Source organism: Muntiacus reevesi, chromosome 18, assembly GCF_963930625.1.
Source record: "Muntiacus reevesi chromosome 18, mMunRee1.1, whole genome shotgun sequence".
Lineage (NCBI taxonomy): Eukaryota > Metazoa > Chordata > Mammalia > Artiodactyla > Cervidae > Muntiacus > Muntiacus reevesi.
The window spans coordinates 20,735,897-20,802,628 of NC_089266.1; the positions used below are offsets into that span (position 1 = coordinate 20,735,897).

At 52.2% G+C, this 66,732-nt stretch overlaps 4 protein-coding genes and 1 long non-coding RNA gene across 5 annotated transcripts; all 5 read left to right on the top strand.

Moving 5' to 3' along the window:
- The first annotated feature begins 17,795 nt into the window (after nt 1-17,795).
- Nucleotides 17,796-21,619, top strand: KRT19 (keratin 19). The gene is made up of 6 exons (XM_065909261.1): nt 17,796-18,280; nt 19,948-20,030; nt 20,244-20,400; nt 20,709-20,870; nt 20,982-21,107; nt 21,239-21,619. Exons 1-6 carry the CDS (start codon nt 17,864-17,866, stop codon nt 21,491-21,493), a joined length of 1,200 nt encoding a protein of 399 aa, XP_065765333.1. The 5' UTR covers nt 17,796-17,863; the 3' UTR covers nt 21,494-21,619.
- A 1,302-nt stretch (nt 21,620-22,921) lies between these two features.
- On the top strand, nt 22,922-26,216 carry LOC136149632 (uncharacterized). Its single transcript, XR_010659689.1, has 3 exons — nt 22,922-23,118; nt 24,428-24,677; nt 24,836-26,216. It is a non-coding gene; the product is annotated as an uncharacterized lncRNA (long non-coding RNA).
- Nucleotides 26,217-26,317: 101 nt separating this feature from the next.
- On the top strand, nt 26,318-31,397 carry LOC136148944 (keratin, type I cytoskeletal 15). Its single transcript, XM_065908651.1, has 8 exons — nt 26,318-27,498; nt 28,276-28,358; nt 28,442-28,598; nt 29,083-29,244; nt 29,330-29,455; nt 29,659-29,879; nt 30,312-30,337; nt 31,097-31,397. Exons 1-8 carry the CDS (start codon nt 27,010-27,012, stop codon nt 31,183-31,185), a joined length of 1,353 nt encoding a protein of 450 aa, XP_065764723.1. The 5' UTR covers nt 26,318-27,009; the 3' UTR covers nt 31,186-31,397.
- An 8,529-nt stretch (nt 31,398-39,926) lies between these two features.
- Nucleotides 39,927-43,086, top strand: LOC136148992 (keratin, type I cytoskeletal 13). Its single transcript, XM_065908770.1, has 6 exons — nt 39,927-40,409; nt 41,637-41,719; nt 42,044-42,200; nt 42,391-42,552; nt 42,642-42,767; nt 42,862-43,086. The coding sequence occupies exons 1-6, from the start codon at nt 39,927-39,929 to the stop codon at nt 43,084-43,086; spliced, it is 1,236 nt and encodes a 411-aa protein (XP_065764842.1).
- Nucleotides 43,087-57,956: 14,870 nt separating this feature from the next.
- Nucleotides 57,957-61,696, top strand: KRT36 (keratin 36). Its single transcript, XM_065908584.1, has 7 exons — nt 57,957-58,415; nt 59,310-59,392; nt 59,656-59,812; nt 60,363-60,524; nt 60,625-60,750; nt 60,922-61,142; nt 61,525-61,696. The coding sequence occupies exons 1-7, from the start codon at nt 57,957-57,959 to the stop codon at nt 61,694-61,696; spliced, it is 1,380 nt and encodes a 459-aa protein (XP_065764656.1).
- Nucleotides 61,697-66,732: the final 5,036 nt, after the last annotated feature.

Genomic DNA, 66,732 nt, shown 5'->3' on the forward strand with positions numbered 1-66,732 from the left:
AGATCTGAAAGCCTAAGTTTTTATTATTTTTTTAAACATAGGTACTTTATATGCAGTTTTTGGAAGAGGTGTGTACATGCTCAGTCACTAAGTTGTGTCCAACTTTGCAACCCCATAGTACTACCTGCAAAATATAGTACACAATTTATTTTTAATTTTAAAAATATTTATTTATTTATCTGGCCCAGTGTCAGGTCTTAGTTGCAGCATGTGGGATCTAGTTTTCTAACCAGGGATGGAACTTGGGCCTCCTGCATTGGGAGCAGAGAGTTTTATCCAGGGAAATCCCTTACAGTACAAAACTTAAAAGTATGAAGGATAGACAAGAAAAATGTTAATCCTCCTGCATTCTTTGACTTCAGCCTCCCAGATCCCCTCCCAGGAAGCCTCCCTTGCTGTCACTTTCATGTGTATTTTTCTGGAGCTGTCTTGTGCATATACAAATAGGCATGTGTCCAAGTTCTTCCCTGGAGCACATATATCAAGGGTAGCAAATAATATTCTTTGCTCTGCTATCTTAATTTTTCATCTAATAAAATATTTGGGAAATCTTTCTATCAGTACCAAATAGAGCTACCTCATTCTTACTGATGGTTGCACATGTTTCTATTGTATCAAGGTATCATATAATGGGTATTTAGTGGTTTCCACCTTTTACTATTATAAATAACACTGCAGTGAATATGCTAGGATGTCATGTCATTTTGCATGTGTGCAAAAATATACTCAAAAGGTAAGTACCTGTAAGAAAAGTTGACAGGTCAAAGGATTATATTTAAAATTTTGATGGAAGTTGGAAATCACTGTTTATAGAGTTTATACTGATTTTTCTCCTACTAACAATGGGTGGATTTTTCAGTTCCCCATATGCCTAATAGGGCTTCCCTGGTGGCCCAGACAGTAAAGAATCTGCCTGCAGTGTGGGAGACTTGGGTTCAGTCCCTGGTTTGGGAAGATCTCCTGAAGAAGGAACTGCCAACCCACTCCAGTATTCTTGCCTGGAGAATCCTGTAGACAGAGGAGCCTGGTGGGCTACAGTCCATGGGGTTGCAAAGAGTAGGACCTGAGCGACTAGTGTGTGCATGCAAAAACACGCACACACACAGACACATATGCCTAACAAATAGGAACTTATCAGTTCTTTTCATCTTTACCAATCTGACATGTAAAAATGAGAAATCATGATAATCTAAATTTGTATTTGTCTTATAGGAGTGAGGTTGAATATTTTCATATGTCTAAATGCTATTTGTGTATCCTTTTCTGGGAACTGTTTGCTCACATACTTGGCTCCATTTTTCTTCCTGGGTTGCTGATCTCTTAGTTGGTTATTTGTATGAACTCTTTAAATGTCTTCAGGCTGTTGGCATGGGTTCATGCTACAGCTTGCAAATACTTCCCCTTGGTTGTTCCCACAAGTTTTGTAGTGAAAGGCTTCCTGCTTATCAGTTTACACCTTTGACTCCAGTTATTGCCTCCTTAATTATCTCCTCCATAATTATCCCTCATTTTCCAAGAAACTTTCACTCACATAATCAGATTTCAAGTTTATAATTTCCATGCAAAATGAAGTTTGATTTTCTCATTAGTATTGACAGACAGTTCTCCATGGATCTCATCTGCATTTGTGCTCATCTGCAATGGGGAGGCACTGACAGTTTTTGTTCTGGTCTGTTTTTTCAAGGATATTTTAGTCACGAACTTTCATCCACACACCTATGGTCAGTTAATCTTTGACAAAGGAAGCAAGAATATACCGTGGAGATAAGACAGTCTCTTCAGCCAGTGGTGCTTGGGAAGCTGGATCAGTTCAGTTCAGTTCAGTCGCTCAGTCATGTCTGACTCTTTGCGACCCCATGAATTGCAGCACGCCAGGCCTCCCTGTCCATCACAAACTCCCGGAGTTTACTCAAACTCATGTCCATTGAGTTGGTGATGCCATCCAGCCATCTCATCCTCTGTCGTCCCCTTCTCCTCCTGCCCCGAATCCCTCCCAGCATCAGGGTCTTTTCCAATGAGTCAGCTCTTCACATGAGGTGGCCAAAGTACTGGAGTATCAGCTTCAGCATCAGACCTTCCAATGAAAGCTGGATAGCCACACTTATATCAATGAAGTTAGAACACCCCCTCACACCCCTCAAACAAAAATAAACTCAAAATGATTTAAAGGCCTAAATATACGACAAGACACATAAAACCCTTAGAAGAAGACATGGGCAAAATGTTCTCTGACATAAATTGTAGCAATGTTTCCTGAGGTCAGGCTCCCAAGGCAAAAGACATAAAAACAAAAAGAAACAAATGGGACCTAATCAAACTTAAAGGGTTTTGCACAGCAAAGGAAGCCATAAACAAAACAGAAAGACAGCTTATGGACTGGGAGAAAATATTTGTAAACAGTGTGGCCAACAAAGGCTTAATTTCCAAATTAAGCTCATACAACCCAATATCAAACAAACCAACAACCCAAGCAAAAAATGGGCAGAAGACCTATATAGACATTTCTCCAAAGAAGACATACAGATGGCCAACAGGCACACAGCTGTGAAACCCCAAGCTTTGGGAAACCAAACTTCTTTTAATGAGAAGATGCTCAATATTGCTAATTACTAGAAAAATGCAAATCAAAACTACACCTCACATCTGTTAGAATGGCCATCATCAAAAAGTCTATAAACAATAAATGCTGGAGAGGGTGTGGAGAAAAGGGAACCCTCCTGCACCTTTGGTAGGAATGTAAATTGATGCAGTCACTGTGGAAAACAGTATGGAGGTTCCCTAAAAAACTAAAAATAAAATTGCCATATGATTCAGCAATCCCACTCCTGGGTATATATCTGGAAAGACAAAAACTCTAATTTGAAAAGATACATGCACCTCAGTTGTTCATAGCAGCACTATTTCTCAAGGTCAAAACATGGAAGCAACCTAAGTATCTATCAATGGATGAATGGATAAACAAGATGAATGGATAATATAGATATGAATATACATAGGTAGAAAAAAAGAGTGAAATATTGCCATTTGTGGCAACATGGATGGACCTAGAAAACATCATACTGAGTGAAATAAGTCATACAAAGATGAATATCATATGATATCACTTATATGTCAAATATGAAGCAGAAATAGACTCACAGAAAACACACATGTTTATCAAAGGGCAGGAGTAGGGAGAGATAAATTAGGAGGATGGGATTAACAGATACATACCACTATATATAAAATAGATAAATAGTAAGGATTTACTGACTAGCACAGGGAACTATTGGGTTTCCCGGGTCGCTCAGTGATCAAAGAATCTGTCTGCCAATGCAGGAGATGCAAGAAATACGGGTTCAATCCCTGGGCCTGGAAGATCCCCTGGAGGAGGAAATTGCAACCCATTCCAGTATTCTTGCCGGGAAAATCCACAGATAGAGGAGGCTGGCTGGGGTTGCAAAGAGTCAGACATGACTGATAGACTGAACAAGCCCCCCCACCCCCAGAGGGAACATCTTGTGATAACTTATAATGGAAAAAAACTGACAAAATATGTATAACGGAATCACTTTGCTGTGCCTCTGAAACTAACTCAATATTGTAAATCTACTATACTTCAATTTTTTTAAAAAAGTAGTAAACTTTCTTGGAAGATAGAGATAGCACTTCCCTCTTGAGCAGAGGCAAGTTTTTTTTTTTTTTTTTTTAAATTTAACTGCTCTGTATAAATGATACTAGTTCTGATCAGACAGGTTTGTTTGTAGCTCACTGTGAGAGGCTTGGTTTCCCAAAGCTTGGGGTTTCTCAGCAGTGATGCAAACCCATTGCATACATAGCAGCTGGCTGGATTAAGCTTTGTGTTTTCTCCGTGGAACTTGAGGTTGGGGGCAGGGCAAGAGGAATCAATGCAAATATGAAGCTTGAGTGGCTTGTTGTACTGTGAGTTATGAGGTCCTTTGTCTCTGACCTGGGAATCTCATGTCTTCTGCCAGAGTTCACAACACTGTGGCAGGCTACCTTGTTAGATTGCAAAAAAGAGTAAATCTCAGATTCTTATAGTTCTTGACAGTTTGACAGCTGGGCAAAATGAGGCTTTGATCATCAGAGCCTCCCAAGATCATCCAGTTAGAGAGCAGCAAAACTGGGCCTGGAACTGGGTCTCTTACTCCACACCCCAAGCTGTGGTCATGCTAGCAGAGCCTTCCCCTGCTGGCAGGTAAATTGCCTATGGCTAGGCTTTTCTGGGCTGATTTATTTTTGTCTCTCCTGCATCTCCCAGGTGGTTTCAAAACAGGAGTTTGAGGGATCTCACTCTTGAGCTAGTGGTTCTCAAACTTCAGCAAGACTTAGAATCACCTGGAGGAGCATACTGAAAAAGGAAACTTATTTAAAAAATGTATGGACTTTCCGGGTGGTCCAGTGGTTAAGAATCTGCCTTGTAATTCGGAGGACATAGGTTCAATCCCTGATTGGGGAACTAAGATCCCACATTCCTGAGCAACTAAATCTGCTGGCCAAACAACTGAGCTCTCACGCCACAACTAGAGAGTCTATGCACTGCAAAGAAAGATCCTGCAGCAAAGATCTGTGTGCCACAACAGAGACCTGATGCAGCCAGATAGATGAATAAATAAACAAAATTTAAAAAAATGTAGGCTCACCTGTAGAGATTGGATTCAGTAACCCTGGGGCGGAAGCCAGGAACCAGTACTTTAAACAAGCTTCCCAGGTGATGCTGTCCCAGGGGATCTAAGAGCTCCTCTGAGAGTCACAGCTTTTGTTTGTGAACAGCTGAAGGTTTGTGAGCAGTGTGACTTGATCAAAGCTGGCCTGAGGATGAGGATGAGGCTAGGGTGATGGGGGCAGCAGAGTGAAGGAGTAAAGGAGGGGCTGGGACACTCACCTGGAATGACAGCCTTGTGTTCCCAGCTTCAGGGACCCGGCTCCCAGTGGTCTGACTCATCCAACACCGCATGTGTCACCTCCTGACTCAAAAACCATTGTTGGCTTCTGCCGGGAAAAAAAAGGAAAAATCAAATCTAGTAGCCTGAGCTGCAAAGGCTTTTCCTTGTCTGAATTTAGCCAGCTCTTCAGCCTCTGATTCTCTTTTGGCACAGAAGTTAGACCAGGAGGCACAAGTCCAGACCTCCTGGGTTCAAAGCACAGCTCTGCCGCTTACCAACCTTGAAGCTTAAGCAAGTTGCTCTCAGTTTTCTGGTGGGTAAAATGGGGATACTGCTGTTTGCAACAGTTTCTACAGCCCAGCAGAGCTCTGATGGCTTAAAAAAGTCAGTGTTTGCTACACACTTGAACAGAACCAGGCATGCAGTAAGGACTCAGTACATTTGGGATGTTTTTACAGGCTCCTTTCTGGGACTTTCCACCCATCTGCCAACTTGGTGTCCTCACTCTATTTACCCAGGGGTCTGCTCATCCCAGGTCTCACTCAGGCTGCTCTCCTTCCCCGAGCTCCATCACCCTTCATACATGTCCCTCCTCTGTCCCCAGCCTGCCTCCTGCTCTTGTCAGGAGCCTGCAGTGTTTTCCCCTTTCTCTTCCGGGAGCCCAGCTCTTCCCTGGGGGCAGGCAGCCTGGATCCCGGGTAACTGCCTGCTGGTCTCAGTTTGGGGAAACTCAGGCAGGCCCAGTCCGTCTCCTGTCTTGTCTCCTGACCTGCAAACAGACAGAGTTGGGCGAAAGCGCCCGTCGTTGAGCTTTAGAAGAGGGTGAACCCTCTGCAAACCTTTATGGGAAGCTGGGTGTGCAAAACCAGTGAGAGCAGAGCTGCTTTGGGTGGAGGAGCGTGTGTGTAACTGTGTCTGTATGTGTGAGCATGTGTGAGTATGTGACTATATGAGTTGGAGAGTATATGCACATGTGTGCATGTGTGAAGGTGTGTCCATATGTGGGTGAGTGAGTGAATGAGTGTGATAGTGAGCATGTGAGTGTGCGTGTGTGAGTATGTGTGAACACGTGATTGAGCGTGGAGAGTGTATGAGAGCATGTTCGAGTGTGTACATGTGTGCATATGTATGGGTGTGTGAGTGAGCCAGTGTATACACACCTGTGTGACAGTAAGTGAATGATGGTGTATGTATGTGTGTGATTGTGAGTGTGTGAGTGTGTGTGGTCAGCGGCAGGTCTGCTCAGCTGACACCTCTCAGGTCAGACTTGGAAACGAGAAGATTTCTGCCCTCCCATACCACTGGTGTAGGGGTTTCACTAGGCCTGTAGCAGAGATTGACTGTATTTCTCAGAGGTCAAGATTACGGGAAGAAGCAGGTAACGGCAGGCCTGGAAGGAATGGTAAGTTCCGGATTCCGGAGCCTCCTGACTCCTCCCCATCCCTGACTCAAACCCTTCCTTCTGAAACCCCAGATATGGATCTCTGTGCCCGAAGGTCTTGATTTCTGTGTGCTGGGGGCCTCAGTTCACTGAGCTGGGACTCGTATCTTCCCTGGATGTTCTGGTCTCCATGGGCCCCTGCCCTGATCCTGGACCAAGCCTGCCAAGGAAGCCCCCACTGCCTTTCCAACCCCAGCACATTCCACCGGAGGGGGGTAGGGATCAGGCAGGGGTGCTGGGAGGGCTTCCTGGCCCTGTGACTCCAGGGCTGATCCCCAGCCTTCCCTGGTGGTGGCTGGGAGGCCTCAGGCTGGTGTTCTGGTGCCCTAGTAAGGGCTGAGGCTGGCACCCCATAGTGCTGCCTAGAATGGCAGTGAGGCGCCCAAGAGAGCCAGTGAGGTTTTGTCCTCTGTTACTGGTCTGTGTGTGTGGATGCGGCCTCAGGTGTTTTCTCTCTGGGCAAAGGGCCTCTCCCCCAGCTAACCCAGCACTCCTTTGTTCCCAGCTTCTGTCTGGCAGCCCACCTTGTTATGGGATTCTTTGTGGTTTCTGTTTAATGAATGTTTATCCTGTAGCCGGCTGGAGCCAGGAAGAGCCAGGAAGAGTCCAGAGGAGCCAGGAGGGGTCAAGGCTCAGCATTCTTTCTCCAGAGTGGCTCTGAATTCAGCTGCTCACAAGAATGTACCCCCCCACCCCCAACACACACCCTTCCACCACCCCTCCTCCCTGGGTAAGAAGCAGTTTTTCCGGGAACTCAGCTAACCTGGCCAACCCTCCCTCAATCTACTGGGTTTCCCACTTGCCAACTTGGGACTGGTGGAGCCTGGAGCAAGTCAGAATTAAAAAATAGAAACACCCTCCACCCCCGATTATAGAGCTGATACACGATCTTTGCATATTCTGGTTTTCCTGGAACGTCCCTACTCCCAGCCCTGACTGTGGGCTTTGTGGGGCCAGGACCAGCGTGGACACAGCCTGTCTTTCCCCTTCTGACAGTGGGTATCAGCACTGGTAGACATGGGCACAGTGGGTGTTTGGTGAGTAGAACCCAATCAGAAACTCATTCTACCAGGACTTCTTCCAAAGCAGATCCAGGGATCACCCTGGGGGTGGTGAGTGACCACTGACCTTCTGGAGAGGGGATCAGATAAGTCAGGCTCCAGACCAGTCCCCCAACTGTGGTGAAATCCCAGGCTCAGGCCCCAAGCTAGGCACCCTCCCGGTTTCCCTTCCTCTCCATGTGACTCCATTAGCCCCACCTCCTGCCTCTGCCCTCAGGATACGCCCCAGGTCAGACCACTTCTCAGCAACCTTGCACATTTCCTTGGAACCAGCCTCCAGCTTCTCTGCCTGGCCTTTGTAAGAATCTCTTATCAGATCTCCAGCTCCCTTCCTTGACTTCTGGTTTGGGAGCCAGAGGAATCCCAGGTTTCCTCTCAACAGAGCCCCTTTACTGTCAGAATAAAAGAAAACAGTGCATGAGACAGGGTGCTCAGGGCTGGTGCACTGGGATGACCCTGAGGGGTGGAATGGGGAGCGAGGTGGGAGGGAGGGTCAGGATGCGGAACACATGTACACCCATGGCTGATTCATGTGAATGTATGGCAAAACCCACCACAATATTGTAAAGTAATTAGCCTCCAATTAAAACAAACAAAAAAAGAAAACAGTGAAAGTGCTAGTCGTGTGCAAATCTTTGAGAGCCCATGGACTGTAGCCTGCCAGCCTCCTCTGTCCATGGGATTCTCCAGGCAAGAATACTGGAGTGGGTTGCCATTTTCTTCTCCAGGTTCAGAATTAAGCCCTCTCCCTGATAAGACTGCTGGCCTATCTGCTGGCCTCTTCCGGGCCTTGCCTCCTGCATGCCAGCCCTTGGCACACAGCACGCACCTCTCCACCCCGGGCATTCTTCCTCAGGGGCTCTGGCCTTGCTGTACACTCTGCCTGGTCCTCAGGGATCTGGCAGCTTCTTTGCCTCCCTCAGTTCTCTGTTCACATGCCACCTCCTTGGGGACCTTCTCTCCCCACCTCCATGGCTCCCCCCATCACCCTTCACCCCTTCCCTTCTCTGCTTCTTCCCACGAGGCCCTCACTCCTAGAATCACATTATCTGCCCCACCCAGAGTGAAAGTTCAGGAGAGGAGGGAGCTTTTGACTGTTTTGTTCTAGAAGCACAGAGTCTACAGGGTAGTCCGTAATTATTGGTTGAATGAAAAAAAGAGGTCTCCCTTTTCTTCATCTTTTCCAGCAAACAATCATTAAGCATTTACTTGTGCTGGCGTCAGCCTGGGGCTAGATGCAGCCAGCAGGCTCTGTCTAGCGGCGGAGACAGAGCTGGGACATGTAATGGGGTTGAGTCCAGGGGTGAGTCCAGGGGGTGAGTCTGGAGGCCAGGGGTAGGGGTGGCTGAGAAAATCTGGCCTGGCCTGAGTGCATCAGGTGGACGTCCCAGAGGAGATAATGCCCAGGTTGAGCGCTGAAAGAGAAACCAGAGTTACTGGCATCCAGGTAAAGTGAGGCCAGTGAGAAGGGAGGATGCTCCAGGCCCAAGGAAGGGCCGGCTCCCCTCCTGGAGGGCAGGGATGTGGCCCCCACGTGTCAGCCTCTGGTGCACGACAGTTGTTCACTGAAAATGCCGAGATAGCTGGTGTCCTGAATCACAGCTGATTTTGAGGAAGACAGTTTCAGTTCTTGCACAAGAGTCTTGCTGAGAGGCACTCATTTAGGGCTATGAAGGGTTCACCGAGGGATTCTGAAATGAAAGAATCCCACCTCCCAGAGTCTCTGCCCCTTGGGAGGCAGCACCGATTCCCTTGAGGATGCTGGTCCCAGGGAATTTAGCAGATGACCCACCCAGGAGACCACGGTGGGCTCTGGGAAATCAGAGGAGACGTGGGACATTTTTCTTTCTCTCTGCCCTGTGTCTGGTCCTCCCCAGGCCCCAGTCCATGTGGTACAGGCTGAGGTTTGGCACAGGGCTCCAAATGGTGCCCAGGCAGCCCAGGGTCAGGGAAGAGGCAGAGAGCAGCACCGCTGGCTAAGTGACCAGCCAATGCCCTCCCTGTGTGGAGAGGAGCTGAACCTGGTCACGTACACTCAGCCCTGTGGGGGATGACAGGGAGGGAGAGGCCAATCCTGTCTTCCTGAGTGTGGAATGTGGCACCTGGGGGGAGGCTGACCCTTTCCCTCCCCCACTGGCCTGGACCTCAGACAGTTCCCTAAGACTCAGCGCTGCCTGCCTTCCCCCATGCTTGGCCCTGGTTCCCGTCAGGCTGGTTTTTCTTCCCCTGGGGACTCCAAGAGGAACATCAAGGGGTCATGCTGGCCCAGACAGCCGTGACCCACCTTCCCTGGGTTCCCACTTGGGGGAAGTGACAGTGATGAACTGCTGCAGATGGAGCTGGACCTGGACTGGGGGGAAGCTCCCACCCCCACTGTTGGCCTCGGTCCCCATGACATCAGCTACCTGGCCTGAGCAAGGCCTTGAGTTCCTCGTAGCACGGCCAGTCATTTCTTGTCTCTGCGTTACTCTCCATCATCATTCTAGGATGATGGATCTTCTTTGTCTCTAACGGGGACTATTTCAACACACCCTAACCTGGTCTCCCTACCCTTGGCCGTGCCTCGCTTATCCCACCAACCCATTCAACATGTGGAACCCTTGGCAATTTCTAAAATATGAATTTGACCACATCACATCCCTGGTTAAGGTGACTTTCCACTATCTTCAGGATAAATCAACTCCTTGGCTGAGCTTACAGCACCTGGGACCTCTTCCTTGGTCTTCCCCTCCTCTGCATGTCCCCACAAACCAAATGACCACTGGCCCGGTAGCAGTGATCCCACCCTCCCAGGACCTCCTGCCTGACAAACACCAACAGGTGTTTCAGCTTCTTGCTCGAGGGCGGTGCCCTCTGTGAAGCATCTCACTCCCAGGCAGACATGAGGGCTTCCTCCCTTTGCTCCCACCTGCCCCTTATCCAGAACAATTCTCAGCACCCAGACACTCGATTATACTGATTTGTTTGAGATCCACATGCCTACTGGCTCAAAAGTTCTAGAATGGTGGCCCACAGAGTGGCTGCTCACTCCAGCACACCTAGCAACCCCCCAGTTGTTTCAGAAAGTTCCCCCAAAATGCCTCCCATGTGCTCTCAAGGTGGCCGCTGGTTGCAGGCTCAGGTGGGGGCAGTCACTCCAGGTCCAGCCCATCTGTCCACATCACGTGCAATACTCAGGGAGGCTGCCTGCTCATCGTGAGAATCCCTAGATCCCTGCCAGAGGATGACACCAGGGTGTCCCTAAGGCTTCCCATCCTCTGGTACCCAAAACAGAAGGACCTCCCTCCAGGTCCAAGTCATCCCAGCTGAAGAAGCCTTCCTGCACCCAGACTCTTTCCAAGTCCCTCTTAAAAAGTTCTGTCTTAGGACTTGCCTGATGGTCCAGTTGGATCAGACACCCAGCTTTCACTGCAGGGGGCAGGGGTTCGAATCCTGCTCAGGGAACTGAGATCCCACATGCCTCCCATTGTAGCCAAAAAAAGAAAGAAGGAAAAGTTCTGATGCCTTCTCTTCCCTTTTCACCCCCTTGCCTCATAAAGAAGGAAAACCAAAACAAAGGACCTGGGATAGGGGCGGGAGCCTGGAAACCTTTTGTGGGGTGATCTCTTCTCCCCACATATGCTGTTACCCTTTCCAAAACTTCCCCTCTCTTTTCCTAACTCAAGATTAGCATGTCAGCATGCATGAGTGGGGACACAGAGGTCGGTGGTGTGTGTTCAGGGCGGGGAAGAGGGATTTGCTATAATACATACATGTTAAGTTGCTTCAGTCATGTCCGACTCTTTGTGACCCCATGGACTATAGCCTGCCGGGCTCCTCTGTCCATGGGATTTCCCAGGAAAGAATACTGGAGTGGGTTGCCATGCCCTCCTCTAGGGGATCTTCCCATGCCAGGGATCGAACCCATGCATCCTGTGGCCCCTGCATTGCAGGTGGATTCTTTACTGCTGAGCCACTGGGGAAGCCCATATTACAAATGCCCAGTTGTAAAAGTCCATCATGTAGTGTCTCCTAAGAAATTATTTTTAATTAGCCATTAATCATTTTTAATTAACAAATAATATGTAAACACATTCTTGTAAAAATTAGAATAGCAGAGACAAGCTTGGGTTCCCCTGACTATTATCCTTCGATCAGCTTCTCTCCAGGGAAATCCTTGATGTCAGTCTGGTTTGTTTCCTTCTTGTTTGTGTGCTTAGGTGCATACTCATATGTACCTGTAGAGAAGTCCTCTTTTAAGTGTATGTCAGCATTAATTACGTTATATGCATTGCTCTCCTGATGCTTTTATTTTACCCAACAGCTGGTTCTTTGAGGTTCTCCACATCACTAAATATTGACATGACTCATTTGTTTAATTTCTTCTCACACAATGTGAATGGTATATAGTTTACTCAATGTCCCCCCACCTGTGTTTTTTTTCTGGCTTTCCTTTATTATAAGCAATGCTTCAGTGCATATTTTTCTATATACCTTCCTGAATATATGAACAAGGGGTTCTTTAGGAATATATATGGAAGAGTGGAACTGGGGCTTGCAGTGCATTTTTTTTAAATGGAAAGTGTTAGTCGCTCAGTCGTGTCCAACTCTTTGCAACCCCATGGACTGTAGCCCGCCAGCCTCCTCTGTCCATGGAATTTCCCAGGACAGAGTGGGTTGCCATTTCCTTCTCCATCTCTTCTATTTTTTTTTTTTTTTTTTTTCAGTTTCTAACATCTCTTCTATTTTAAAAAACTATTTCTTTATGGTCAACTTAACAGGGTTTTAAGAAGGAGCAAAAATTAATGTGGGTATTCAGTCTACCATATTTCATCAGAACGAATGTCTCTATAATCCCCTGCCAGACTGTCAGCCTCTTAGAGGCAGGAAAGGCTTGTGTTTACTTTTGTGTCCTAGCATCTTGCCTGGAAAATGGAGGTGGGGATACTTGATACACTTTCAGAGAAGCCAGTGAGAAAGTACCTGAATATCTCGTGATGATGGTCCTTGGGAAGGGGATGGTGCTTAGGGAAGGGTTAACAATTTATAGAGGCAAGGCAACAATTCATGACAGGCAAGTTCATGAAGTCTTGCATCCTTTTCCTTTCTTTCTTTCAGCTTACGACTCCTGCTCTATTCATAAACAGATGCCCCATCTCCTCTTTGAGGCTGAACTTTGAAACTTGCTTGTATGACCCATTGACTGACCAAATAGATGCTTGTGTATCCAAGCAGGGAGGACAAGTTAGGACCTTGGCAGGTGATACTATGCCTTTCCCAACCTGATGACCCTTTCTCCAGACCAGTGGAAGAAAGCACCTTGACCCCCAACCCATGAGATGGGGGACAGCATTTGTGGTTGGGACTGTAGTTTTAGAGAGTTAAAGACTTGGGCTTAAATCCTGCGTCCAATGTAAGAGCTAGATGGGCTCCAGGTTAGACACTGACAACTGGCCTCCTGTTTGCATTTCATGGGGTATGAAGAAGTGGGCTTCAGGCTGGATACTTAAAACTGTTAGCATTTCTTGAGACAAGAGATAGGTGGGCTCCAGTTAAGGCATTTACAATCAGCCCCCTGTTTGCCCTCTGAAATGGAAGTAACAACAGAAATGGTAAATAGCTGGTAAACACTTTAAGGCAATAGTCATGGCAATAGTCAAGGTAACAGTCATGGCAAGGACAAAGAAGGGCAAAATCGTCTTTGAGTAAAGGATTAAGGGGTCTCCAACTCTCCCCTCTTTGGGGACAAGGGAGAAACTACACATGCCGAGAAAGGCTCCTTGTGAGTCAAAAGTCAAGGGCTAACCCCAGGCTATAATGAGTCTTCCCAGAAGCCTTCACTTTGAGATCCATCTAGGGTGAGGTGCACCCAGAGGACAGTTCGAGAATAGGTCAGGCGTGGAAAAGAAACCAGATAATTGGCCTGAAGGAAGACAAAGACCCGGAAGAACTGCCCTATATAAATAACGTAGCTACCTTTTTACTGTGCTCCTCTTCAGAGGGGGGATGCTCACACTCTTTCTCTCTGGGTATGCATCTCTGCCTTGCTTCTGTCTTAACTAAACAAACAAAACAAACAAACTAAACAACAGTGTTTTCCAACTTCTTATGCTACATCTCTAATAATAAATTTTAATACCTGCATTTACAGTTTCTGCCTCCATGATAAATATATTTTTCACTGGGGGCAAAGATCCAGGGAAAAATAACTTCTAGCCTCTAGCCCTTGCTGGTCTGGTGGCTAGGATTACTGATTTTTATCCAAGCTCTACAGGTTCAATTCCTGGGCAGGGAATTAAGATCTCATTTCATGCCACCACTCACTGCTGCCTCACCGAGATTAGGTCCATTACTCGTGTGGCTGGTCAAGGTACTAACATTTTTTGAGCCTCAGTTTTCTTGGTCTGTAAAATGGGGATGATAACACTTTAATTCACAGGACTAGTTGAATTAATGTATACAAAGTGTTTAACCTAGTGGTTGGCACAGTAGACACCAGCTGTCATCGTTATCACCTTCATCATTATCCCTGTTGGCATTACAGTCATTGTTGTCACACCATTTCATTCTACCCAAGGACTAGGATTCTCACTTCTCCCCAGTGATCCCAGACACTATTTGATTTCCTCAGAGATGATGAAAATTCCCCTACATATAACTTCTCCCCTCTGGGAACTGAAATCTGCATTTGCTCCAGTGTTAGAAGCTTCTGTGTTAGTTGCTCAGTTGTGTTTGACTCTTTGCGACCCCATGGACTGTAGCCCGCCAGGCTCCCCTGTCAATGGAATTCTCCAGGTAAGAATACTGGAGTGGGTTGCCATTCCCTTCTCCAGGGGATCTTCCCGATTTGTCTCTTCTGTCTCCTGCACTGGCAGGTGGGTTCTTTACCACTAGCACCACCTGGGAAGCTTCCCTGGTGACTCAGATGGTAAAGAATCTGCCTGGAATGCAGGAGGCGATCCCATGGAGTAGGGAATGGATACCCATTCCAGTATTCTTACCTGGAGAATTACATGGACAGAGGAGCCTGGCAGGCTCCAGTCCATGGACTTACAGAGTTGGACATGACTAAAGCAACTTATATAAAGAAAGCTGAGTGCCAAAGAATTAATGCTTTTGAACTGTGGTGTTGGGGAAGACTCTTGAGAGTCCCTTGGATTGCAAGGAGATCAAACCAGTCAATCCTAAAGGAAATCAGTCCTGAATATTCCTTGGAAGAACTGAAGCTGAAACTCCAATACTTTGGCCACCTGATGTGAAGAACTGACTGGAAAAGACCCTGATGTTGGGCAAGATTGAAGACAGGAGGAGAAGGGGTCGACAGAGGGTGAGATGATTGGATGGCATCACTGACTCGATGGACATGAGTTTGAGCAAGTTCCGGGAGTTGGTGATGGACAGGGAAGCCTGGAGTGCTGTAGTCCAGGGGGGTCGCAAAGAGTTGGACAGGACTGAGTGACTGAACTCAACTGAACTGAAAGCAACTTAGCATGCGGGACGCATCTAGGGTTGTCCGGGTACAGAATCACTGGCCTCAGGATTTGGACACAAGTTAGCCATGTGACCTCAGGTGAATCACTTTACTTCTCTGAGCTTCCTAGGACTAGATCATCTTTTCTTAGACCAGGGCCCTAGACCAGGGCTTGGGAAGGGAGTTCGTCCAATCAGGTTCTGCAGGTTCTTGCCCTTGCATAGCCAGAGGCAGATCATGGACTTTGCTCGTGGGCAGTCTGTTTACCCAATGGGAACCGCAGCTTGATTCCTCAGTTCCATCCCTTGGGGGGGGCAGCCTTAACAGATTGTTCTCTTGAGTTCTGGATGTGCCAGAGAAGTGTTTAAAAGTCACACAGCTCAGGGGAAGGTGCTGGGCACTGTACTGGCCAGAGAGTGGGAGCAGGGGATTCTCCCAGACTCCACCGTTCAGCTCAGTCTGGGCCTGACTATCCTTGGAGTTAACCTAGGATTTTGGGGGAAAGAGATCTGAGGACATTGTTTTGGAGGTGGGACTTCCTTGGAAGGGAGAGCACAGCCTCTATTGCACCCAGGAACTCAGGCTGTGGGGCCGAGGAGGGTTAAGAGGCCAGAAGCCAGAATCTGACATTCTTGGCTATGGACCTCCTGCAAGTTACTGTTCCTCTCGAAGCTTTTGTTTCCTCATCTGTAAAATGGGGATCAGAATACCTTTTCCACTGGGTGGCTGTGGGGATCCAATGAGATCTGAAAAGGCTTTATAAAAGGTACTAACCTGCAGTCAATTGTTCTTACGGCTCTGGCCTAGGGGGCTGGGACCTGAAGCTCTTCTGAAGTATGCTGCTGCTAAGTCGCTTCAGTCGTGTCTGACTCTGTGCGACCCCATAGATGGCAGCCCACCAGGCTCCTCTGTCCCTGGGATTCTCCAGGCAAGAACGCTGGAGTGGGTTGCCATTTCCTTCTCCAATGCGTGAAAGTGAAAAGTGAAAGTGAAGTCGGTCAGTCCTGCCTGACTCTTCACGACCCCATGGACTGCAGCCCACCAGGCTCCTCCGTCCATGGGATTTTCCAGGCAAGAGTACTGGCGTGGGGTGCCACTGCCCTCTCCACTTCTGAAGTATAATGAGCTTAATCTCTGGAGAACTCTTGATCTCATTCTTTGTTTCCTAATGCAAAGTCCCTTCCCAAACCTTCCTAACAGGCTCAGAAGCAGAGACTTCAGCTGGGACTTGGTGTGCTAGCAACTATCTGGCCAATTTCCCCCTCCCCCGCCGGAGCAGGCCTCCTCCTTAGGGCCAAATAGTGACTCACATCAGACCAAGCCTGGCAGCTGCTAGCTTTGTAAGGCCCAGCCACACCCTGCTTTCAGGGCCGGCCTTGAGTCTTTTTCCCCTGGGAGCCCCAGGACCCACTTTGCAGGTCTGATTCACTGGTTTAAACAGCCTCAGACTGGATTTCCTGGGGCTGCTCCTGGTGGGTGAGGGTGTGTACGTTATGCGTGCGTGCGTGTGTGCATGTGTATGTGTGAGTGTATGCTGTTGCTACCCCTGTTCTTGAATAAATTGGTGGCCCAGAAGATAGTTTATTGGGGACAGGTTTCAGAGGCAGGGGACAAGTCTTCATTTACTCACAAGTGACCCAGGAGATAATATGCAGAGAGAAGGGCTAAGATTTCACTGGAAAATGAGAGTAACTGGCCCATGTCCCTACCACCCTGTCCAAAGGGCATGGGACCTCTGTCCTGAGACTGGGTGGCTACTCTGACATAAGGATGGGAAGGAACTGTGGGGACAATTGTGAGGGGGAGTGAGGTCCCTGGGGACAGAAATTGGGGTGAGGTTGCCTCAGGACCTTGCAGAGTCTGGCACGGGGGCCTCCAAGGCGATCGAAAAGGTGGGTGGAACTACTGAACTAGGTGAAGAGCGGGCTTGGGGCTGTGTGTGGAGTGGAGGGGCACCTTCCTCTACTACCCAAACTCTCCGCAGTGACCGTGAGTGCCCTTCCGGGCAATCCATCTATCCATCTGGGTACTAGGACAGGACAAATAGACACAAGAGGATTCAGCCTTTGACACCCTCCTAGGAGATGCTCACAAGGACAGAGGGATTCTATCCTGTCTCTGGGCAGCAGGTGCTAAAAGTCTCATGAGTGAGTTACTTGACTCACTTAGGCTCAGAATGTATGCCTTTGGAGTTGGAGGTAGAGGGTTGTCCTGGTAGAGGGGTGGGTAGGAGGTGAGAGACGCTGAATGGGGGATCAGCCCTCAGGTTGGGGGTCAGGGTAATTGTGCTTTTTACAGTCCAGTTGTAGAAACCCTCCCTACAGCTGTTCCCAGGAGCCTACTGTCACCCTGGGGCCCTGTCCAGCCATAACAGGGTGGGGTGGCTTTGTCTCAGGAGGCCTGGGAGGTTGCAGCTCAGAGAATCTCCATCTGCGGTATTTGGGGGAGGGGGGGGGCGGAGGGCAGGGTGTGGGCAAGCCCCAAGGGACAGCTTCAGAGAGGTGGTAATTCCCAGCGGGATGTAGGAATCAGGTGAATGTACTTTTGGGGGGGGGTTAATTTTGCTCATAAGGAAGGGGCTCGGAGCATGATGGGGAGGGGGACTCTGAGTGACTGATCCGTACTCTCAGAAGGGCTGTAATTCCTGGGGGGTGTCAAACTCTGGGTGATCTTAATGGCGGGGGGGGGGTCAGCATGTGAACTGCTGGGATGTCCAAGTGTGAGTGTGCTAGCGGGGCGTGGGGCTGGGGCTCGGAGTCGGGCAGCTCTCAGGAGGGCAGGAGCCTCTGGCCCCTGGGAGGGGAGAGGAGGAAGCTGAGCCGCCAGGAACTGACCAATGGGGAGAGCGCCCTTATTTGCAATCAGGAGTCTGCAAATTCCAGGGCGCTCAGATAGCCGCCTGACACCGTCCCCCCTCCCCCTCCCCCGCCCGCCCCGGGCATAAAAGGCGCCAGGTGAGGGCCTCTCGCCACTCCTCCTGCCGACCGCAGCCACTCTGACCAGCGCCGCCTCGTTCTGCTTCGCCATGACTTCCTACAGCTATCGCCAGTCGTCGTCCACCTCGTCCTTCGGGGGTATGGGCGGCGGCTCCGTGCGCTTCGGGTCGGGAGGCGCCTTCCGCGCGCCCAGCATCCATGGGGGCTCAGGTGGCCGCGGCGTGTCGGTGTCCTCCGCCCGCTTCGTGTCCTCGTCCTCCGGGGGCTACGGCGGCGGCTATGCGGGCGCCCTGGCCACCTCCGACGGGCTGCTGGCGGGCAACGAGAAGCTCACCATGCAGAACCTCAACGACCGCCTGGCCTCCTACCTGGAGAAGGTGCGCGCCCTGGAGGAGGCCAACGGCGACCTGGAGATGAAGATCCGCGACTGGTACCAGAAGCAGGGGCCCGGGCCCGCCCGCGACTACAGCCACTACTTCAAGACCATCGAGGACCTGCGGGACCAGGTGGGCGGTGGCCCGGCCGGGGGAAGTGCACCTGCCGCGGAAACCCAGCCCCGCGGGCCGGGCGAGGCCCGAGGCGGGGCGGCGGGTGCCCGAGCCACCTCCCGGCGGGGCGGGAGCGAGCCCGTTAGGATGTGGGAGGCCCACAGGGTGGGGCTGAGCGGAGCGGGCAGGTGAGGAGGGGCAGGACGATGGGCCAGGAAGTGAGGCCTGGAGGGCGGGGCGGGTTAGTGTGGCGGGGCTGGAGGAGGAAGGCGCTCCGGCCCGCTAGGCCTGGGAAAGGGGGTCGGAAGTAGCAGAAGGAGCTGGGGCACAATGTGGGCTGCCCTGAGGTCTGGGCCCGAGTCGCCGTGACTACAGGAATATGCAAGAGTTTGGCCAGAGAGGAATTCGGTCCACACCAGGCCAGCCCTGTCTCCTGCTGCCCGTGGTTGGGGCCCTCTGCATTCCTTTATTCCGGGCGGGGGCGAGGGGTCTGGATTCCCTCACGCTCAGGCTGAAGGCCTCCTCCTCCCTGAGGGCCACCCGGGACTCAGAGGAGCTCTAGGAAGAATGGGAGAGGCCGACTCAGGGTCCTGGTCAAGGAGGGCCATTCGCTGTGGCCGCTGGACCGAGTGAAAGAGGGGCGGATGCAAGCTCCCAGTGTGCGAAGGCCCAATGCTCTGTGGGTGGAGACAGGTCCCAGCTCCAGCCTCTTCCTGGGCGGTGCTCAGGGCCCTTCAGGGTGGGGCTTGGTCTCCGCCCACCCTACGGGGAAGAGCAGGAGCTGGGAGCTCTTCCAGAAGAAATGTTTCAGGAGCCAGTGGGACGTTTAACAGACTCACATGCCATGCATGCTTGCGAGTGTGCTCAGTCGTGTCCGACTCTTTGCGACCTCATGGACTGTAGCCCACCAGACTCCTCTGTCAATAGAATTTTCCAGGCAAGATTACTGGAGCCGGTTGCCATTTCCTTCTCCAGGGGATCTTCCCCACCCAGGGATGGAACCCCCGTCTCTTATGTCTCCTGCATTGGCAGGCGGACGTGTTGGATCTCCAAACACACACCCCCCACAACATAGCCCAGGACCCACCTTGTGCCTGGCCTGGTGATGGGTGCCAGGTATCTAGACCAGTCCCTCAGATGAGGAGAGCTAGAGATGTAAACAACTAGGATAGTGCTTTCACACTTGTAAACAGTGACCTACACTAGGAAATACAGTTTACCTGAAAGAGGAGGTGCAAAGTGCCGACACTTAACAGATGCTCAACAAAAGAAATTCCTTTCCCTGAAGGCAGAATGTGGTTTGAGTAGGGGTTGGACAATGGGGTAACCCCTATTCTTGTTGCATCTGGTCTGCAGATCTCTAGAGGCTGCCTCCCTAAGACCATTAAGAGTTTCCCTGGGTACAGGTCTTGGAGACTTCTCCCTCTGAGCCTTACCGCTCTCCCCTGCCCCTTCCCATCTCCTACCTCCTGGGTCAGCCTCCTTGGCAGTAATTTTCTCCTGTTCCAGCTCTCAGGCCTGGACTGATTTCAAGGCTGCCCAGAAAGCAGGCAGCCTAGGGTGGCTGGAGCTTTGGTCTCCAGGGGCCTGGGGGTACACGTACTCCTTTGCTCCTCTGGGAAGAAAGTGGGTGAGCATTGCCCGTATGCCGAACTGGTGCCAACCTCCTGCATTCTGCATCCCAGATTCTCGGTGCCACCATTGAGAACTCCAAGATAGTCCTGCAGATCGACAATGCCCGTCTGGCTGCAGATGACTTCCGTACCAAGTGAGTGTCTCTGCTTTGCGGAAACCAGAGCAGGGGAGGGGGCAGTCCCTTAGGGGGCTCAGTGCCGTGGGGGGAATGGATGCTCCCCTCACCTGGCCCAGCTGGTCTAAAGCACTCTCCATCTCCCATGGGGCCTTGAGCCCAGGGGAGGTGGGAAAAGCTTCAGAGGTGCGGAGGAAATGCTGGCCTGACTACAACTATTTCCTCTGAAAGGTTTGAGACGGAGCAAGCTTTGCGCATGAGCGTGGAGGCCGACATCAATGGCCTGCGCCGGGTGCTGGATGAGCTGACCCTGGCCAGGACTGACCTGGAGATGCAGATTGAAGGCCTGAAGGAGGAGCTGGCCTACCTGAAGAAGAACCATGAGGAGGTGGGTTTCGTGCTGGGCATCCCATCCACCCTAGCCCAGTTCCCCCGATGAGGACATTTTTGGCCTGTAGTCTCTGACTGTGGCCACATTTGTGGCCCCCTTGACCTGACCCTGAGTGTGGGTTGTGGCTCTCACAGGTTCTAACAGCAGATGGTGGTGACTCTGTCTGTTTCCCAGTGCTGGGTCCTAGGTCTGCTGCACCTGAAAACTAGCCTCTCCCCCCGTTGCCTGGGGTATCGGGGAGTGATCTGGCTCAGGCCCAGCAGGCTCTGGGCCCTGACATGCTCATCTCTGCTGGATCTTTCCAGGAAATCAGTGTGCTGAAGGGCCAGGTGGGTGGCCAGGTCAGTGTGGAGGTCGATTCTGCTCCAGGCATCGACCTAGCCAAGATCCTGAGTGACATGAGAAGCCAATATGAGGTCATGGCTGAGAAGAACCGGAAGGATGCTGAGGCCTGGTTCACCAGCCAGGTATGGAGGGGGAGGCAGGTGCTCCCTGGAGAGGTGGCAAGGAGAGCAGGCTTAATGCTCCCGGGCAAGGGTCTGATTCAGTGCTATTCCTGCTGCCTCCTTTCACTGCAGACCGAGGAGCTGAACAGGGAGGTCGCTGGCCACACGGAGCAGCTGCAGATCAGCAAGACGGAGGTCACTGACCTGCGGCGCACCCTCCAGGGTCTGGAGATTGAGCTGCAGTCTCAGCTCAGCATGGTAGGTGCCCTCTGCCCTGTGGGATTCACACTTATGTCCTTGCAGCCTTGGCCAACCTGGGTGGTGGCTCCGCCTGGGCCCTTTCTGGGCACTAGACTCTGCTGAGCCTTCTTCCCTCTCTCTGCCTTCAGAAAGCCGCCCTGGAAGGCACGCTGGCGGAAACGGAGGCTCGCTTTGGAGCCCAGCTGGCGCAGATCCAGGCGCTGATCAGTGGTATCGAAGCCCAGCTGAGTGACGTGCGAGCTGACACGGAGCGGCAGAACCAGGAGTACCAACACCTCATGGACATCAAGACCCGGCTGGAGCAGGAGATTGCCACCTACCGAAACCTGCTGGAGGGCCAGGACGCCTACTACAACGACCTGTCCCTCGCGAAGGCCCTCTGAGTCCGGCGGCCTCCTGGCCTTCCTGCTCTGCTGCAGAAGGAATTCCCCTGGGTAGAGGCATGGGAGGGGAGGGACCCTTACCCTTGCCTCTCCCCCTGACCTGCCAATAAAACTTTATGGGCCAAGGGAAGATGGACGTTGGGTTTCTTATTTCAGTCCATGGAGGTGGGTCTGGCCTTGGCACTGTTTAGATTTTATTGTTTAGGTTTCATTTAAACCAGAGTCCACCCTGTCCCAGGAAAGGGAAGGGAGGGCTCTCACAAATTGTAGCTATTACCATAATTCCTCTTTCCAGAGGTCTCCACTTATCTCACCAGTTCCCTAAAACAAACTTGTGAAATAAGCATTGCTACCATTTTATGGAGAGATAGGGCTTCCTTGGTGACTCAGATGGTAAAGAATCCGCCTGCAATGAAGGAGATCCAGGTTCGATCCCTGGGTGGGGGTGATCTTCTGGAGAAGGGGATGGCTACCTACTGCAGTTTTCTTGCCTGGAGAATTCCATGGACAGAGGAGCCGGGAGGGCTATAGTCCATGGGGTCACAGGGTCGGACTGAGGTGGTTTGTTGTGTATATATACTGTTCTAATGCATTGCAAGGGTGGGATTTGAAACTGTGGTTTTTGCTTCCAGATTTAGTGTTTGTTTTTCCCCACTGAACTCCCCCCAAGGGTTGGTGTGTGTTTATCTGTAATTAATGTTTACTGAGCACCTACTAAGGGCCATTTAATCAAAGTCCATAGGGTTGCAAAGAGTCAGACATGACTGAAGCGACTTAACAAGTTATATCCTATATAGAGCAGGAAACAGGCTCAGAGAGGTTAAATAACTTGACCAAAGCCACACAGCAACTAATGGCAGAGCTAGGACCAGAATCCACATTTCCTGATTCTTAACCCAGGTGCCACCCCAGTGCCCCTGATTCCTAAGATGATAATCCCTGTGCCATTTCCTCGATACATTCCAGTCGTGCTCTGTGTGAAGGCCGAGGACTGGGATCCCCTGAGGCAGTTCCTCCTGACACGCAAGGAGAAACAAACTGGGACTTTGGGTCAGAGGGCAGGCTTCAGCTCAGAGCCAGGCTGGAGAGGCTGCCCCGTCAGGGCGTGTACATGCGCATGTACTGACACCATCCATCCCCTGGGAGCCCGTATAAACCTCTTACGGCCACCGGCCCATACCTGGGCCCAGAGCCTGGAATAGGACCCAGCTGTGACCCGGACCTCCCACACAGACCTCCAAACTGGCTTGCCTGGGGCCGGTCCTGGGCCCACAAGGGAACACACGTCCCAGCTTCCTGGTACAACTCTGCCCTTGGGTGGGTATGGTCCTGCCCCTGTGGTTTATAACTCAGCTGCCAAGAACAGAGGCCAATTAAAGGTAAATAAGTCCCACTTTCCCCAGCCGAGAGGTGCAAGCTTAGCGGGTCTATTCAGGCCCGTGGGTCTGTCCGTAATAGCAGGCTGACCCTGTGAGGGAGGGGCCAAGTGAGGCAGAAACTCTCCTCTGGACACAGTGACTTGCTGCTGCCTCTGCCCAGCGCTGCCCTGAGGAGACCTCGGACGCCGCCACACTGGGTGTTCATCCGGAAGGAGGTGCACGTCTCGCCATTTCCCATGGGACTTGGTAGGCTCATTAGCTTGCTTCAGATCACAGACTGGTGACCCCAGACCAGCACTTCCCGCCTCCCCTGCAGCAGCCGGTGGACAGGAGCCCCTTCTGCGACCTCCCCAGCTTTTCCGGCTTTGGACATCCTGGATATGGGCACCTACGGTCCCCTCCTCCCACCTCGCTGTGGAGGCCTCGGAGCTAGAGACCAGAGCCCTGGCTGCACCCCGAGGCTGGGACTGCCCGGAGATATTTGTCCCCTGTTCGTGAAAGCCTCTGTTGTCAGAGCTGAAACCCTCCCCTATGCCCCAGAGGCTCCAGGAATGTGGCTGTGGGGCGGGGGCGGGGCCCACGCAGGTGGGGCTGGTGACTGGGTCTCAGGTCTGGGTGACAGGAATAAAGCCTTCCTTTGTGTGTGGGGGTGGGATGGGGTGGGGGGCACTTTCCCATCTCAGTCTGGGAGCTGAAACTACAGGTACTGTGTGGACAGAAGCAGTTGGGGTAGAGGAGAGGGAGAGAGAGGAAGGAGGAGGGGTTTGGGGGAGGGAGGGGAGGGTCTTCCCAGCCTGCTGGTCATCACAATCACTTCAGTTTCCAGCATTTCCGGTCCGTCATCTCACTCTATAACGAGTCAGGCTGGGCGGGAGTTATTTCCATTTTTCCGACTGGTAGACTGAGGCTCGGAGTGAGGAGACTTGATTATCCACAGCCACATAACTAATAAAAGAGAAATGAGGCATTCTCCAGGCCCCAGGGCATGCACTCTGTCCCAAGCATCTCCCTGGGGACGGGCAGGAGGCGAGGGAGGGTTCTAACGTCCATGGAGATCCCCCTACTCCCCCTGTGCCTCCAATTCTCCTTGTGGACCTGTAGCTGGGGCCGGTGTTAATGGGGTCAATGTTTTTTTTTCCCTTTCTTTTTTTTTATTGTTGCAAAATGCACATAACAAATTTCGCCATCTCAGCCATTTCTCAGTGTACAGTTCTGTGGCATTAAACACACTCACATTGTTGTACAACCATCACCACCCTCCATCCTCATAACTCTTTCCATCTTGTAAACATGAGACTTTATACCTATTAAACAGTAACGCTCCATTCTCCCTCCCCACCCCTGGCAACCACCATTACGCTTTCTGTATTTATGATTTTGACTCTTCCCTGTACCTCATGTAAGTGGGAAAATGACCCAATTTTGAGTTGTGAACCTGGATCGGAGCTGTTTAGTCACACCCAGGTGGAGTCTAGCCCAGGCTCTTTCCACTGGGCTGTCCTGTCCCACTCCGAGGAGGGAAAGCTGGTTCTGGGGACCGCCTGTCTGTCTGCAGTGGGCCAAGGACAGAAACTGGCACGGCCTCCAGGGCCCGGGGCTGCAGTCTGCGTTGGAGCCAAATGGAGTTTGATCTCCGCCCTCTCCTGCCCATCCCCTTCTGGCGCTCATGAGGAGGTCCTGGCTGCCTGGACCTTGAGCTCATAGGAACCATTTGGACCGAAACCAGAGATTTGTGACCGGGGTAGCTGCCGCTCGGCCTGGGCCTGAGAGTGTGTGGGGAAAGCCCCCTTGAGGTGCTGCTGGAGGTGAGTCAGGGTGCAGAGAGAAGGTGGCTGGGGTCCAGCCCTCCCTCACCCGGGAGGTGATGGCACGTAATTGTTCCCGTGGTAATTGCTGGGGCCGTCGTGTCTGCAGAGGCTTTAATGAGCTATGGCTGATCTGAGTTTGATTATTTTTCTTTCAGAGGAAAAGACAGTATCCTCTCACCCACGAGACAATACCTCACTGTCCGGGCCCAGCACTCAGCAGCTGGCTCAGTATGATGCTGAGGGAGGAGAACCCCTCCCCGTCCCCATGAGGATGATATCCCCCTCCATCACCCCAGCCCAGGTGCAGGATTCTGGGGTCTGGCAGAGGAGGGGAGCACCTTCTTTTCCTGTCCCCTGTTTGATTGGCGTGTCAGAGGGTCCCCTGAGTCCTATTGATACCCCCTTGCTAGCTGTGCCATCTTATACAAATAGCTTCCCCTCTCTGAGCCCCATTTTCATTCCTTCTGAAATAGGGGCAGGGAATACCTTCTGAGTCATAAGGATTAGAGGAGGCATGGGTGTAGAAGTGCTTTGTAAATTATCGAGTGTGCAGTGGAAGCATGCGATTACTGTTATTAGAGCAATAATGACAATGATCTGCATTGCCCCACAGGTGATGTTTATGGAAGAATATGGAAGAGTGAGATGCTCACTCACAGGGCAGATCTAATGCCCAAGGGCAAAAAAAAAAAAAGCTCCCCCAGGTGAGGGGTACTTGGGAATCCTAAGTATTGGATGTGCACGCCCCTCTCCGGCCCCTCAGAAGATGGGGAGCAGGATGGAGGCTCTTGGGCCTCAGGGCTTCTCCGTTAGTGGGAGTTGAGAGGACCTGTTGCCAGAAGGAAACTGAGACTTGAAAATTTCCAAGTCCAAGTTTCCCAAGCAGTGATGGATAGAGCCTGGCTTGAACCTGGGTCTGAGGGGTTCCAGAGTGCCGTCTGCTTCATGATGTCGCAGCTCTGGGCCAGGAATTCTCCTCCTGGTGCTCCAGCCTGATCTGGCCCACTTCCCCACCACTGTCTCTCTCTAAACCCCAGAGCCAAGGCCAGAGGGCCAGGCCACGCTTCCAGAGGCCCATAGGTCTCCGCGCACACCAGGCCCCCGAGCCGGTGGCAGACGAGAGGGCTCTCCTGAGCGCTGGACTCCCCTCTTCGGCTTCAGCAGCCTGCTCTTTGAGGTGGTGCTTTGACCTTCTAGATCTCAGAGGGGCCTCCAGTCCGCCTGCCAGGCTTCCCCGTCCCCGCCCTTCCTGCAGTGTTCAGGCACGTACAGACCTCGGGTCGAGCCCCTCCCCAGCCCCACCGCACTTCACAAGACAAACAGGGTTAATCTGGGCCCGCTGTGCAGCGACATGCCTCTCGCTGGCGAAGGCAGGGGCTTTCTGGAACTTGCTCCCATCTTATCTGCAGAGGTTTGCCCCAACTCGTCCCAGGAGCAAGTAAAGGTTCAGTGACATGTAGTTGGCAGGTGGTGGGATTATCAATCAGCTCCTTGTCAGCCCTGAGCCGGCTGGCTTTTGTGGGAATGCCAGTGCATTGGGACAGGGGCCTGGGGGGAGTTGGAGAAGTAGGAGGGGTCTGTGGATCGGGGAGGAGAGGAGGAGAAGGGTGGAGGAGAAGAGTCCATTTGTAGGGTCAGGGAAGTGACAGATGCTGGCCCCTCTGGTCACCTCACCTGGGTACCAGACTCAGGCTCCCTCTCCTGTCCTCAGTTTATGCCCACGGCCCCTGCCTTCTTCCATGCACCTTGCCCACCAATCCCCAGAGCCTGGCAGGCTTAGACACGGGATTCGTGCAAGGGATCACGTGGAGCAGCCCTGCGAAGTGAACTCCCAAACTGAGAGCCAGCTGCCTGGAGGCGAGGGTCCTGGGCTGGAAGCAGCAGAGAAATCCAGGCGAGGGCAGAGTTGGTCTGAGCCACTAACAGTGCTGGCGGAGGGCTGGCAGACGTGCGGTGAGGTTCCTACGTTCCGGGTTTTCTCTTGGAGTGTAGAGATGAACCTGTAATCCAAGTGTTAAAATCATGGCCCGGGGCAAAACACCATTCATTCTGAATCATCTCCTTTGTTGCATTAAAAAAAAAAAAAAAGGAAGAAAAGAAAAACCCCACACCAGCCACGTTGAGGTGTGCAGGCAGCTGTGTTTGTCAGGAACGCAGAAGGAGTTGGCTTCCCTTTGGGGGAGGAGATGCAATCCCACACCCCCCTGGGAGGGGTATATAAGGAGCCCCGGGGCTGGGGGTGACAGGCACAGCCCTCAGATTTCAGCCCAGCCCGCGCCTCCTGCCAGTTTCTCTCGTGCTGCTGAGAGCTCAGCGCTGCTGCTTGGCCATGGCCACCACGTTTCTGCAGACTTCCTCCACTTTTGGGGGTGGCTCTACTCGGGGGGGTTCCCTTCTGGCTGGGGGAGGAGGTTTTGGTGGGGGGAGTCTCTATGGGGGCGGTGGGAGCCGTACTATCTCAGCTTCTTCTGCCAGGTTTGTCTCCTCGGGGTCAGCAGGGGGCTACGGGGGTGGCTTTGGTGGAGGGGCCAGTAGTGGTTATGGGGGTGGCTTCGGAGGTGGCTTTGGTGGGGGTTTTGGTGGAGGCTTCGGTGACTTCGGCGGTGGAGATGGCGGCCTCCTCTCCGGCAACGAGAAGATCACTATGCAGAATCTCAACGACCGCTTGGCCTCCTACCTGGAGAAGGTGCGTGCCCTGGAGGAGGCCAACGCCGACCTGGAGGTGAAGATCCGAGACTGGTACCAGAGACAGAGCCCAACCAGCCCAGAGCGTGACTACAGCCCCTACTTCAAGACCATCGATGAACTTCGGGACAAGGTAAGGCCTCCAGTGTTAGGGAGAGGGGAGCAGGTGGGTGGTACCAGCTGCCCCGGGGGAAATCCTTTTCTGCCCAGGCAATGATGTATAACCTTGGCATGTGCGGGGAATGCGTTCCAGATGCGGTGGGAACACACCTTGCTCAACCTGGCAGTGCTGGGGATCCTGTGAATGTGGTCTGGACCAGTAGGGGCCGAGATGGGGGCAGTGCTCACACCTGTGGGGCTCTACCTAGAGCACTCCTTTGCTTCTTTTGCAAGAATAAGGGTGCAGAGATGAACCTCAGGTCCCAGGAGTCCTGAACGCCAGGACCGCCTGCCTCACCCTCGGAATGTCTTGGGTGGCAAAAGCCTTAGGAGACCTGGGACTGGATGTGGACACTGCCAGCTCCTCACTCACCCTTCACTCACCTGCGCCTGTTTCCGTAGCTGCCCTCCAGGTTCCCACTGACTGGAATGTTCCATAGATGCATGGCTGCGTTAAGGTGTGCAGAAGGCCAGCGAACCTGAGTTGTCCACAGGGGAGGCTGGTAGAGCAGCCTAAGAGGTCACCCTGCTCCTGGCCAGGCAGTTCCCAGAGGGCATTCCCTGCTATCTTGGCTCCTTGGTCTTTCCTGTCCCAGAGACCAAGAGGGTGGCTGAAGGGCACCCTACAGCCTACTCTTGCTGGTGTCAGAGGGGAGATGGTCAGTGAGGGGTCCCACATGAGGTGCAGGGCAGGGAAAGCAGCAGGGAAGAGGGAGGGGCCCTCTTGACACCAACTCCCTGTATTCTGCAGATCCTGGCGGCTGCCATCGACAACTCCCGGGTCATTCTGGAGATTGACAATGCCAGGCTGGCTGCAGACGACTTCAGACTCAAGTACGCTCCTTCCACATTGTCCCCCAGCTCAAGTGATCCAGACCCCTCACCCCTCCTCACTTGGATTTCCTCATCCTTTCCAGGTATGAGAACGAGATGGCCCTGCGCCAGAGCGTGGAGGCCGACATCAATGGCCTGCGCAGGGTGCTGGACGAGCTGACCCTGACCAAGACCGACATGGAGATGCAGATCGAGAGCCTGAATGAGGAGCTGGCCTACTTGAAGAAGAACCATGAGGAGGTGAGGATCAGGCAGGGGCTAGGGCTGGTGGGAGGCAGAGTGGGGCCACTGGGGACTCTTCTTAGTTGGCTGAAGGGCTGAGTGGTTCAGATATGCACCCGCCAACACAGAGGTCCTCATGGAGGGAAGGGACACTGGTGACCCAGGCTCCTTTTCTTCTCTGATGCATCGCCAGGCCAGGTGGCCAGTGGGCACTGCTGTCCTGGTCTGTTTCATGAGCTCATTGAAGGGCCCTTCTGTCTGAGGTTCTCCCTTGGCAGGACCAGAGACTAGAGAGGAGGAGAGACCCTCAGAGCTGAGGGACCTGTGTGATCAAACCTCTTCATGTGGCATGGGAAACAGAGGCCAGGGTGGGTATGGGGCAGAGCTGAGGTCACGTGGTGCATTAGTGATTAGTGATGGAGCCAGGATTGGCACGTGGACCCCAGACTTGGCTCTGGCTTGTGCCCTCTGTCTCTGAATGCCCACCCTCCTCACCCTGAAGGAGATGAAGGAGTTTAGCAACCAGCTCGCTGGCCAAGTCAACGTGGAGATGGATGCAGCACCAGGCGTGGATCTGACCCGCGTGCTGTCAGAAATGAGGGAGCAGTACGAGGCCATGGCGGAGAAGAACCGTCGGGATGCCGAGGCCTGGTTCTTCAGCAAGGTGTGTCTGACTGGTGGGCCTCTCCCCAGCTTCCTGAGCCCCTGGGAGGCCCATGGAGCTCACTTCTCTTGTGTGTGACCTATAGACGGAGGAGCTGAATAAGGAGGTGGCCTCCAACACAGAGATGATCCAGACCAGCAAGACTGAGATCACAGACCTGAGACGCACGATACAGGGGCTGGAGATTGAGCTGCAGTCCCAGCTCAGCATGGTCTGGCTCCCTGCTAAATCCCTCTTCCTCCTGCCAAGCCTCCCCCTCCCCACCTCTGCCACCCTTCATGGCTGCTTTAAGCATTAGAGTTCCCAAGCTCCTCCGGGGGGAGGTTCCATGTAACCCATTTGGCCTGTCTCCCCAAGCCCTCGATGGCTTCCTGTCTAGTCTGATGTGGTGTCTCTGGTCCGCTGCCCCACTAGAAAGCTGGGCTGGAGAGTACCCTGGCGGAGACGGAGTGCCGCTACGCCGCGCAGCTGCAGCAGATCCAGGGCCTCATCAGTAGCATCGAGGCCCAGCTGAGCGAGCTCCGCAGTGAGATGGAGTGCCAGAACCAGGAATACAAGATGCTGCTGGACATCAAGACGCGGCTGGAACAGGAGATTGCCACCTACCGCAGCCTGCTGGAGGGCCAGGACGCCAGGCAGGGGCTGGGGTGCAGAGGGGGTGTGAGGGGTTAGGGTGGAGAGTCATCTTAAGGGCACAGCAGTGTGTACAGTGAAAAGAGAGCAGAACATGGAGTCAGAGGTTCTGGACTTTGTGCTCTGGTCATCGACTATTACTTTGGGCAGGTCACGTCACCTCTCTGGTCTTGTGTGCCTTCTGTAAATGACAGAATTGGGCTAGTGGTCTTGGATTTGATGCTGGTTCCATTTCCTACAGGAAATAGATGGCTGTTATTAAAGATTAGAATCTATCTGCTTGGGGGTGGCAGGTCTGGAGGGCTTGCAGGATGTCCCAGCCTTTAGAGAAGTCAGATATGGGGGTAGGGGTGGAGAAGACTGCTTAGCTGTCTCCCTGTAGGCAGACCTGAGCTTCTGTCCTTTGCTTACATCTGCTTCTCTCTCTCTTGCAGGATGGCTGGCATTGGTACCAGAGAAGGTAAGAGGCTTAACTCTTCCTGAGTTGAAGGGGGAGAGGAAATGTTGAAGCAACAATTACCCTTGGAATGGGGAGGAAGGAGAAAGAGGCCAAGCATCCAAGTAGGGTGGGAAGATGCACATTCCAATAGGTACCTCCTCCTCCAGTGGGACCTCTGTCAGTCCCTGGTAGGGTTGGGGTTGAAGACTTATGGAGAACCTTCCAGGATAGCAAACTTTGTTCAGGGCATAGCTCCTGCCTAGGCCCCACCTCCATGTACTTTTTGATGCATGCATGCTAAGTCATGTCAGTTGTGTATGACTCTTTGCAACCCTATGGACTGTAGCCTGCCAGGCTCTTCTTGTCCATAGGCAAGAATACTGGAGTGGGTTCCCATGCCCTCCTCCAAGGGATCTTCATGACCCAGGAATCAAACCCATATCTTTTATGTCTCCTGCACTGGCAGGCAAGTTCTTTACCACTAGTGCCACCTGGGAAGCCCCGTACTTATGGACAGATGCCCATGATTACTTCCTGTTTATGTGCAGCTTAAAAGCTCAGACATTCTTGCTCACTGCAGGGCATACCTGCCGCTGCTCCCGCCCATCTCTTTGATGAGTAATTCAGCACCAGTTGTCTGGGCAGCTCTGGAAGGATTATCTGATGGCCATTCTCAGGGGTGCTGTCCAGTTTTCTCAGAGCTCAGCCGAGGCCCTGGCCCCCTTGGGAGGGAGTACAGGGAGCATCTTCCACTCTCAAACTTGCCCCTTCTTTCTACAGCCTCCCTGGGAGGTGGCGGCAAGGTCCGCATCAACGTTGAGGAGTCTGTGGATGGGAAGGTGGTTTCTTCCAGGAAGAGAGAAATCTAACAGCCCAGTGCAGGGGACTCGCCCCTGCCACCCCTGCCCTCCCCAGGCTGGCCAGAGGGACCGGAAAAGCAAATTCCAGGCTCTGCTTTCAGAGGGTCTGGTCCAAGGGGTCCCTCGTCTCTTAGTTGGGTGCTTCCCGTGCTCTCCTCTGCCCCTCCAGCTTTCCTGCCTCCGATAGAGCAGGGAGGTGCAAGAAACAGCTGTATTGTGTAACAAGCTCATGGTCTGTACCATGTCCATGCAATAAAGACTTGCTTTTCCTTTTGCAAACATCTCTCAGTAGTATGTCCAGTTTTTCTGGTTGGTGGCCTCTGGGAAAGGCCAAGGCCCACCTGTTGCCATCTCTCCCCAACTTTGACCTCTTTCCTGCACAGTCACTCTTTGGGGTGTCTGGGTCTCTCGGACAAGCCAGGCTGATCGGATGACTTGCTGTCTGGCTGACCCCATTTAGTGATCATGGAATCAGGAAACAGGGTTCCTTAGAGTGGTGTGGTGTACTTAACGCAGAGTAAACACATCGAGACGTTGACTAATCACTCACTGGATGACTGACTGCGTAGACGGCTCTGGTTCACCACTGTATGGGTGGCACTGGGCTAGGTACACCCACTCACGGGTCTCATTTAATATAACTGCTGGTGGTCAGGCTTTGTTATGCCGTCTTAGAGATGAGGGAACTTAGAGTTGAGATGGGAAACTTACAAATGAGGTGGTCAGGCTGATGATTAGTCCAGTAGCCTCATGGCTGGACAGTAAGTAGCAGGGCTGGGGCTGGGCCCCACACCTGCATGACTCCAAGTTCACGGCTTATTCTGGGATCCCAGGCCCTGGTTCTTCACAGCCAATTGCCAGGACCTTCCCCCTTGCTTCCAGCTCTCACCGCGTATGCTCCCTAATTTCCCCTCTTTTCCAGCCGGCTACACCTGACCTCTAGAGTGGTTGAGCCACTTCCCATCTCTGTCCTCCTGCAAACCTGGCCCCCATCCCCCCAAAGATGCCATCTCCCTACAAGGCACCGAAAGTGCCAAGAGGGAAAGACACCAGCTCCAGGAAGCCCTCCCTGATTTTTCTAATTCCAAGTCCAAAGCAACTCCAGCCCTTACTGCGCTTTTTCATCCAAATCCTGCTCCCCTGTCCCCAGTTTCTACCTGAGGGCTCATCAGAGCAGTGGCATCCACACACACCTGATCTGCTGCCTCAGCTCTGGGGCTGGCTCCTCTGGATTCCACAGCCCTTGATGTGCTTGTGCTTGGTCCACTCAGTTGTGTTTGACTCTTTGCAGCCCCATGGACTGCAACCTGCCAGGCTTCTCTGTCCATGGGGACTCTCCAGGCGAGAATACTTGAGTGGGTTGCCATCTCCTCCTCCAGGGGATCTTCCCAACCCAGGGATCAAACTCGGGTCTCCCACATTGCAGCAGATTCTTTACCATCTGAGCCACCAGGGAAGCCCAAGAATACTGGAGTGGGTAGTCCATCCCTTCTCCAGGGGATCTTCCCAACTCAGGAATTGAAGCGTTGCAGACGAATTCTTTACCAGCTGAGCTACCAGGGAAGCCCATAGCCCCTGATAGAGGGCAGGGAATGAGGAAGTAGAGAACTCTGGGCCCTGGTTGGGCTGGGCTCAGGAGAGGACTGAGGGGAGAGGGAGAAGGAGAGGGAGAACCGGTTTTGTCCTGCTGGGAAGATCACGAAGGAGGTGCTGCTGTTCTCCTAAGAATCAGATCATTTGTGGGGAGGGCCAGGCCTTCTGAGAGGCACCTCGTGGGTCTCACTGGGTGAAACTCCTCTTCTAGCAACCCTAGCTGGAAAGAAGGTGGCATCCGTTCTTTCTGAGGGGGATTTAATCTAGAATGTGTCTCCTGAGTGCACACTTCAAGGCCAGATTTCCCTGGGGCTGGTGGGGAGGAAAGGGATTTTATTAGTGTCTGTACACTCCCATAGCAAAGAATCTGCTTGCAATGAAGGAAACCTGGGTTGGATCCCTGGGTCAGGAAGATACCCTGGAGAAGGGAATGGCTACCCACTCCAGGATTCTTGCCTGGCGAATTCTATGGACAGAGGAGCCTGATGGGCTGCAGTTCATGCGGTGGCAGAGTTGGACACAACTGAGTAACTAGCACTGCACCCTGCCAGGCTCTGGACAAGGCATTCAATGGATGGTGTCTCATTTCCTCTCCCAAAAGCTTTTGAAATCGAGGCCAGACTTGAGCAGCAGTTTTCAGAAGAGGAAACTGAGGCCCAGGGAAGCTAAATCACATTCATGAAGCCACAAGCTAGGGAATAGTGAAACCGGGTCTGGGACTGTCTCTCCGATTCCAGACCCTTGCTTTTCCCTTGATGCCAGGGTAGCGGGGGTGGGGGGCGGGTGGTGTGTCAGAAGCTGGCGATACCTTCCTTAGAGAGTGTGCTGGTCTGAAACCCATTTCTTGACCTCTAGGGGCAAACTGTTCAAGTGTCACAAGCCAATATGGTCAGAAAGATAGACTTCACAAGGAACCTTGGTTTCTCATGCTGCGGTTCAAGCCCAGAGCACCAGGTGCCGTGTCCCCGACATCCTGGGGCTCACCCAGGCTCCTTTGGGACACTCTCCCACCCCACTGTTGACGATGGTACCTGGGCTACTCCTCCTGCATCACTGACATCCAGGCCTCTACTGAGAGGTCTCAGCCCTAAATAGCCAGAGTGGAGTCTCCTTTGTTTGCAAAAATAACCACGTCTGCAAAAGTGCTGGGCAGCATGGGGCTCAGCCGTCCCTCATCCAGTGAGCCTCCTCTAGAGGCTGCTTCTCCTTGGAGCACCCCTGCCAGCACTGCTGGCCTGCTCTGCTGGGATTCAGGGACGGGCTATCAGAGAGGCCCTTGCAATTTGCCAAGTTCTGTCCCCTGCCTGACCCTGGAGTGCGATGCCCACTCCCAGGGAGAGTGCATGCCTGGCTGAGCCCTTAAATTGTCTCTGGGCATAGACAGCCACCTCCTGCCCATCCATGGATGGAGGTGGTGCTGAGTTTCTAGCCAATCCGGGAAGCAGGCAGCAGACCTCCCTCCGCTGCTGAGAGGGCAGATTTGGGACTAGGGATTAGGGCTCAGGGCGTGTCCTAGGTTCAGGCTGGCCTTCCCAGAGCAGGCATGGGGCATGCCCACCTTTCTCACTGAGGACTCTGAGTCCCTGTCCCCCTCTGGGTCTCAGTTTCCCCATCTTTACACGGAAGATTCTGATTGGACGAGATGATTTTGAGGTTCTCGATGAGCGGCTCTACATCCTGAGAACTCAGGGGGGAGCCTGACCTGGGAGACCTGTGGCAGCAGTGGCGGTGTCTGCTCCATGCACGGCTGAGTCCTCAGCGGGGCCTCTCAGTAAATATTTATTGCATGAGTGCATGAACTTTTTTCTCTTTTGCTCCTTCCTGCCTTAGGCATGGCTCTGGACATTCACTGGTGTCTTGGGCATGTGCCCACCTAGGGGTCACCTGTCCCTCCGTGGGCAACTGGCTGCATGAAGGAAAATAAAACGATGCCAGCTTTTCCCATGAGATTTGGAGCTGGGGTGATCTCACTGGATACCATTTCTGCTAGATATTCCTTCTCACTTAAAGCCAGCAGACAACGTGTCTCTGAAACAGCCTTTCAGGCAGTTAGCCAGCACTGCCCTCTGCTAGGAAATGTATTCGGAGGTATATTTGACAAAGCCCCTGTCTTAAGGGAATGTAAGACTGAGTGGGGGAAATAAGACCAGAATGCCACCAGCTGTCACCTGTCTGGTTGCTGCAGGTGCCATGCAGGCTGCAGGACCCAGAAAGGGAGGTGAAGCAATGAGCTGGCACAGGACAGAGGACCAAAGAATTTTCTGATGAGTCATCTGACAAGGAGAAGCTCACGTTTCCTTGTTTGTTACAGGGAGGGGAGAGGAACCTTCCGCCTGCTGGGAGCTCCTGGGTGTCAGGTGCTTCTCAGATACTCACTCGTCTGATGCCTGTTTTTCTGTTATGGCCACCAAGGCACTGAAAGGTTGAGTAACTTTCCCAAGGTCACACAGCCAATCTATGGCAGACGTAGGGTTGGAACTCAGGTCCACTTAATTCAAAGCCTGTACTAGCCTCTATGGGTTTCTGGGGAACCCAGGTGGTAACAATAGGGATTTTAGAAAGCTGAGTGTGTAGAAATATAAAGCCCTGAGACCTCAAGGCTAATCTGAAGAAGGCTCCTGAGGACTGCTGTGTCAAGCAGATGTCTCTGAGGGTGCAGGGTGCCCAGAAGGCCTGGGTCCACCATCTGGGCAGGGTCTGCCATTTACAAGGTGACTCTCTCATGTGGGGGAGCCTTAAGACCCTTTGGAAGGTGGTCAGCCAAACTGGAAGCTTTCCAGGTGGCTCAGTGAGTAAAGAATCTGCCTGCAGTGCAGGAGACACAGGAGATATGGGTTTGATCCCTGGGTCAGGAAGATATCCTGGAGGAGGGCATGGCAACGGACTCCAATATTCTTGCTTCGAGAATCCTATGGACAGAGGAGCTTGGCAGGCTACAGTCCATGGGGTCGCAAAGAGTTGGACATGACTGAAGTGGCTGAGCATGCGCACTCTTGCACAGCCAGCCTGGCCTCCAGACCCCCTATGGTCCAGGGAGAGAGAGAAGGAGGCAGGAGCCTGATCCAAGATTCAAGCAAGGAACTCTGGTTAGGAGCTGGAAGCGGGGTTTAGGCCTCAGCTCTGCAGATGAACAGTCTGGTGACTCTGGATAAATCTTTGAGAACCAGAGCCCCAGAGGGCATTGCTGAAGGAAACTTGGAAGTCATCTCAATGGAAGGCCCCCAATGAATCAGCGGTCGACCTAGAAATCCACGTATTTCTCTTCCTTTCCCATTGCCCTGGGCCTCTGCATTCAGGGTCTCAGTTTCCCCCACCTGTGAAATGAGGTGGTTGAATGGGAAATTTTCTACAACCATTTAGGCTTTGACATTCTGCACTTAGTGAGTACCTGAGAAATCCCCTGAAGTACCAAAATCAGGTCAGACAGCAGACAGGCTGACCACCTGGCCGTCAGCACACAGGCCTAACCTCTGTGGGCTGCAGGACCATCCACCAGGTGGGTCTTGGGTGACAGGAGGCCTGGGAATGGCGAGGCAACAGAGGCCGGTCTCTGGATGGAATGGTGCTAACACTGGCCCGAGAGGGATTAACCAGGCAGTGGTTAAGTGTGCAGACCTTAGAGCCAGAGGTTTGAATCTTGGCTTTGACATAGTCAGGTTTGGGCAATGCCGTCAGCCTCTCTGGGCCTTCATTTCCTCATCTGCAAAAAGGAGATGATAAAAACAGAGTTGTTAAAAGGACCAAATAAAGTCATGCATGTAAAGTGTTTCACAGAGTGTTCAAAATATTAGCTAGTATTATTTTATTATTATTTTTTTTTAACACATACAGAATAGGATACTCAGAGATCAGACACTGAGTTTGCAGCAAGGCTTGGAGACACCAACTGATGGGGTAGCGAGAGCCAGATGCCAGCTTAAATTTTGACTTCACAGCGACCTTGAATTAGTGACTTAGTCTCCCTCAGCTGCTTCATCTATCAAATGGGGCCATGTAAAGCCCCTCACCTGTTGTTGTGCAGACTCAGTGACAACCTGTCAAGACGAGCCTCTTCTGCAGTGTTACTCATACATGGGGCTTTCCCTCTCCCTCCCTGGAAACGTTATAGAGGAGGGGACTAAATCTGTAGTTTTGCCAGAAAGCAAAGGAGGGAGCTTTAGACCTGTGAGCAGGGCTTCAGCCCCATCACTGGGTCCTGTCCCATCTGACCCAGGGCTGAGAGAGGAGAAACAGGGTCCCCCGTATGGCTCTCTGCCCAGGTCCCTCTAGGAGGGCTGGCAGGTGTCCCCGGCTTTGTGGGTCCTGGGGTTCACTTCGTGGTCAGAGGAAGGCATTCCTGTGTCAAGGCATCGCATACCCTCCTCGGGAGGGGTGGGGAGGGGCTGTGCCCTGACCCTGTGAGAGAGGCATGTCCTGGCTACCGTGGGCCTCCAGAGGATCTGTGATTATTGTTCCTCTGAGGGGCGTTGGCTGAACCTGCTCTTCAGCCCCGGGAGGATCGTCATTCCAGGCCTGGCAGGTTTCATTAATCACCTTCTTTTCTGTTTTGATCCCCACTGAGAGAGAGAGGGCTTCTGCTTTGGGCTGAATCACACCTTTTCAGTGAGAGAGCTGAGCCATCAGTTTGGGGCAGGAGAGCTGGGCAGGGTCAGGGGTAAGGCTAAATCCCTGGTCTCACCAGGTTTTGGAGCACCGCGGCCCACCCTGGCTCTTTCCCTGATGTTGACACCTGATGTGAAGGGAGATACAGGCCCACTTCCCCACCTGAAGACAACAAAGGCCAAGAAAGCCCTGACTCAGAACCTTCCTTTATGGTATTGCAGAATCAGCAAAAGTGTTTCCAGGACACCCTCAAGTCACCTCACCCCAGCCCCTGGCCTATCCCACCAAGCCCCTCAGGCTGTTGTGGGCAGAGGGCAGCTCCCAGGGGGCCATTCATGGCCACCATGGCCTCCTTGGTAAGTGGGGCCTAGAAGCCTGAGTCCTGGGTCTGCCATTCTCAACCCTGGAAACTCTCTCTCTATTCTGGGCTTCTGAGAGACCAGCTCAAGGCCCTTTACCTTTGACTCAAGAAGGAAATGGCAACCCACTCCAATATTCTTGCCCGGAGAATCCCGTGGACAGAGGAGTCTGTCGGGCTGCAGTCCATGGGGTGGCAAAGAGTCGGACACGACTGAGTGACTAGGCATGAAGGTGAGGCCTCCTCCGGTGGGTTTCCTAAGTGGGCCCTGAGTCTTAGGCACATCCCAGGCTCCTCAGCAGGGACCCTGGCCCCAGGCCCTAGGTCATATCCTCTATGTGGCCTCTTGGTTAAACATGCACAAGCTGAGTCAGGCATCACGTGGTTGTGGGACTAGAAAGAGCTCAGTATTACAAGACTTCCTTTTTGGAACTGGCTATGCCTCTGAGGCTGCTGCTGTAATGAAACGATTAAATCCATGGGTCAGGCTGACCTAGGGCTTCTCAACCTGGACACAACGGGCCTTCTGGGCTGGAGGATTCTTGGTGGCAGGGGCTGTCCTGGGCACTGTAGGGTATTCAGTGGTATCTCTGGTCTCTGTCCTCCAGATACCAGTAGTATCCCTTTGGTGTGAAGAACAAAATGTCTCCAGACACTGTGAAATGTCCCTTGGGAAGCAAAATAGCCCCTGGCTGAGAACCTCTAAATTGATCTGTTGTGACAGAGTTGGAATTATTGTTATGTTAGGGGGATGGGGGATATGGAGGGCAATTGACCAGGAAAAGGTACAATGAGATTTATAGGGAGTTGGAAATGTTCTGAGTGGTGGCTTAAATTTTCATAGCTGGGGATCCCACATTAAGATCCCCACAACTAGATCCTACTTTAAGCCAGATGCTTATAATTTGTCTATTTTGCTGTAGGAAAAAATATGACTAAAGAATGAGCCTAGTCTGATTCAGGTCAAGGTATGCAAAAACCACTACAGTATTGTAAAATAATTAGCCTCCAATTAAAATAAATAAATTAATTAAATTTAAAAAATGGAAAAAAAAAAAAAAGGAATGAGCCCAGTGTCAGACAGATCCAGATTTAGGTTTCAGTCCTGACTTTGCCCTTAAGGCTTAGTTTTCTTTTCTGTAAAATGGGGATAATAGTAGGGTCAACCTTCCTGGGCCACTGCAAAGATTAAACAAGGTGTGCATGCTTAGTTGCTAAGTAATGTCTGATTCTTTGAGAACCCATGGGCTGTAGCCGAGGAGGTTCCTCTGTCCATGGGATTTTCCAGGCAAGAATACTGGAGTGGGTTGCCATCTCCTTGTCCAGGGGATCTTCCCCACCCAGGGATGGAATCTTCATCTCCTGCATTGGCAGGAGAATGGATCCTTTACCACTGAGCCACCAGGGAAGCCCCTTAAACAAGGCAGTCACTATAAATTCTTAGCCTGGTGCCTGCATACGGTGAAGGATCTGAGAGTGTGAGCTCTTAGCACGTGTGGGTCCGCCTGCTGTTTCTACGACTCCCTTTCTCCAGCTGTGTCAGATGGTCCCTAAGGTCCCTTGCCACCATGACTTTATCTGATGGTCTTGGAGTCACTTTTTTTTCTCAGCCTAAACACCTTCAAAATCATAGGTTCTATAGGACCAAGCAAAGTTGATCACTGTTGCTGGGAGCAATGGAGTAGATGAAGTGCCGAGACGCACACAGAGCATCTCAGTCAGACTTTTTAGAGATAGGAAGAAGGGAGGCAGAGGGCCACTTTGCAGCCTCCTTCCCTCTGCAGAGGCTCCCTGGCAGGCAGGTGCAGCTCAGTCCCCATTCTAACATTGGGTGGGGCCGATGGGAGTGAGTTCCCCAAGTGGAGAGGTGAGACAGAATTCAGCTGTCAAAGGGTAGTCTCAAGGAGAACACTGTTCCCTCTGAATCATCCCTTTTGTTAAGGATTAAAAAAAAAAAAAAGGCCCCTTCCCCCAGAGGCACAACCCACCCTGGAGAATGGAGGTAACTGAGCTTGTGGGAAACATACGTGCAGTTGGCACCAGTCAGAGGGTGGGGAAGGGAGGAGAGAAGATAGGGCCACTGTCCAACCCCTTGGAAGGTGTATAAAAGGCATCCTCTCCGGAGGAGAGCCACAGTCCTCGGCCAAACCAAGCCAAGCTCCTGCCTCTCCTGCTCTCTGCCCATCTCAGTCTCACCATGAGCTGTCGCCTGCAGAGTTCCTCCGCCAGCTATGGAGGTGGCTTCGGGGGTGGCTCCTGCCAGCTCGGAGGAGGTCGCAGTATCTCTACCTGCTCAACCCGGTTTGTCTCCGGGGGATCTGCTGGGGGCTTTGGGGGTGGTGTGAGCTGCGGCTTCGGTGGAGGGGCCGGTAGTGGCTATGGGGCTGGCTTCGGAGGCAGCTTTGGAGGTGGCTTCGGAGGTGGCTTTGGTGGGGGTTTTGGTGGAGGCTTCGGTGACTTCGGCGGTGGAGATGGCGGCCTCCTCTCTGGCAACGAGAAGATCACCATGCAGAATCTCAACGACCGCCTGGCCTCCTACCTGGAGAAGGTGCGTGCCCTGGAGGAGGCCAATGCCGACCTGGAGGTGAAGATCCGAGACTGGTACCTAAAGCAGACCCCGACCAGCCCAGAGCGTGACTACAGTCCCTACTTCAAGACCATCAATGAACTCCGGGACAAGGTGAGCCCTTGCAGGTTGAGCAGGGTTCTCCTGTGAGGAGGGCAGAGACTCGATGGCCTTCATATCCATGAAAGGTCCCCAGGGACCAGCAGATGCAGTGTGGATGGAGTTTTTATCCTTCCTTCGGGTGAAAATCTAGGTTTTTAGCTGCCTATCAAGCGTGTCTACTCTGGATGATCTTTCTCATGCTACGTATTTTCTCTCATTATTCATTTTTATTGTTCTTACTCATGCCAACATTTTTTTTTTTAACTGCTTTCCAAACAGTTATGTTGTTAGTGACTTGATCTCTATAATCCTAACTCACTGGGTTATTTGGAAACCGTGACAGCTTTAAAAGCCACTAAGAATGGATAAAATCAACAGAGAAAGAAATACATGTTCATTCATTGGTCTGGGAACACTGGTTTGTTTTGTAGGGGCCCCCTTTAAATTAGTGTTCTCAACTGGCCTCAACCAGGTGGGAGAGATGCAGGCAGTGCTAAGCTGAGATTCTCTCCCTTTGTGAGGCCAGCTTGTTGGAACAGAAATCCACCTGCCTGGGCTGGGTCCCAGCTATGTGGGGTGGATTTTAAGTACTTTGGAACACAAAAGTTGAGACAGGAAATTCAAATGGATGGGGATATTTATTGAAATTCCACTCTGCTCAGTGGGGAGGCCAACTCCAGTGAAGTTATGAACTATAGGAAGCGAGGCTGATTCTTTCCTGATCTTTTAAAATTAGTTAATTAATTAGACTATGCAGGTCCCAGTTGCAGTGCAGGGGATTTTAAAATTGTGACTTATGGGATTCAATTCCCCGACCAGGGATTGAACCCAACTCCCCCTGGGAGCTCAGAGTCCTAACCACTGGACCACCAGGGAAGTCCCCTCTTCAGATCTTAAGGAGAAGGAAGGTGCTCAAGTCAGTGACCTTATGAGATTGGTGGTCTGAGGCTGTGGAGACACGACTAACCACAGACATGCTTGGTGGGGTCGCTTCCCTGCAGTGCACATACAGATCACTGTCACCAGACGCAGAACGCTGGAGTGATAGAACACGCTAGGGGGACCTATCTCATCCCTCACTTTACAGAGAGGACCCGAGGCCCAGCGAGAAGTGCCTTGTCCCAGCTCGCAGGGGCAGGGAGCAGGCGGAGCTGGACGGCCACCTGTCCAGCCCATGTTTTCTCAGTCCTCCTCCCCGAGTTCGTGGACCCTCCAGTGGTCACCTTCCGTATTTTGCAGATCTTGGCGGCCACCATTGACAACAACCGGATCATCCTGGAGATTGACAACGCCCGGCTGGCTGCCGACGACTTCAGGCTCAAGTGAGTTTTATTTCCCTCCTCCCGCTCTCTCAGCAGTTCTTGTTTTAAACAAATGTTCCTCTGATCAATGTAATCCTAGCATCCCAGGAGTGAAGGTCTTGGGGAAGGAACAGAGTTCAGAGGAGGGTAGGGGTATCTCCAATTTCATTTCTTTCCCTTTCTCTCTCTGTTTCTTTGTTTCTTTCACCTTTTTTTTTTTTTTTTTTAAATTTGAGCAGAGAAAGTTTTATTGCACAGCCAAGCAAGGACAATGTGTGGCTTCTGCTCAAAACCTTCAATTCCTAATACCATTTCTGTGTTGTTTTTCATTTAAAAAAATATTAGGTATGAGAATGAGCTGACCCTGCGCCAGAGCGTGGAGGCCGACATCAATGGCCTGCGCAGGGTGCTGGACGAGCTGACCCTGACCAAGACCGACCTGGAGATGCAGATTGAGAGCCTGAATGAGGAGCTGACCTACATGAAGAAGAACCACGAGGAGGTGAGGGGGGTGGAGCTGGGCCTGCTGTGGCTGAATCACCTCCAGCAAGAACGGGGAGCCCTCTGCTGAGGTCAGACTCAGCTCTCCACAGTGGAACCTCGAAGCACTTTCTGAAACATTCTGGTAGCGTTCAGAGCCGAGGAAAGCCCGGCGGAGGAGTTTCACGCATCTTGCTTTCCCATCCCTACAGGAGATGAAGGAGTTCAGCAACCAGATGGTCGGCCAGGTCAATGTGGAGATGGATGCCACCCCAGGCATTGACCTGACCCGCGTGCTGGCAGAGATGAGGGAGCAGTATGAGGCTATGGCAGAGAAGAACCGCCGGGATGCAGAGGAATGGTTCCACAGCAAGGTACCTGGCTGTCTCACCCGGCCGAGCCAGAGGGTACCTGAGCCATCCAGCTGGGCTCCTGTGTCACCTCCATCCTTCTTGAATTCCAGAGCGCTGAGCTGAACAAAGAGGTGTCTTCCAGCACGGCCATGATCCAGACCAGCAAGACAGAGATCACCGAGCTCAGACGCACCCTCCAGGGCCTGGAGATCGAGCTGCAGTCCCAGCTGAGCATGGTACACCGGCTGCCCTCTGCCCTGTGGCTGCCCCCTCGAGGCCCCTCCCCCAGGCCTGGCGTCCCTCAGACCTTCTCCTCTGCTGTCCCACCAGAAAGCCGGGCTGGAGAGCACGCTGGCAGAGACGGAGTGCCGCTACGCCCTGCAGCTGCAGCAGATCCAGGGCCTCATCAGTAGCATCGAGGCCCAGCTGAGCGAGCTCCGCAGTGAGATGGAGTGCCAGAACCAGGAGTACAAGATGCTGCTGGACATCAAGACGCGGCTGGAACAGGAGATTGCCACCTACCGCAGCCTGCTGGAGGGCCAGGATGCCAAGTAGGTCCTGCAGGAAAGGGACTGGGGGACTCTGTGCTTTTAGAGCAGGCAGGGTCTTAGGGATCGTGTCCGGGAGGGGAGGGCATCTGTCTGCACTTTAACAGCTTGGACCAAGATCCAGGACCAGAGCTTCTTCCTTGTCTTCCGGCATCAGACTGTGGGGGCATTTCCTTTAACTTTCTCATTTGGGCCTCTGGATTAGACTTGGCAGGGCTAGGGACCATGGAGAAAATATCTCATGCTGGAAAAGTACATGAGCTTGGATTCAGGACAGCCCAACAAAGCTATTAAGCTAGAGATTGAACTGCCTTCAGACTATTTGCAGGGGCCAGGCCATCCTTGTAGGCTCAAGGGAAGGGTAGAGGGTCCATTGAAACAAAAGGAGGAGAAAACTTCCAGCAAATGCTCAATAATGTCTCCTCCTGAGGCTTCACAGACAGACAGGCAGGACAGATCTGGGTTTACCTGATGTTGCTGCCCTGTGGGCTGGGGGCACAGCTGGGAAAAGAGCCCAACTCAGGGGCTCCAAGGGCTGAGTGGCTCCAGCTGAGGACAGGTAAGCAGCTGCTCTTGGTTGCCTTCCGTTCATGGCTGCCTCTCTCCTCTCTCCCAGGTTGATCGGTTTCCCCACAGGAGGTAAGAAAATAATCCAGTGGGAGAGGCGATCAGGCTCCTATTCATCGGCCTGGGGTGGGGAGGAGGCAGGAGGCAGGGCTGGGCTCCCCCGTGTAGGCAGGAGGATGGGGCTAGAGCAGCAGGGGTAACCTGGTCCTCCGTTTTCAACATAGGTGACTCTGCCCCACAGATACACGGGGCTGTTGTGGAGAGAGTCCCTCAGACAGCAACATAGAGTCCCCATCACCTACCCCACCCCGACCTGACCTACTGCGAGTTTGGGGCCCTCCTGGGGGGGCCCAGGCTGGCCCGAGGTGGGTCTCCTCCAGTCTGAAGTTCTTTCACCTCCTACCTTTTCCAGGAACCTCCAGCAGCAGCTCCGGTCGCCGGGTTCTAGAAAACAATAGGTCTTAAATCTGCCAGGCGGTCCCTCCCTCTGACTTCAGCACCCAGAGGAGGAGAGGGCTGACAGCTTCCTGCAGGAGCGAGGGAGAGACTGCGAGGGGCCCCGGCCACTCTGCACCTGGTCACCGCCCCCTCCCCAGGGCGGCCGCTCCCTGCCCTGCCCACACCCCCCAGGTCTGCTTCCTCTTCTCCCTGACCTGGCTCCTCTCTGATTCCTCAGCTTCTCCCCGAAAAGAAAAGCTCATTCAATAAAATTCCCGCCTTCTTGCAAATGTATTTTTGATTCTGGCCTGGTTTCTGGGGGTGGGGCCTGCCAAGGCCCTGACTGGGGATGGTGGGGGTGGGAGGTGGGTGGTCCGGCTGAGTGGCCCACCCTGAGGAGGCCGGGCCCAGAGAGCTCTGAGCTGGGAAGGACACGAGGCACCGTGCCGACTGTCGGCCACAGGTGTGATACTGACAAACACAGGGACACATGGATGATGGCTCCCTGTAAATGTGGACTTGCAGGGGCACTTGGGCCAGTTCAATACCCTATAGGACATCTGATAATAAGGAAGTGACAGGGGTTCTAGTATAGTCAGGTGATGGCGTGATGCGGGGAAGAAGTATGCACGGTTTGGGGCAGAGTGCAAGGGGCTAGTGAAGGGCTGATTGAGGAAGAAGGAGGCCAAGGACAAGTACTCCAACTCCAACCACTGCCTCCCTGCTTCCCACAGAGAGAGCTTCCTTTGAGATGATGGGTGCCCAGGGCTGCAGTCCCCTCACCCCTTGGCCTGCCCCAAGTTCCTGCCATTCCAAGTCACTCAGTGACCCGACGCACAATTTAAGCAGGGACCTCAGTCCGTGCTGATATTGACCCTCCTTCCCCTGCTTCTCTGGATGTCCTGGCTCAGACAAGCAGCCTCCACTGGCTCCACTTAACTCCTTACTGGGACTGGTCTCCTGGATTCTGATATAGGCACTTTTCTCTTTTTTTCCTTCACCCCTCTGCCCCTTGGGGCATCTGGAACACGTCCGCAGTCAGAAGTGTGTCCTGCTGACTCTCCAGAGAGGCCCCTCTTTTCTGTTCCTGTCTCACATGCCCAAATGAGTCGGCCATCGCCTCCTTGGATGGACTTGATGAAGGAGCACCTCTCCTATTCCCAAATCTGGGCCTTCCTGCTCCTCCATCCCAGAGGACCTGGAGATGCAAACCACGGGCCTGGGAGCCCTCTTGGCTCCCTCTTTCCTTCACCTCCTTCACAAGTCCATCCCTGTTTTAGTTGTAATGTCCTCATCACCTGTCTGGTCTTAACTTGCTGGGCAGGTTGCTATGGCCTCCCTGCCTCTGGTTTGAGCTCCCCCTTCATCCATGCCCTACACACCGGCTGGGGTGATTGCTGGAAATGAAAAGTCCTCCTGGCTTAGAGATGCTGCAAGGGCTCCCCATTGGCCACTGAGGAAAGCGCAGATTCTTCACCAGCCAAGAGATCACCTGGCTCTGGCCTCTTCCGGCCTCTCTCTGACCTTGAACTCCACTCTAGCCTCCCCCTTGTCCACCTGGAGGTCCTGCCGCTCCAAACTGCTCTCAGTGACCGAGCCATGTGGCTGGACCTCTCGGGCCCTTGTTCAGTGAGGGATCTCGGTCTAATCTGATCTTCCACCTCTGTACTCTACTATTGGAGACCAGGTGCCCCTAGTGGTAAAGAACCCCCTGGCCAGCGCAGGAGACATAAGAGATGTTGGTTCCATCCCTGGGTCAGGAAGATCCCCTGGAGAAGAGCATGGCAAACCACTGGAGTGGGAAATCCCATGGACAGAGGAGCCTGGTGGGCTACAGTCCATAGGGTTGGAAAGAGACACGACTGAAGTGACTTAGCATGACATGACCAGGTGTTTTATTCAACATTCCGATGGAGATGGCCACCCCCTCCTCTGCTGTGTGGGGAGAGAGTGGGGTGTACCCAGGCATTTGCGCATCTGCGCCCCCGTTACCCCACTCCACAGTTGACCGTTGACCGCATGCGCCGAGGGGGCAAGGCTCTGTCCAGCCAACTGCTGGGCTTGGCCAATACTTACTGAAGGGAGAGATCAGTGAATGAACTGGGGGGAGTGCCTCTTAGATGCCTTCTGAGTTTTGTCATGGTGCGGTTGTAGGCCAGAAGGTAGGGGTGCTCGGCGCTCTTGCCAGCTGCCCTTTCTCGGCTCCCTCTTCATTTCCTCCCTCTGCCTCCCCTCCTCCTATAGTCACTGCCCTCATTCATCATCTTCTTCTTCCTCCTTCACCCTGAGCCTGTCTGAGCTCCAGGCAGTTGGTTTAGTCCACAGTGGTCGCCCAGAGGTGACCCGCCCAGCTTGCTAAGCCAGGGGAAAGCTGTGGCTGTCCACTCATCCCAGATCCCAGCCCCCTGTGGAATGAGGTGCGGTTCCATTCTCGTCCACACACCCAGAGCTGTCCCTAGGAGCTCAGACATCAAAGAGGAAGAGGACATGACTTCCACTCCCAAAACTTGACTTCTTCTTTTGGTTAATTTATTTCATCAGCAGCTGTATGAAGTGCACTGTGTACTAGATGCTATACTGGATCCAGCAGAGAGAAAGATGCACAAAAAGGCAGCCTCCGTCTTCAGGGAGTTCACACACTGACAGGCAGTAGGAGGTGACGCCCGCAGCAATAAATTATTTCCATCTTCAAAGCTTAGTTCAGGGTTCAGCTTCCGCCCCAGATCTCTGCTCTTTCCCCACCACTGCCAGCCTCCCGGGTCTATCCCCAAGGCTCCCTGGACTGATGGCCATCACAGTCATTTGTAGGAGAGCAGGCCGTGAAGTCCACAGGCTCTGGAGCCACACTACCCTGCAGGCGTCCTGACTGTTGCTGGCTCCATCTGTAACCCTGGCCAAGTCACTTACCCCTGTGGGCTCACTTTCCTACCTGCCGAGTACCACCTCCCTCGCAAGTTATGAAAGTCAAATGCTTAGAACTGTCCTGGTAAGGAGTAAGTGCTCGGTAAATTAAGCTTTGTCATCCTCTTCCCTTCAGGGCAGGGATGGTTTCATCCTCCTCCTTCTCCTCCTAACTAGGATGTTATAGGAGCTCAGCAAATGTGTTGGATGGAGGAATGAGAGCTGAATGAAGACAGGTTCTGGGAGATAAAGAGGTAGGCAAGCACTTTGTCCTGTAGGCATGAGAAAGGGGCCTGGACCAGAGGAGACACTCAGAGCTGGGCCCCATTCGCTGGTGCAGGGGCCCCTGGGGTCCGTATCCCAGGTTTGCTGGGCTTGGAGCAGCCCCTCTCCCCAAAACCCAGACCAAGGATGTATGGGGGCAGCCTCCTCCTTTTCTGAGCCAGTGCTGGGTGGTCTGGTGGGGTGTGGGGCTAGTTGTCCACGTGACACAGTGAAATGAACTGAACTCTGGGCCTGGTAGGGGCTCTGGCCTGACCCTTTCATCAAGACCCCAGGGAGGAGATTGAGAAGCTGGGCTCCATCCAAGGACCTCTGTGGCCAATCAGAAATCCTGAGGCAGCTGAGAGGGAGGCTGGGGGAGGGGCTCAATGGGAGGGGGAGGGGTGTTACTGTCAAAGCTGACTCGAGAGCCTTCCTGAGCTGGACAGGAATGGTCATCCCAGGGCTCTGGCCTGAGATGTGGGAGAGGTTTGGGGGTGTAACTGTGCTAAGTTCCTTTAGTCGTGTCTGACTGTGTGACCCTATGGACTGTAACCCACCAGGCTCCTCTGTCCATGGGGATTCTCCAAGCAAGAATAGTGGAGAGGTTTGCTGTGCCTTCCTCTAGGGGATTCCAGACCCAGGGATCGAACCTGCATCTTTTACATCTACCTGCATTGGCAGGCAGATTCTTTACCACTGAGATGTGAGAGAGGCTTCAGGGAGGGGAGGGCAATCTGCTCTTTGTATCCAGGACTCATTTCATCCCCTCAGTCATCTGCGTGGGGTGACCACTCAAGGGGGGTCAACTTTATCAGGCCTGTTTGGTCGATACTGCCCCTTCCAGGGATTGGCCAGGTGCCCACCTGCCTCATTGCTCCCCCAGGCTCATACCCCTGTTTCCCAGAGCTGTGGCTGTGAGGAACAGCCCTGTCCATGGAGCCTGACTAACCTTTATGTCAGTGATTGGCAGTGAACACAGTTAACAAAAGATGCCAAAACAGAGAGGATGCTAATAAAGGAGAAAGTAATAATGTGTCCAGCATTTGTCTAAGGCTCCTTTTTAACCTTTACTTTGTTTCATCTTTACAAAAACCTGAGTTGGCCCAATTGTACCCATTTTATACTTCTGAAGACTGAGGCTCAGACTGGTTAAGAGACATACTCTGCAGGGTATCTGAGATCCATGTTCTAACACGCTTTCTGAGACCATGGCTGACCCTTTGTTAAAGTCAAGCACTCAGGTCTGGAACCTGGGGCAGCAGCCAGACTCTCACCTAAGCCCCAACACTTAGGGGTCAAAGATGTCCCATGGAATGTGCCCGTGGCGTCCCAGTGCCTCCACTCAGAAAGGATGCACCTCCCCACGGTGGTGATGTACAAAGGTGGCTAATTGCTGCATGACTCTGGGCTGTACAGTCACATCCCCAACAAGAGGTGCCTCCCTCTCCCAAAGCCTCTGCCCTGGGTGGAGGGACCAGTGCACTTCTGCCCTCCCTAATACCTCTGCGCTCCCTAATGGGGTTGTGCGTCCTGCCTGGGCCCTGCAGGGGGCAGGCTCACTCCAGAAAGCTGGTCATACCACTTTGGCCACTGGCTGGGACAGAGTGGAGGGTCAGGGCACTTGACCTGGTCCCAGCATAAGCCCCTATCCATTCTCTACCCTTCGTGGAGCAGTTGGCCAGCAGGGCATGGCTGAGGGCAGAGCCGCAGCCCTGAGACCCTCAGGTGCCTGTTGTCCTTCTGTTTGGGCGGGTAGCCTTGAGGCTCCACAGAAGACCCTGAATATGAGATGAGGGTGTCCGGGGCTTCCTAGCAAGGGGAATCTCACTTGAGGGAAGTGGGAGAAGAGATGTCACAGGAGGGCTGTGGTTCATGGAGTGTGATGACGCACTGTCCCAACTTCCCCAAGTCAATGACTGGTCCCTTCTTTCCCCCTGGCTTGGGTCAGTGCATCTTGGGATGGCTGGGACCTGCCCCCTGCTGGAAGGTGTTCCTGGGGCTGTTGAGGGCTGGAGTGGAGAAGGGTATGCAGGATGCATCACTCTGAGCAGCTTGTCTGGGGATAGGGGCTCTCAAATTGCTGAGTGCACATCAGACTTTTCATCCTCCTGCAGAGCTTGGGAAGGATCAGGTGGGTGGGCACCTGTTGGTGGGGGGAGGAGGGTGCGGGGGAGTTGGCAAAGAGCTGATATTCACTCTTTTGGCCCATTTTTATGAACAACCATAATAACTCTGTGGCTTCTTTCATCTGAGGATCTCAGATGAGTTTGAAAGTAGAACCCCCAGTATAAAGCATGGTTAATTACTGCCTGGAGCCCACAGTCTGTTTTGCAGACACGCTTTTAGCAGGAAGAGAGTGAGGCCAACTGCACATCAGCCCCTGTAAATGCAGACGCTGGAATCCAATCAAACAGGGTGTTTGAGGAATTTGCTTTGTGGTCCAGTTAAGTGGTATCTGAATCAAGGGGACGCGGGAGACTGCAGTACCAGCATCTCTCCCATTGGGTCTGGCTCTGTGTCTCCCACAAACCACAGATTCTCTAAGGACTTCAGGGAGAGTAGAGACAGCTCTGGAATTCTCCATAAAAGTTGGGTGGGGGGAGTTAGGGACTGAGTGGATTTGAGCCAGAGGCTCTGGACTCTTCCAGACAGGAGCGGTCAGCCAGTGCAGTCACGCAGGAAGAGCTGGCCCGTGGGCAAGATGGAAGCGGCCTAGGATGTGGAAGGCAGAGGTTGGTGTGAGAGAACTGTAGAGGTAAGGCTTAAGATCGGGGTCAGGGTGGCTCTCTGGGCCTCCCACAGGGCAAGAGCAGTTTGGAACAGATTCCTAGACAATTGTCAAAACCATATTCCAGGGCAAGAGAAAGTACTTTTGTATTTTGGGGGAGATGCGAGTTCCAGCATGAGACCCTGTCCAGTCTCCAGCCCTCAGGGGGGCAGTTGGGCAGCAGGGAGTGTCTGAGGGCAGAGCTGCAGCCCTAAGACCCCCTTGGGTGTTTGCTGTCCGTCTGTTTTGGGGGGCAACCTTAAGGGTCCACGGAAGACCCTGAGTATGAGATGAGGGTGTCTGGGGCTGTTCCAGGGTGATGCTGGGCCTGGTAACAGGATTGGGTCCTGGCCCAGTGGGGATTCAGAATCATCCACAGAGCAGCATGTTGGGAAGTTGGGTGCCCAGGAGACTGGCAGAGCCCTAAGTCTGGGGAGGAACCAAGGGTCACCTCGCCTGCTCTCCTGAGGCCCCTGGCACAGGCTCTGGGCCCTGGAGAGGGGTGGCCACGGAGTGGGGATGACCTCCATGGTCTCTGATCCTGTGCACTGAGTCTGGTGAGGCCTGGAGACAGCAGGGGGCATGTACAAGTTTGGGGCACAGGCCGGGGGAGCAGGAACTGATCTTAGAGAGGGCCCCTGAGCAGAGAGGGACTTGTCAGATCTTGCCGAGGAAGGTCTGAGTCAGCCGGCTGAAGGCAGTTGCCATCAGGTGGAATGTCACTGAGGTGGCCATGAGGGATAAAAGACACCTTAGCTCTCTTCTGAGTCCTGCTCACTGGGCCGTTGAAGGCAAAAATGGCAGCCACTGAGACCGGGGTACAAAGGAGAGAAAGTCACGATTTTCCAGGGGAAGCTGGATATGCCTGTTCCTGAGACCAGCCAGTCATGGTGACCAGTCACAGGGGGAGGAGGGAAGGAACAGCTGTGTCTGGTTGGGCCAAAGTTCTCCACCAGTGATGCTTCCTTATGGAGGATTACCAGAGAAAATGTAGGACGCCTAGTTAAACTGGAATTGTAAATACACTTGAATAATGTTTTAGTATAAGCATGTCTTAAATGTTGCATGTATTTTTATTTGCTGAATCTAGCAACCCTACCCTCAGCAGGCTTGCTAACTGCCCTGAGTCTTCCACCATCAAAACCAAAGAGGCGAGACCTTTCTCTGATTAAATTGGTGGCTCGAAATGTCATAATTGAAGGTTGCCCCCCACCTCTCTCATAATGCTTCCTCCAGCTTTGTGGACCTGTCCCTGCCTGTCTGTACTAGAATCTAACATCAGCTGGCGGCAGATTTGGCAGGAGCTTTTGATGTGGTTACTTGACACAGAATATATAGTCACCCTGCTTTTCAGGGAGGAGCCAGGAATCCTGAGTACTTGGTTGCTGGGACAAATTCTTTGTTCCAAGGAAAAAGCACTTGTGTTGAGGGGGGTGAGATCAGTGGGGGTGTCCCTATTTCTGGGTGGGTTCTGGGTAGGAGTCTAAAGAGGTGAACACGCTGACTGGGTCAGCCTTTTTTAGATGCCTCTTATGGTGGGAAATCTGTAGGACTTGCATGTGTGGATGCCAAAGACGGGATAGGGAGCAGGAGAAAACCGGGGAGATGAAGCCTAGGCCACCAGGACACTCTAAAAAGACAGTCATTGGGCTTTTTGAATGGTCTCATTCCTCCTTGCCGCCCAGTGGGCTGGCTGTCCACGTGGTCCACGATTCTGCTTCCGCCATGCCACTGGGGCATTGCGGGCCCTGGCACTTCTGACACCAGCTCAGAGGCGCAGGGCTCCTTGGACACAATGTGACAGGTGGTGCTTTCTCTGTCAAAGGGACAGGTCAGAGCTTGGGTAGAGGAGACTCAGGCTTGATTTCCTGGGTCTCTGCCTGCAGAGAACCTTAGCTTTCACATGGAGGCTCATTTGAGGGTGGAGATCTCTTCTCACCAAAGCAGGAGCCACAACTCAACCCTTGATTCTGAACTTGGTGCCATCCAAGGTGGGCTTGGGGACAGTGGAGGCGTTTTCTGTCCCCGTAGCAGCATCTTCCCTCTTCCCCTTGCCCCCCAAACTAGGGTCATGGTGGTCAGGGAGCATCCTGTCAGCTCTGTAGCCCCCAAGCTGGCATTTGTGTCTGCAGTAGTGGGTCAGGGGGCTTTTAGGAGTTTCTAGTGTAGAGATTCCTTGGTAGTTCAGCTGTTAAAGAATCTGCCTGCAATGCAGGAGACCCTGGTTTGAGCCCCTGGGTTGGGAAGATCCCCTGGAGAGGGGACAGGCTACCCATTCCAGTGATCTTGGGCTTCCTTGGTGACTCAGATGGTAAAGAATCCACCTGCAGTGAGGGAGACCTGGGTTCGATCCCTGGTTTGGTAAGATCCTAGGAGGAGGGCATGGCAACCCACTCCAGTATTCTTGCCTGGAGGATCCCCATGGACAGAGAAGCCTGGTAGACAACACACAGCCCATGGGGTCACAAAGAGTCGGACACGACTGGGCAACTAAACACAGCACACAGACTAGAGGCCAGAGGGTCCTGGACACAGGATCGGGCTCGTGTAGCTCCGGAAACAGTCCCAGCCACAATCTCTCACTCTGTTTTCTTTTTTGGATGCACTGTGAGGCATCCGCAGTTCCCTCACCATGGATTTTTCTATCTTGCCCCGTGCAGTGGAAGCACGGAGTCCTAACCACTGGGTTGCCAGGGAATTCCCCCAGTCCCAACCTCTTTAGGCGGCTGACTTTCCTTGCACAGCTGGGCTAGGCCTCTGAATCAGTATTCTATGAAACCAGAGGGAGTGGTTTGTGCCCTGGAAATAGCATTCATCTGAGGCTCAGACCACATGGGATATAAGGAGCGTTTTGATCTCTTAAAATCTGTGAAGTGGATTCCTGTTTATCAAGCATGTTTCAATTTAGTTATCACAGTCCTGTGAATATGGCATTATGAGCTTCATTCACCTTTTAGGAAAATGGAGCCTCAAAGGAATTAAGGAGCTTGAACCATGGTCTGGCTGAGCCCAGGCCCAGGGCTCCTGCTGTCCAGCTCGACTCTGTCTAAGCCCTTCTTCTGCAAAGCCAAGTCTCAGTTGGCTTCATTAGCCAGCAATGTCATTTCAGCCTGGACATGCTGGGACTCCTGACAAACGTCCTGGTGACACTGCACCTCTGAATGGACCCTTCTGGCTACCATCTAGGGAGGTGGGTTTGCATTGCCTCTGCCTATGAAGGGATGCTGGGAGGAAGCCACACCATTGTGCTCTCCTGGTTTGGAGGTGTTTCGGGGTGGTGAAGGATGGCAGGAAGGAAAAGTTCCTTCCAAACTGAAAAGGCATCTTGAGACCAAAAAACAAGGAGGCAGCTCCAAGTAATCAATGGATCGGTTTATAATAGGGTACCTTACTCACAGCGTGGGATGGGGCTGACAGCCATCTGGAAGCATCTGCAGCTATATTCCATACCACTGAGGGGCCAATGGACAATTTTATAGTTTACTTAGGGCATGCGGGGAGGTACTCAGAGACAGGATGGGCATCCCTAAGTCAAGGTTTATGAATGGGTAACGTCTCATAGACGCTGGGAATATGTCAGTGAAGGTTTCCATCATTGAGGTCATCTGATTCAAATGATTATTAAGCAGTAGCTATTAGCTACAAAGTCCTTGACCACAGAGAGGTGAGTTAGTGTCCAGTACAGTCCTGGGTAGGGTCAGCGGAAGGACAGGAGGAACTGTAAGGGCCCAAGATGGCATCAGTTCAGAGCCATAGAGAAGACCTGGAGGCAAAGTGAGACTGAGGTCCATGCAGGCTTGCAAAGAAGAGAAAACCCAATTGTGTCATGGGTTGAACCTCTGTAACTTGTCTTTGTTATGTGGTCAGTGACAGAGAGGGGACAGTGTCTGGTGAATGAGTCACAGACACGTCCAGATGACATATGGCTGGCTCCATGGGAAACACTTCTCAAAGCCTACACTGTCTGAGATGGAAGGGTCTTGAGTTCACGTTGTCCAGGCTCTTCCTGTTCAGATTGGGGCTCTGGAGCCCAGAGAGTTTGAGGCAGAGCTCAGTCTGGAATCCAGGCCCCCTGACACTTAGTCCAGTATATTTTTAGAAACCTTTTTGTTTTGTATTGGAGTATAACTGATTAATAATGTTGTGATAGTTTCAGATGAACAGCAAAGGGGCTCAGCCACACATACACATGTATCCATTCTTCCCTAAACTCCCCTCCCATCCAGGCTGCCACATAACATTGAACAGAGTTCCATGTGCTACACAGTAGGTCCTTGTCCGTTATCCATTTTAAATATAGCAGAGTGTACATGTCCATCCCCAACTCCCTAACTATCCTTTCCCCCCACCAGCAATGGTAGGTTCGTTCTCTAAGTCTGTGAGTCTGTGTTTTGAAAGTAAATTCATTTGTATCATTCGTTTTTAGATTCCACATAAAGGGGGTGTTATACACTATTTCTCCTTCTCTGTCTTACTTACTTCGCTCAGTATGACAATCTCTAGGTCTATCCATGCTGCTGCAAATGGCATTATTTCATTCTATTTAATTAGCCCAGTGTATTTTTGATTCAGGTTGGAGAAGGTAGTCTCAGAATAGAACCTTATTTTGAAATAACACTTGGTGCATGGGCACCCCTGATGTATTTAGCATTGTGCAGCTGGATTTTCTCCAGGGCTGGGCCACCGTGGGAAGGGGTGAGCTGAGGTGGCCTCGGGAGATGAACAGACCTGTGAGTCCCGGGTTCTCTCCTCTGATACAGGAAAAACATTTTTTCCAGTGGGGCCTCAATCCATCCCCTGATGGTCCAGACTTCTGAGGTGAAAGAGAGCAGAGGAGTTCCTCCCATGAGACCCCTCCCACACTACCTTCTGAGAGCTGTCCTTGCTGCCTACACCATGGAGAAAGGCAGCGGACCAAGGGCTTCCAAAAGACTTTCTCTGGGCAGCTTGTCACCCACTCCAGGAGACGTCTGTGCTACCCCTCGCAGCCCTGGAGACACCTGACTGGATTCTGGCCCACAGTGGCCCTCTGGATGTGTGTGCTCAGTGATGGGGACACAGCCAGAACAGCAGAAACCTGCTCATTCTGTTGTCCTGAGAAAAACCTAGAATCAGCTTCAGATACGGATTGCACAGTGGAGGGATTAAAAAAAAAGCACATGAGAACATTAACTTCAGATGTCCGGCAGCCAGAGACCCCAGTCAGAGCTGAGCTATGTCGGGGCAGGGGAGCAGCTGCCTTTTGGACCGGCATACTGTGTCAGAAACGAGGTGAGTTGGGTCATGCGTGCATCAAGGACCTGCCTGATTGGGCCCTACAGTGACAGTCAGACTCTGCACTTGTCATCCTAGAAGACAAAGGAGGGGCTGACAGGGGGTCTGGTCACAGCCTCAGTCCCTGTCCTAATAGTCCAGTGGGCGTCCACTGGGAGCAGTTTTTCCATCAGGAGACATTGGGCAGTGTCGGGAGAGTTTACGATTGTCACGACTGGGGGAAGGGCTGCTACTGGCATCTGCCCAGGGATGCCGCAAACACTGTATGGTACACAGGAGGCCCCCACACTAGGTATTATGTAGTCTACAATGTCCACAGTGCTGAGCTTGAGAAACCCTGAGACAGCCCCATCCTGGGCCCTGTGGGGAAGGTGGGCAGCCCGAAGGCACCCTTGCTGGGCAGTCGAGCCCCTTCCCTGGAGGGGCAGCACAGCAGGTGTACCCCCGGGAGCCCATCAGGTGGCTCTCGGGCATCCCATTTAGGTATCCACTGGACCAGGCAAGAATGTGCATCACAGCCAACCCTCCTGAGTAATTTCAGAGAGAAGCTTATAAAGTGTTTTAAGAGGTTGGTAAATTGCAACTTCAGACGCACATAAATGCTTCTATAAACGCCAGCCTTGCTGTGTGTGTCTGTGTGGACAAAGAGTGAGCAGGTTGCTCAAGCCTTGGGAAAACCCATGTTGAGGGTGGAAGACTGAGTTTACCTTTGTTCCTTAATCCTCAGGCTCTCCTCTTGGGTTGCTTAACTCTCTGTAGTGTCTCATCTGATCCTCTTATTCCTTCTCTGTCTGAAGGGTCTGCATGGACCATTTCTGTACCCTGTTTAGGCAACAGTAAGGCTTAAAACTCAACATTCAGAAAATTAAGATCATGGCATTCTAGTCCCATCACTTCATGGCAAATAGATGGAAAAACAATGGAAACAGTAGGAGACTTTATTTTTTGGGGGCTCCAAAATCACTGCAGATGGTGACTGCAGCCATGAAATTAAAAGACGCTTGCTCCTTCGAAGAAAAGCTATGAACAATCTAGATAGCATATTAAAAAGCAGAGACATTACTTTGCCAACAAAGGCCCATCTAGTCAAAGCTATGGTTTTTCCAGTAGTCATGTATGGATGTGAGAGTTAGATCATAAAGAAAGCTGAGTGCCGAAGAATTGATACTTTTGAACTGTGGTGTTGGAGAAGACTCTTGAGAGTCCCTTAGATTGCAAGGAGATCCAACCAGTCCATCCTAAAGGAAATCAGTCCTGAATATTCATTGGAAGGACTGATGCTGAAGCTGAAACTCCAATACTTTGGCCATGTGATGCAAAGAAGTAACTCATTTTTGAAAAGACCCTGATGGTGGGCAAGATTGATGGCAGGAGGAGAAGGGGACGACAGAGGATGAGATGGTTGGATGGCATCACTGACTCAATGGACATGAGTCTGAGCATGCTCCAGGAACTGGTGATGGTCAGGGAAGCCTGGTGTGCTGCAGTCCATGGGGTTGCAAAGAGCTGGACATGACTAAGTGACTGAACTGAATTGAGGGCAGGAGTGGGGGTGGGGTTGGGGAGAGGGGACTGCCCAGCGATCTGATTATTCTACCCTCTTAGGTTCAGGGAACTAGAGACCACAAAGGAAACTGCCCTCCAAAGCAGCTCCACCTGAGGGCTCACAGTCATAACCCTTTGCCAGCCACAGCCACAAACCATCATCAAAGACTGTCCTCTTAGCCCAGCCAACATTTCTATAGCACCTGAGGTGTTTCAAACCATTTTTACTTCTGCCCTGGTTTCGACCCTCCTTGGATCTGCATGAAGCAGGCCCGTGAGGACACTGAGGACGCCCAGGATGGAGTGATGTGCTCAGCATCACAGGACAGATCAACACCAGAGCCGGGGTTTGAACCTAGGTCTTCTGTCCCCAAATTCTGGGTGCCTGCACTTGACTTTGGTTGTGTTGGAGAAGCAATGGGACAAGAGTGTGGGATTTGGGGTTCCAGAGCCCTGGTTTCAGATTCTCTGTACTCACTACCTGTTCTTCTCAAGCAAGCTTTCTCTTTCTTTTCTTTTTTCTTCCTTCCTTTCTTTCAACCATTCTGAGCCTCAGTTTCCACAATGGTAAAACGGAGATGATACTGGCCATCTCCCAGGACTGTTGTGAGGTGTCCATGAAATAACTATATGTCTGGCACCTGATAGGTGTTCCATGAATTTTAGTTCCCTTTGCTCCCTTCTTAACATCCCAGAGGTGAGCAGCTATGAGGGGTAGGGGTAGTGGTCAGAGGTGACAAGTGAGCAGCTTGGGCATCTGGAAGAAAGCTTGTAGAGAGGGCAGGTGCCAAATGTCATTCGTGAGGCCACTCCCAATTTATGGGTTCTGGTGCAAGGACTTTGAAGAGGCAATAAAATTCATATTCTACCAGGAAATGACAACAGCTGAGAGTCCTGACTTAGCAAATGAAATTCTACATTATTTTTTATTTTTACAAGGCTAGGGATTTTTGGATGGGTAGCAAAAATCACATTCTAATGAGATTCTCCTGGAATAGGAATGGGCTTTCCCAAGTGTAAGATGGCAACACCCCACAGACAGTGTATATAAATGCCCCAGAGAGGCCACGAGAGCCAGAACCTGAGCTCCTTGCTAAGCTGCAACCTCCTCTGCTAGCATCATGGCCTCCCAGCTCTGCTCCCCGATCTTCTCCTCTGGGTCCCTCAGGGGCCACTGCGGCACAACCAGCGGCATCTCTCGGGTGTCCTGTGTCCGCTCCGTGGGCTCCTGCAGGGTGCCCAGCCTTGCTGGTGTTTCGGGGTCAGCCTCCTCCGTCAGGCTGGGCCTCTCCAGCCTTGGGAGCTGCTTGCCTGGTTCCTTCCTGTCCTCTGGGTTCCATTCCTCTGGCTTTGCCGGGACCGGGGGCTGGTTCTGCGAGGGCGCCTTCAATGGCAACGAGAAGGAGACCATGCAGTTCCTGAACGATCGCCTGGCTAACTACCTGGAGAAGGTGCGGCAGCTGGAGCGGGAGAACGCAGAGCTGGAGAGCCGCATCCGGGAGTGGTACGAGTCTCAGATCCCGTACATCTGCCCCGACTACCAGTCCTACTTCAAGACCATTGAGGAGCTCCAGCAGAAGGTAACTGGGGCCTGGTCCCGCTCCAGCCCAGCCACCCAAACCCTGGGAGGGGTCTGTCTCATCTCACTGCAGATGAGGCTGTAGCTCTCAGAGGATTCTTTCTTCTATTAGGGCCAGCTTTTCTCTCTAGGGGTTTGGTTTCTTGGGGGACCCAGATCTCTCTCTGCTTGTAAACGCCCCTTCTTTTCAGTCAGTCTCTGCTATAGGAAGAGCAATCACACCCACCAAGCCCTTACTGGACACAAACTCTGTGCCTAATGCCTTCCCTTCCTTTTGTTTGTGAATTCCTCATCTTGGAGAGATGGACATTATTGGTTCCATCTAACAGATGCAGAAGTTGAATTTTAGGGAGGTTTGGCCACTTTCTCAAGATCCCATAGCCTGTTGGTGTTGAATGTGCAATCTGAATCTAGGTTGGCCTGGTTCTCTCTGCTCACCTGAGTGTGACCCACTGTGCCTTTGGGGCTTCAGGTGTCAGGCCTTGATGGCCACTGTGATGTTCTTCCTGGGGCTATTGTTGCTGGTCATTTGTTAAGTCGTGTCCAACTCTTTGCAACCCCATGGACTATAGCACACCAGGATTCCCTGGCCTTCACTATCTCCTGGAGTTTGCTCAAACTCAGGTTCATTGAGTTGGTGATGCCATCCAACCATATCCAACCATCTCATCCTCTGTTGCCCCCTACTCTTCCTGCCCTCAATCTTTTCCAGCATCAGGGTCTTTTCTAATGACTTTCTGGGACTGACGCTCCCTCTACATCTAGGCTCAGAACTCAGGGCTGGAAATGCCAAAGGTACTTAGAAGTATGGCCTCTGAAAGGTGGGCTGTCCCCTCCCACCTGCCCCCACACTGCTGAGCCTTCCCCAGCTCACAGGACGGCCCTGATTCCCCAGATCCTGCTGACCAAGGCTGACAACGCCAGGCTGGTCCTGCAAATTGACAATGCCAAGCTGGCTGCTGACGACTTCCGGACCAAGTGAGTGGCCTGATCTCAGAAGGTAGTTCTGTGCTACTCCCTTGCCTCTGTCCTCCGCCTCTGGGAGCTGGGAAAGGGAGAGTGAGGCCAGATGAAGCTGTAAGTGGGAAGTGCGGCATCAGTCCTAGGTCCTTTCCGGGTCAAGGGAGAGAACCACAGTGATGCTGACCCCAAATCAGCCACTGCACCTGGACAACAAGGTGGCAGGCCCTGCTTGTGAGTGGCTGCCTTGCCGCAGACTCAGCAGGGCTCTGTGTGTGCAGGTACGAGACGGAACTGGGCATGAGGCAGCTGGTGGAGGCCGACACCAACGGCCTGCGCCGGATCCTGGACGAGCTGACCCTGTGCAAGGCCGACCTGGAGATGCAGGTGGAGTCCCTGAAGGAGGAGCTGATGTGTCTCAAGAAGAACCACGAGGAGGTGAGGCTGGTCCCACATACCCTCCTGATGATTCCCACCCAGCAGGGACCCACTGCTGACCTTTGGGTGTAACAACAGTGACAACCACCTCCATAGTAACTCCAGATGACCTTTACTGAAGGCCCACCATGTGCCAAGAACTCTACAAAGCACTTTGTATTTTATTCTTGTTTTATGTCATCCTCACAATAATCCCAGGAGGTATATACTATTACAAGTTTCATTTTACAGATGAGGAAACTGAGGCACAGAAAGGTTAAGTCACTTGTCTAAGGTCACATGGATCCCACACTCCTGGGCATGATACTAAATCTCCATTTGGAGGGTAGTGCCTGATAATGATTCTACTTACCTGGTATTTGCATCATTTTCCAAATTCTCCAAGGAGGCAGGTCAGGGTACATGAGGAGGCTGAAGCCCAGAGAAGTTAAGCATCCTGTTTAATGTCACACAGCTGACAACTGAAGGAGGAGGGTTTTTACCCAGGTCAGTCAAACTCACATCCAACACCCTTGTCACAACCTTATGCCATCTTGCCTGCTCTCTGCAGGAAGTCAATACACTCCGATGCCAGCTTGGGGACCGGCTGAATGTGGAAGTGGATGCTGCTCCCCCGGTGGACCTCAACAAGATCCTGGACGAGATGAGATGCCAGTATGAGACCCTAGTGGAGAATAACCGCAGAGATGTGGAGGCCTGGTTCAACACCCAGGTGGGGCTGGGCCAGCCCTGGACAAGCTTGTGGGGTGGGTCACCGTTGACAGTGGCTTCACTTGCTCTGACCATGCTCTGGGTCTTCTTACGCTTTTCAGACCGAGGAGTTGAACCAGCAGGTGGTGTCCAGTTCGGAGCAGCTGCAGTGCTGCCAGACAGAGATCATCGAGCTGAGACGCAACGTCAACGCCCTGGAGATCGAGCTGCAGGCTCAGCACAGCATGGTGAGTGGCCCTCGCCTGAGGGGCTGGCCATGCTTGTGGCAGGTGCCCCGATCCCTGCCTCGGTTATCATGGGTGGTGATCACTAGTGGTACAGAGATACCCAGGACTGTGGGTCTCTGGTGGGGGGCAGGGTTCCCTCCCATTGGCAGTGCTTCTCTTTCCCTTTTGCAGCGGAATTCCCTAGAATCCACCCTGGCAGAGACTGAGGGCCGCTACAGCTCCCAGCTGGCCCAGATGCAGGGCCTGATCAGCAATGTGGAGGCTCAGCTGGCCGAGATCCGCTGCGACCTAGAGCGGCAGAACCAGGAGTACCAGGTGCTGCTGGATGTCAAGGCCCGGCTGGAGTCAGAGATCGCCACTTACCGCCGCCTGCTTGAGGGAGAAGACTGCAAGTGAGTGACCGTGGGTCCTGGGGGTCCAGGCTTGGGGAAAAGGCTCACCTGGACCCAACGCTTAGTACCACAGTGAGGGTTATTGTGCAGATGAAGGGGAGGCTTGATCACAGCCTCTGGAGAGACATTCCTTCTAGCTCTGGGCTTTAAGCATTTGCAGGTGGACAAGCTGGCCCCACTCACCATACTTCTCCATCCATTGTTTTTGGCTGGGAGTTTCTGATCTTTGTCTATGCAGCCCTCGAGGGATTTCAGAGAGGCACCGTCTGAGCCATTTGTCATGGTCTCCCACCCATCTCACTTGACCCTCATGTATGTTTGACATGCTGGTGAGTTCAATGGCCAATGCCAAACATGCCCTGACACGATCTCATTTCCACAGGCTGCCTGCCCATCCTTGTGCCACGGAATGCAAACCTGCTGTTAGAGTTCCTTACGTCTCGAGTGGGCCCAGTGCCCCGGGCCCCCAGCTCAGCACCCAGATCCGCACCATCACAGAGGAGTTCAGAGATGGGAAGATCATTTCTTCCAGGGAGCATGTGCAGCCGCTGTAACTGGGCAGGCCCTGGCCCACAGGAGGGAGGACATCCCTGTGGGTCCCGGCTCTAAATGACCCCCATCTCTCCTTCCCTAGAGGGACTCCCCGCTCAGCAGATTTTTCTACCAAAAAGCTTCCTAGATTGTGTTTCTGACTTTGACTGCTTTTACGCCGGGTAAAACTAAGCTTCCCTGGAAATTTACCCAATAAAGTGTGTTCTCTTGGCATAGAAATCTCGCCTCTGTCTATTCTCTGTGGTTAGTTAGTGGGGTGTTTGAGGCTTGTTGTGAACGTGTGGATTTTGGTTTTGGGTCTCTCTCTTTTGGCTCTGAGTGGTAGGAAGTGACAGGGTGATTCAATATATTTCATAACAGGGATACCTGGGGGCTTGGTCCCCGAGAACAGACACTGACCCAATCAAAATGGCTGCTGGCTGTAACCTACAGGCTTGGCCCTGCCCATGGGGACCACCCAGGGTGACCCCAGAAAAGGCCAAGGACCCCAGCTGTCCTCCTCACTAGCCCTGTCCTTCAGTTTATCCTCCCTTGTCCAGCTCCTGCTGTCACCTTGCTGGCCACCTCCAGGCCTGACTCTGGGGGACAGTCTAGGAGAGGGGGGTGCCACCCAGAGAGGCAAACTTCAAGCAGGCAGCCTGGGTCAGCCAGTGACAGAGGGAAGTCGGGTGAACTGGGAGATGCAGATGAGAGGGCTGGGAGAATCTAAGTCCCTAACACTGGATACAGGGCTGAAGTGGAGGCAGGGGGGGGGCAGTCAGACTTCACTGTGGAGCAGAGTTCAAAGTGCCCTGGATCCCACTGGCTGAACCATGCTCGTATGGGCATCAGGTCTAATAGTGCCAGGCTCTGGATGCCCCTCTGATTAGAGAAGTAAACCTGGAGCAGTCTGAGAGCCCCACGCCTCCTCTGTCCCTGTGACTCATTCTTCAGTTGGGAATATAAGCCCAGAGAAGGCAGTGACTTGCCCCAGGCCACACAGCAGTGAGTGGCAGGGACCAGGCCATCGCTTGGCTATTCTGACCCTAATCAGGTGCTCCTCCCAGCCCACCGGTTCTCTGTCTCTGTCTCCTCCCTTCCTCATCCTCCACCTGACCCCCTTCCCTCTCTTCTTTACCCCTGGGCTCTTACTTGAGCCCAAGATCCAAGGAAAAGAACTAGTCCTGCTCTATGTCATCAGGTGTGCTTAGCCGCTCTGTCGTGTCCAACTCTTTGTGACCCCATGGACTATAGCCCACCAATCTCCTCTGTCCATGGGGATTCTCTGGGTAAGAATACTGGAGTGGGTTGCCATGTGCTCCTCCAGGGGATCTTCCCAACCCAGGATCAAACCCAGGTTTCCCTCGCAGGCAGATTCTTTACCATCTGAGCCACCAAGGAAGCCCATGTCACCAGGTATTAGTTGCTGAACATCCATCTTTGACCTGCTGGACAAGCCACAGGGGCTTCAAATATCTCCTGGACCGTGGGTGAAGACGCTCTCAGGCGAACTGGAGAAGCGGGCGCCCTAGCCGTGTCACGAGACCTCCCTGGTCCTACATCTTTGAGAAGGAGCTGTGGGAGACTCCATTGTGTGCACAGCACCTGGGAAGTGGTAGCTCCACGTGCTGGTGTTAAATGAAGAGTCCCCAGGCTGAGAGTGGGGGCTGGGAAACCCTACAGTGTGGGCTCAGGCTCTGTGCTCGGTTACACGGTGCGACACCAGTGGGGCCAACACTGCTGGCCAGCAGCACCCTCAGAGCTGGACAGTGAACCCAATGGGCTCAACTTCAGACCCCCCCTCTGCCCAGGACTCAGGTGATGAGAGGAGGGTAGCCGGGATGCTCAGAGAGTGCACCACACCCTTGTATGCTGCTCCATAGAAATAGCCAGGAGTCGGGAGTGGGTTGTGTGCTGCTCCATAGAAATAGCCAGGAGTCGGGAGTGGGTTGAACCTCCATTCTTGCCACGGTTCCAGCTCCCCGGCTCCTGCGTGGAAGCGGTAGACAGACTGTGCAGGCTTGTGACCTGATGAATAATCATGTCAACTCCTCGAACCACCCTGTTTATGCAAACTCTACAGTTTGTAGAGTATTTTCACAGCCTCATTACATGCATTCAGATGGCCTGCGTGTTGGGGTGCTTGACTTAGGTAGCTTTGTCTAACATTTTATCAAATTGTTCAGAGCATCTGTGTTGGTTAAGGAACCTCTGTTCTCAACCTCACACACACACCCGTTATCGAGTCCAGTGTACCTCTCCAGCCATTCACACTAAAGTTCAATGCTGTTTGGAGTGGGTGTTCGCACAGCAAGTGGCAGACTCAGGACCCCTTCTCAAGTGTTTTCCATCAACAGAGAGATGATAGAAAGTCTTACATTTGATCAAATTTCCCCAGAGTGAACATAAAACTTCATTTCAAGGCATCTGATCTTGTTTGCACTTTCTAGCTAAGATATCTGGCTGCTTTCTCATTCACATGTACTCAGATCAATTAATCAATCAACAGATAAGTACTGAGCACTCTGGGCCTGGAAGATGCTACTATAGGAGTTTATATTAGGCAAGCAGGGGTGGGGGGAACAACTGGACCAAACAGTGGTTAGTGGGCACTGTTTGCTAGTTACTGATGGTTCCGTTATGACGTTAACACCCATGCACTGCCACACAGTTTCAGGGATGGCAGGTATGGGTGAGGCGCGGGTTTTCAGGTTCTTAGGAGCAGGGAGATCATTAAGAGCTGGGGAGTCCAGGGAAGGCTTTAGAAGAGATTCAGAATTGATAGGGAACCTTGAAGGATGGATAGCAGTAGCAGGAAGGAGGGAAAATGGTATTTGAGGACATGGCCAAGTGTCTTCATGGTATGTGCTGGGGACAGCATGGATCCCAACTGAACAGAGTGCAAAAGTCCTGTAGAGAAAGTTATTAGGATACTTGCTAAAGAACATTAGTTCTTGCTAATGATGTCCTAAGTGATTATTTTGTTGTATTAAAAAGAATTCTAAGAAAAATGGAAATAGATCAGAATAATTTCATAGCTTTAAAAATATTGCTGCTCAGAAGAAACATGCAGCCCAATGTTCATCACAGCACTATTTCAATAACCAGGACAGGTAAGCAACCTAAATATACATTGGCAGAGTAATTAATAAAGAAGATGTGGTACATATATACAATGGAATACTACTCAGCCATAAAGAGGAATGAAATTGTGCCATTTGCAGAGATGTAGATGGACCTAGAGAGTCAGAGAGAGTAAAGTAAGTCAGAAAGAGAAATATAAATATCGTATATTCATCCATATATGTGAAATCTAGAAAAACGGTAGAGATGAACTTATCTACAAAGCAGAAACAGAGTCATGGACATAGAGGACAAGCATATGGACATCAAAGGAGGAAGGGGAGATTGGATGGACTGGGAGATTGGGACTGATATATATATACACCACTCTGTGTATAATGGATAACTAACGAGAACCGACTGTATAGCACAGTGAACTCCGTTCTACGGTGACCTAAGATGGCAAACCACTCCAGTATTCTTGCCTGGAGAATCCGATGGACAGAGAAGCCTGGCAGGCTACAGTCCATGGGGTCGCAAAAGTCGAACATGACTTAGCATCTAAACCACCAGCTGGGAAAGAAATCCAAGGAAGAGGGGATATATGTGTGTGTGTGGCTGATTCACTTTGCTTTAGAGCAGAAATTAACACAACATATTAAAGTGACTATACTCCAAACAAATCAAAACAAAACAAAAATACTGCAGCTCAAGGCATCACACAGTAAGATGGAAGAGAAGGGGGTTCCTGGGTGGACAGTGAAAAAGACTTTTCCTTTAAAAATATTACTGATATGCTTGATAAAAGTATCTAAAAACACCTATCAAGAATTCTTAGCCACACCTTTGGGGGCGGGTTGGCTTACGGGCCTGCCTCCCTTTGGCTTTTGGCTGAGAGAACACTTTGCTCTTTGCTGAAGGGCTGGTCACTCTGGGCAGGTGCTTCACCTTCACAGGAATGCCTGATCTCTCACCATCCTGAGCCTCAGTTTCCCAATCTGTCAGAGTAGGGATAGTAAGGCTGACTCTGAAAGTATCTTTCACTCCCTGCTCTCTACTCACATTTTCTCTTCTTCCTTCTTCTTTCTCTCCTCTTCCTCTCAAAAAGAGAAAACATCCTTTCTTTGCTTCCTTACTTAGCACAATTCACCATACGAAAAGCACCCATCCATCCATTTGCTATGAAACATCTGGAAGCCCAGTGCTTGACACTGTGGAGATTTCATGAGAAGTACGAGGTCAGCCTTGGCCTCCAAGCACTTACAGTCTCCCTGGGCAGAGAGGGCTGGAACATGAAACAATTAGAAGATATCAGTGAAAGTGGAAACAGTGACAGATTTTATTTTCTTGGGCTCCAAAATCACTATGGACAGTGACTGAAGCCACAAAATTAAAAGATGCTTCCTTCTTGGAAGAAAAGCAATGACAAACCTAGACAGTGTATTAAAAAGTAGAGACATCACTTTGCCGACAAAGGTCTGTATAGTTAAAGCTATGGTTTTCCAGTAGTCATGTACCGACGTGCAAGTTGGACCATAAAGATGGCTGAGAGCCGAAGAACTGATACTTTCCAAAAGTGGTGCTGGAGCAGACTTTTGAGAGTCCCTTGGACAGCAAGAAGATCAAACCAGTTAATACTAAAGGATATCAACCCTGAATATTCATTGGAAGGACTGATTCTGAAGCTGAAACTCCAATACTTTGGCCACCTGATGCGAAGAGATGACTCATTGGAAAAGACCCTGATGCTGGGAAAGATTGAGGGCAGGAGGAGAAGGGGGCAACAGAGGTTGAGATGGCTGGATGTCATCAGTGACTCAATGGGCATGAATTTGAACAAGTTCTAGGAGACAGTGAAGGATACAGAAGCCTGGCGTGCTGCAGTTCATGGGGTCACAAAGAGTTGGACATGACTTAGCGACTGAACAATAACAAGTCAATGGAGGACCAGTGGGTCAACCATTGGTCACTGCCTTGGGTGATCAGAGCTGGGAGG

What these genes read in the sequence shown, in the direction of transcription:
- LOC136148992 (XM_065908770.1), top strand. Translation starts at nt 39,927, where the DNA reads ATGAGCTGTCGCCTGCAGAGTTCCTCCGCCAGCTATGGAGGTGGCTTC. An exon ending in GCCGACGACTTCAGGCTCAA is followed by an intron (nt 41,720 to 42,043) that starts GTGAGTTTTATT and finishes AAAAAATATTAG; the next exon opens with GTATGAGAATGAGCTGACCC. An exon ending in AGGAATGGTTCCACAGCAAG is followed by an intron (nt 42,553 to 42,641) that starts GTACCTGGCTGT and finishes CTTGAATTCCAG; the next exon opens with AGCGCTGAGCTGAACAAAGA.
- KRT36 (XM_065908584.1), top strand. Translation starts at nt 57,957, where the DNA reads ATGGCCTCCCAGCTCTGCTCCCCGATCTTCTCCTCTGGGTCCCTCAGG. An exon ending in GCTGACGACTTCCGGACCAA is followed by an intron (nt 59,393 to 59,655) that starts GTGAGTGGCCTG and finishes CTGTGTGTGCAG; the next exon opens with GTACGAGACGGAACTGGGCA. An exon ending in TCAAGAAGAACCACGAGGAG is followed by an intron (nt 59,813 to 60,362) that starts GTGAGGCTGGTC and finishes TGCTCTCTGCAG; the next exon opens with GAAGTCAATACACTCCGATG.
- KRT19 (XM_065909261.1), top strand. Translation starts at nt 17,864, where the DNA reads ATGACTTCCTACAGCTATCGCCAGTCGTCGTCCACCTCGTCCTTCGGG. An exon ending in GCAGATGACTTCCGTACCAA is followed by an intron (nt 20,031 to 20,243) that starts GTGAGTGTCTCT and finishes TTCCTCTGAAAG; the next exon opens with GTTTGAGACGGAGCAAGCTT. An exon ending in AGGCCTGGTTCACCAGCCAG is followed by an intron (nt 20,871 to 20,981) that starts GTATGGAGGGGG and finishes CTTTCACTGCAG; the next exon opens with ACCGAGGAGCTGAACAGGGA.
- LOC136148944 (XM_065908651.1), top strand. Translation starts at nt 27,010, where the DNA reads ATGGCCACCACGTTTCTGCAGACTTCCTCCACTTTTGGGGGTGGCTCT. An exon ending in AGGCCTGGTTCTTCAGCAAG is followed by an intron (nt 29,245 to 29,329) that starts GTGTGTCTGACT and finishes TGTGACCTATAG; the next exon opens with ACGGAGGAGCTGAATAAGGA. An exon ending in TGCAGTCCCAGCTCAGCATG is followed by an intron (nt 29,456 to 29,658) that starts GTCTGGCTCCCT and finishes CTGCCCCACTAG; the next exon opens with AAAGCTGGGCTGGAGAGTAC.